At 43.8% G+C, this 72,089-nt stretch overlaps 1 long non-coding RNA gene across 2 annotated transcripts; it reads left to right on the forward strand.

Moving 5' to 3' along the window:
• Window positions 1–7,993: 7,993 nt before the first annotated feature.
• Window positions 7,994–52,481, forward strand: LOC138736016 (uncharacterized). 2 transcript variants are annotated; one of them, XR_011340068.1, is made up of 4 exons: window positions 7,994–8,077; window positions 51,353–51,426; window positions 51,933–52,009; window positions 52,380–52,481. It is a non-coding gene; the product is annotated as an uncharacterized lncRNA (long non-coding RNA). The 2 variants fall into 2 exon arrangements; XR_011340064.1 differs by lacking the exon at window positions 52,380–52,481 and having other exon boundaries at window positions 51,933–52,352.
• Window positions 52,482–72,089: the final 19,608 nt, after the last annotated feature.

Consider the following 72,089-nt stretch of genomic DNA (forward strand, 5'->3'; position numbering starts at 1 on the left):
CCATAATGATCTCCATTGAACTTTCCCATTGAAATTCTACCACTTTTGTCAGAAAAGGAAAAGCATAGCCTACCCAAGAAATATGGATTAATAGCATCGCCATCAGCAGTTCAGTTGGTATCCTCGAGCAGTGGTTTTCAAACTGCCCCCTTAAACTCACATTCTAACATAAGCAATCCCTATGCCTTAAGTGCTCTGTGATTAGTTAGGGATTGCTTAAGGTGATATGTGAGTGGGTAGAGAAGTTGAGAACCACTGCTCTAGACCCAAATGTTACTGTGGTGGTACACCACTGGCCTATTGCAAGGGGACAAGACAACACCTGGCCAGCTGTCAATCAGTCGACCTGAATGGATCAAGCCCCACCTGGTCGGGTGTCAATCACCCTCCAGGATATAAGCCTGCGCCGGCCTCCGAAGTCTCACTCAGAGTTACTGCAGCCACAGCCAACTTGGCTCTGTGGAAGTCTATGTTGCTTAAAGCCTCTTGTACAGTCTTTACCTTGTGGGTGTCTGCTTCTGTCTAACAGCGCACCACAATTTAATCAACAAAGATTTTTTTCCCACATCTGCTATGGAAAAACTCTTGAGCACAGGGAGCCTCAAAGTCAACCCCCGCCACCCGGAAGCCCAGACATGCTTTGAGATCTGGAGGCACATGGTCAAAGCAATCATCAAGCTGTACGCAGACAGCATCCTGGACTCAGACTGGAAGAAGCTCATTCTACTCCAATCAAAGCTAGGTCCCCACACTTTCCAGGCAACCAAAGGCTGCTCCAAGTACAAATAAACAATGGACACTCTCGAGACCTTGTACAAGCCCCCCATAAATGCGGTCTTTCCAAGGTATCTCCTCAATACCCAAGCCCAACAACCCGGGGAGATGGCTGAGTCTTACCTGGGGAACCTGCAAGAGTTGGCCCGACTGTGTCTGGCTGAACCCGGGGTAGGCCCAGAGGTAAAGAGGCTGATCTGGGATTCCTTTGTCTGAGGGCTACGCTCGAGAGCCATCTGGCAAAAACTGCTGGAAGATAGCATCTACGCCCTGGCCAAGACTGTGGAAGTGGTCCGAACCTTGCACATTGAAGCCTTCGATTCCAGGCTCACTAATGGCTGCCTCACATGGCAGCTGCAGCCCTAGACCATGCTGGGGAAGAGAACATCACTGTGACAGGTGCCTGGTGCCCCTGTAAGTACTGTGGGACCTGGTGTGGTTCAGACCGACGATCGCGCCAAAACTGCCCAGCTAGGAATCGGTACTGTTCCCCGATGTGGCAAGAAAGGCTACTTTGCTAAAGTGTGCCTCTCAAAGCCAGCTGGCAGCTCAGCACCCCTCTATGCCCCCCCCCCCACCTCCTCCATGGACCCCTCCACGTGCACATGCCAGGTTATGCTATTGGCCCGGCTACCACTTCAGCCTTCCCCAATGGCGCAGCATCCAGCCCCGCCAGCTACGATCACCGTATGTGCCCCATGCACCCGGACCAGCCCCCACTCTTGCCAGCGCCGCTCGCCGAAGACTACAATAAAGCCATTTCAGGCTTATGGTGTGAGATCACCTTCGGCTGACGGACTGACATCACTTCTGCTGGCTGCAATTATGTCACTTCCCCCAGTGCGATGAACACGGCTGGGGAAGGAGGTCAGCCTCACCATGGGCACCCACAAGCCACCACCATATTGGGCCAGGCAGCGGCCGACTCGGAGGCCCTCCGATGATGATGAGGATGACATGGTCAACACAGGCGATGACCAGGCCGCCCTACCGATTCTCCCCACACCTCCGGATGCCATAAATTGACGCACACAACTGGAGAGCAACGACTCTGACCCCAAGATGGTCCTGGCTGCCACCACTCTGACTAGGAACATCCCCCACAACCTCGGGCGCTCTATGATGAACGTGCAAGTCAACAGACAGATAACAAAATGCCTGTTCGACAGTGGCAGCACTGAGAGTTTCATTCACCCGAGCATGGCCCACTCTCTGAAACTAAAAGTCCACCCCTCGCCACCAAGACTGTTTATACCCTTGGGCGCTGCTCGGCTGATATAACTGTGGGAGGGGAGACATACACGGGGTTCAGGCTCCTGGTCATGCACAAACTCTGCGCCACAATCCTCCTGGGCCTAGATTTCCAGTGCCACCTGCAGAGTGTCACCCTTGCCTTTGGGGGTCCCCAAACTCCACTCACGCTACATAGCGCACCGACGTACGGGCCCCGGCCAACCTGCAGCCTCTCCACACTACGCATCACCTCCCCAGCACTCTTCGCACACCTTACGCCAGGCTGCAATCCGATCGCCACCAGAAGTAGGCACTATTGTGCCGCAGACAGAGACTTTATCAAGGCGGAGGTGTGGTGGCTTCTGGCGGAAGGCATCATAGAGCCCAGTAACAGCCCTTGGAGAGCCCAAGTCCTGGTGTTCAGAAAACGAGTCATTTATCCCAACTCTCTGTCTTCTACCTGCCAGCCAGTTCTCAATCCACATCAATACTTTGCCCCCAATCCCATGAGCCTTGATTTTGGAAGCCAGTCGTTTATGCGGGACCTTATCGAAGGCCTTTTGGAAGTTCAGGTACACCACATCCACTGGCTCTCCCCCATCTATTTTACCTGTCACCATCTCAAAGAATTCCAATAGATTTGTCAAGCACGATTTACCTTTTGTAAATCCATGTTGACTCTTCCGATCTCTTCTCTGCTGTCATATGCTCCGTTATTACATCCTTAATAATAGATTCCATCATTTTGTCCACTACTGATGTAAGGCTCACCGGCCTATAATTCCCTGCTTTTTCTCTACCCCCCTTTTTAAATAGTGGGGTAACATTAGCTACCCTCCAATCCATGGGTACTGATCCTGAGTCTATCGAGTTCTGGAAAATAATTCTTAAAGCATCTGCTATCTGAATGGCCACTTCCTTAAGTACCCTAGGATGTAGATTATCAGGCCCTTGGGATTTATCTGCCTTCAATCCCATCAATTTCCCCCAAGACCATGTCCTGAGAGATACTGATTTCTTTCAGTTCCTCCCTTGCATTAGTCTCTATGTTTCCCAACATCCTTGGGAGGTTATTTGTATCCTCTCTTGTAAAAACAGAACTAAAGTAAGAACTTAATTGGTCTGCCATTTCTTTATTCCCCATTATATATTCCCCTGATTCCGACTGCAAAGGACCTACTCTGGATTTCACCAATCTTTTCCTCTTGACATATTTATAAAAGCTTTTGCAGTCGGTTTTTATATTTGCCGCAAGCTTACTTTCGTAATTTATTTTTGCTCTTTTGATTAATCCCTTTGTCCTCCTTTGGTGCATCTTGAACTGCTCCCAGTCTTTGGTTGTGGTACTTTTTTTGGCCAATTGATATGCTCTCCCTTTGGACCTAATGCTGTCTCTAATTTCCCTTGTTATCCACGGTTGAGTCACCTTTTTTGGTTTATTTTTATGCCAAACCGGTATAAACGTATTTTGCAATTTCTCCATTAGATCTGTGAATGCTTTCCATTGTCTATCCACAGTCAACTCCCCCATAAACACCACCCAATCAATCTTACTCAACTCCCGTCTCATACCATCATAATTCCCTTTATTTAAATTCAGGACCTTAGTCTCGGTTTTAATTTCATCACTCTCCATGTCGAGTGAGAATTCGATCATATTGTGATCGCTCCTACCTAAAGGGCCTCGTACAACAAGATTGTTGATAAGCCCCTTATCATTGCATAATACCCAATCTAAAATGGCTTGCTCCCGAGTTGGTTCCTCGACATATTGGTCTAGATAACCGTCCCGTAAACATTCAAGGAATTTCTCCTCCTCAGTATTTTTACTAATTTGGCTAGTTCAATCTATATGCAAATTAAAGTCTCCCATGATGACAGCTGTTCCCTTATTGCACGCTTTTCTAATTTCTCTTTTAATGCCTTCCCTCACCTCTACACTACTATTTGGAAGCCTATATACCACCCCGACTAACGTTTTCCGCCCTTTGCTATTCCTCAGTTCTACCCATATAGATTCCGCATCTTCTGAGTTGATATCCTTTCTGTCAATCGTGTCGGTCCCTTCTCTCACCATCAATACTACCCCACCCCCTTTTCTTTCTTGCCGATCCCTCCTAAATATCGTATACCCCGGGATGTTAAGTTCACAGGCTTGCCCACCCTGCAGCCATGTTTCTGTAATCCCAATCAAATCATATTTGTTTATCTCAATTTTCACAGCTAATTCATCTACCTTGTCCCGAATGCTTCTTGCATTAAGATATAAAGCCTTCAGATTTGCTTTTTTCACCCTCCTTGCTCTTTCTGATTTTTTACTTTCGCTGCCTAACCTAACTTTTCCTGTTTTATCTTTTCTGTCCTTTGCCCTATCATACAGGTTCCCACCCCCCTGCCAAATTAGTTTAAACTGCACCCGACGGCTGTACCAAACCTAGCTGCCAATATATTGACCCCTTTTGGGTTTAGGTGTAACCCATCCTTCTTGTAGAGGTCATGCCTTCCCCAAAAGAGATCCCAATGATCCAAGAAGCCAAAACCCTGTCCTTTACACCAGCCCCTCAGCCACACATTCATTTTTCTTAACCTTCCATTTTTGTCCTCAGTTGCACTTGGCACAGGTAGCAAACCAGAGATCACCACCCTGGCTGTCCTATTTCTTAGTTTCTGTCCTAGCTCTCTGTAATCCTTTTTCAGTACTTCCTCCTTCTTTTTATCTATGTGGGTACATGTACCCACATGTACCAAGACATCAGGCTGTTCGCCTTCCCCTTTTAGAATACCCTGGACCCGATTTGAGATATCCCGCACCCTTGCACCAGGGAGGCAGCACACCATGCGGGCATACCTATCTGGCTCACAGAATCTCCTGTCTGTGTTTCTGACAATGGAGTCCCCAATGACCACTGCATTCCTCTTTACCTTTTGGTCCATCATACCAGGCTCATAGCCAGCGACCTGGTCACTGCTGCCAGCTTCTGTCAGGTCATCTCCCTCAGCAGCATCCAACAAAATATACATGTTACTGAGAGGGATATTCACAGGTGTGCTCTCCATTTTCCTGGTATTTTTTTTCCCTCCCCTGACACTTACCCACTTACCTGACACATTTGGTCTTGGGGTAACTATGTCCCTGAAAGTTGAATCTATCAACTCCTCACTCTCCCTTACCAGCCATAGGTCCTCAAGTTGCAGCTCAGTCCTTAAGGAACTGCATCTCGGTGCACCTGACGCAGATGTGGCTATTTGGGAGGGTGGGACCCACCCATGGTTCCCACATCTGACATCCAGTACAAAGCACTAACCCCATAGGCATGACTGAGCTAAAATAATGCCACTTACCTTTCTCCTCGCCTGCTTTTGCCTAAGCCTGTTGAGCCATGCACATAACAAGTCAATTAGGTATGATTAAAACAGTGCTTTTCTTACTTTTTCTTTCTACTCATTTGCCACCTTAAGCAATCCCTTACCAATCACAGAGCAATTATGGATTAAGGATTGCTTAAAGTGGAAAGTGAATTTAAGGGGGTAATTTGAAAACCACTATCCTAGAGGATGCTTCAGGAAAAGAAGAACTCTTGTCTAGAGACCCTTAATGCAAGATGTTTGCAGGAAGTCAAACTCCTATCTTTATTCAATGCATCTGAAGGCTAACTTATTCCAAGGTAATAATGACACTGGGATCTGTCACCTTTGTAAATAGAGGTCCAGACATATTTATGTTGGCCCCCTTTAGCTATAAATGTATATGTTATGTAATCCTGAACTTCTTAGCCATCAGATCATTCTATGTGCAGGGAGCTGGTCTTAATAATGTACCCTAGTTTGTAGATCATCACTGTGCTTTGCACTCTAGGAGAAAGGAATTCTCCCTGAGTAGAGAACTGCAGCTATTGTAGTCATAGATTCTGGCTAGTTGCAATGAGGTACCAATGCTCAGTACAAGAAAAATCTCCACAGGTTGTTATCTTGGCCTGCGACATCGCGAGCACCAGTCTTCACTCCATCAAGGACATCTATAAAAGGCTGTGTCTTAAGAAAGCATCCCCTCTCCTTAAGGATCCCCATCACCCAGGGCATACCCTCTTTACTCTGCTATCATCAGGAAAAGGGTACAGGAGCCTGAAAACAAGCACTCTTCGCCTCTGGCATCAGATTCCTGAATGAACAATGAACCAGACACACATCGCCTTCCTTTGACATTTTCTTTTTCTTGCACTCTTTTTATTTATTTTGTAAGGTGGTTTGTATAAACATTTACATTGTGATACTGCTGCAAAACAACAAATTTTGTGACATGTTCGTGACAATAAATTCCGATTCATAAAGTTGTCAGGATTGCGAGCTACCTGCAAGGTCAGGGAGTTAGGGACTATAGTCACATGATTCTGCACAACTTCAGTCTTTCACTTCATGAGATCCCTATAAATCCCAAGGATAATCATCCACTGAATGTGTAGTTTCTTTCCACAAAATGGAAATATTTAAAGCCATGATTCACGGTAGTTTACAATGTCTTCTATACTTCAGTTGCTGTGTGTGATAGTACAGATTCTATCACCAATGTGTATATGTGCAGATTGTAGTGTAGGATGACTATGATTGGCTGAGAGCAGAACCACGCCTACTGGCAGGTCTTAAAGGGTTGCTCCCAGCCAGACCAGGTCATTCTGGACTGGTCGACCTACATGTGATATGCTCCAGTCTTCTAGTTAATAAAAGCCTTGGTTTGGATCAACAACCTTTTGATTCTTTCGACGTCCTCCACACTGTGCAATGTAGAAGGTTGGCTCAAGTGACACAGTAATCTCCTTCCTTGCCTCCTACCCACCTCTGCCTCCTGGTCACAGCACCTGATAACCTGAATATGCCTGAGATTGTCTGATCTCAGAAGCTAAGCAAGCTCGGGGCTGGTCAGTACCTGGAGGGGAGTCTGTCTAGGAACACCAGGTGCTTTAGGTTTCTGTGAGGGGTGCTGGACAAAGTGGTGACTCTCTGTCTGCCTTACAGTAGACAAAAGTTAAAGAATTTCATGCATGTTACATTCTAAATGTAGTATTACATGACAATAATGGAACCTTTACCTGACAATAATGGAATCTTTACTTTTAACTTCACATCACAGAATGCTGGTACAGACAGATCAATGGGACACAGGAATTCAATAGATAATGTCGTCATGGTCCTCCAAACAAAATTTTGCAGCCTTGAAGAGTTTTGTGTCCTCTGTGGGGAGGAAATACAGCATATATTTCTTTGTATTCTGCTGTGTGCCCCCTAAACCAATCCTTTCTTATAGATCTGTCTGAAGTATCAGGCGGAGGAGGTAGTGCAACATGTCAGCAGCCAGACAAGGAGCAGGTTATCTGGACACACCCCATTTCCCAGGGAAGTTTCTGGAGAAATCCAATCCACTGGTTCCTCACCCAGTCAGAGAAGTAGTACTTCAGGCAATGGTGTCTCACTTGGCTTTTAGATTTCCAGTGACAAGGTGATTTTCCTGTATCTGGCTGAGAGCATTTGTCAAACTTCATAATCTCAGTGGAATGACAATATCCAGCTTCACTGTCAAACATTTTGGAGTATCAGATCACTGCATCTATAAACCATAGTTATCACGATTTTGAATGCATACAGCACCCTCCATATTGTTTGGGACACATCCACTCTTTTCCCTTTATTTGCCCATGTTCTCCAGTTTTAAATTTGTTATCAAACAATTCATATGTAATTAAATGCACATTTCAGAATTTATTCAGTTATTTGTATACATTTTGGTTTGACTGTATAAAAATTACAGCACTTTTTATACATAGTCATTTCAGGGCATCATTTGGTTTCACAGGTGATTGTGAGAACTCAGGTATGTTTAATTGCTTCATTGGTGCAGGTATAAGAGAGCTAGGCTTGCTTTGCCATTTTGCAACGAGGTCCAAAGTTGTGACAATGATCGTGATGTAAGCCATTATGAGGTGGAAAAACAAGAATAAAATGGTAAGGCTCATCGTCCAAACCTTAGGGTGACCAAAATCAACAGTTTGGAACATCATTAAGAAGAAAGAGCGTGCAGGTGAGCTCAGTAATGTCAAAGGGACTGGTATTTCAAGGAAGACTCCACTGCTGATGACAGTAGAATTATTAGTAAGTTATTTAGTGTATTTGGGTGGCATGGGCTCGTGGGCCGGAAGTGTCTATTACCATGTTGTTCAGGTAGTCCTCAACGTACGACCTATGCGAGTTACATCCACCCACACATAGGACTGAATTTTTATTTTAAACTAAGATTCTTCATTAAAGATTCATTTTTTTGAAAAATTGCTTTAATATCTCATTAAGACATGCGAGTCTGACTTACGACCAATCCAAGTTATGACCAATCATCCGATCATAAGTTGAAGATTACTTGTATCTCTAAATTAAATGAAATAAACCCCGTTTCTCTCATCACAGATGTTGCTCATCTGCTGGGTACTTCATATTAGAAGGTTTTTATCTAATAACTACCTCCTTCTAGTAGATGCTGACATTATCATCAATTACCTGATTAAGCTATCTGCTTTGACATTTTATTCTATCATCTACTTTCTCGATCTACCAGGAGCTCCCATGTTACAGAATATCAGGGCTCATGAAAAGTAATAGAGTCACAAGGACCATTTATTGTCACATGTATCAAGGTATAGTGGGAAAGTTTGTTTTGTGTGTAGTCTAGCTAGTCAACTGATATGTAGTACAGCAATAAAAACATAGTGTAGAGTTACAGAATTAAAGAAATAAAGATCAGTTCAAATGGAGCAGAAGTAACATTATTTTACCCATGTGAGGAGTTCAGCAATCTGATAACAGTAGGAAAGAAACTGTCAATTAATCTGGTATTACGTGATCTCATACTTGTGAATCATCTTCCTGGTGGAAGGAGGGAGAGAGGAGTTAGCTGTTGGCTGCTTTCCCAAGACAATGGGAAGTTAGATGCAGTTGATAGAAGGAAGGGAGGTTTATATGATAGTCTAAGCTGTGTTCAGAGTTCTGGAGATTCTTAAAGCCTTGGGTGAAGAATTTCCCGTAACGCAGTTATGCATCCTGACAGGAAACTTTCGATGGCACCTATGTGGAAGTTATTGAGAAATGCAGATGAAATGCAAAATCTCCTCAGGTTTCTAAGGAGATGGAAGGACTGGTGTGCTCTTTCATCTGGACAGTGGGTGTTATTGATGTCTGGGTACTTAAGCCATAGCAAGATGGAGTCCAAATTCCTTCTTCATTCAGCCCATCCTTTTTGAACAGGTCTTCTCTTCCCCTAGCAGTGATCCCAATGGTCCAAAATCTTGAATCCCTGTCCCCTGCACCAGCTCCTCAGCTACAAAGACATTTGGCTTATTTTCCTATTTCTGACCTCACTAGCACATGGCACCGAAAGTAATCCAGAGATCACTACCCTTGAGGTTTTGCTTCTCAGCCTCCTACCTAACTGCCTATAATTATTGAGCAGAATCTCATCCCTTACTCTACCTATGTTGTTTGTAGCAATGTGTACAACAATCTCTGGCTATTCTCCCTCCCCTTTGAGAATGTCCTCCAAATGCACAGTAACATCTTCGACTCTGGCACCTGGAATTTAACACACGATCCTAGCATCTCTTCCATGACCACAGAACTTCCTGGCTGTGACTGCAGAATCTCCTGTCCTCCAGACTATCAAGTCTCCTATCACTATTGCCCTACCTGCCTGCACCCTTACCTTCTGAGCTTCAGAGCTAATCATAGAGCCATTGACATGACTCTGCTGCTGCTAGCTTGAGAGAGGTCATTCACCCCTCCCCCAGAATGGTATCCAAAGTGGCATACCTATTAGTGAGGGAAAATAGCCACAGGAGAACATATACTGTCTGCTTACTCCCTGTGCCTCTCCTGGTGGTCACCCATCTATCTGTTGGCTTTTCCTTAGGTGTGACCACCTCAGGGAAAGATTTATCTATAATTCTCTCAGCATCTCAGATGATCCTAAGTGCTCAGTCCATCACACAAACCCCCACCCGCCCCCCCGCCCCCCCCCCACTCACCCTCATCTCCATTGACTCCATCTATAACTCTCTACCTTGAAAAAACAGCCAATAAAAGACTCATCCTGCCCCGGTCACAACTTCTCCCATCAAGAAGTAGATTCACTAGTATGAGATCACACACCACCATATTCAAAACAATATCTTTCCTGCAGTTATCAAACTCCTGAAGAAATTGGAAAGTAGTAAAAATATATTGCTTTTGCTTTGTACCAATTCTGTAACTCTACACTTTTGTACTGTGTCCTACTTATTGTCTGCTCACAAGACGATTTCTATCACTGGATCCTGGTACATGTGACAATACACCTTAACTTGAATTATAGTACAGTGATGTCACAACCATTCTATAGAGATGTCCCATACACAGTAATCAGATGAATAACCAGTTAGTCTGTTTAGTCTCATAATGTCAACTGATGGAAGAATGTTGGCATGAGGACCAGATGATGTCCTGGCCATTGTTCACTGTTATGGCATTTTAATTCTCATGTAAGCTACTGGAACATGGTCTCGTGTATTATCTCATGGAAAGTTTGCCTCATAACACTGCTCAGCTTCTTCTGGAGTGTCAACTCAAGGATCTGGGGAAGATGAACACAGGATGATCTAAATTGGACAGGAAACAATTTGACAGAGCTAAGCTGTTGTGTCTCTGAAAATTATAGTGTGCTTTGTTAACTGGGTTCCCGAGTTCACCTTCATAAACATAACATCCATAACTCTGCTATCCACATCCTAACTGGTACCAAGCTACAATAGTCCATACCTTTTAAGTATGCTGAGCTATGGTGCCTCACTTTTAATTTAAGTGAACACATGAGGCTGACCAATGCAATTGTCTATGGAGCAGAGAAAGAGCTGGGGAGTGGTATTGGAGTAGGTTTGGGAACAACAGGCATTGTTGGGACCTTTGTGGGTGTCAATCAGAATCAAAATCAGAATTTATTGTCATGAACAAGTCATGATATTCGGTGTTTTGCAGCAGCGTTATCGAGCAAACATTCATATTATGACCATCTTACATTACTTTTTTTTGAATATTTTATTTAAAGTTTTCATTGAACCCTCCCCCTTACCCACTCTCCCCCTTACCCTCCAACTACTAATAAAAGACCAACAATAGATAGAATATATAGTTATATAAAAGAATTATATAAAAAAAGAAAGAAAAGTGTAAAGAAAAAATAATATTAATCTGGATACACAAAGGTTTGGGTCATACACTGGAACCTTTTATATTAGACGACTTTAGAGAATAGGATTATTACAGGTCTTAAGAGGTGGAGTACATTTTTACATATTTAATCATAAACTTTGCATATACAAGATCTTACAATATTACTATAATTAAAAAATAAAAATAATAGTGCATGAAAAGTAAGGTTCATTGATTATTCAGGAATCTGATGGCAGCGGGGAAGAAGCTGTCCTTGTGCCACTGAGTGCATGTCTTTAGGCTCCTGTACCTTTTACCCAATGGTTCCAAATTGAAGAGGGCATGGCCTGGGTGGTGGAGGTCTTTGAGGATAGAGGCAGCTTACTTAAAACACCTCCTCTTGTAGATGTCCTCGATGGAGTGAAGTCTGGTGCCTGTGATGTCACAGGCTAAGTTAACAACCCTCTGGAGTTTATTCCTGTCCTGAGAGTTGGTGCCTCCATACCAGTCAGAATGCTCTCCATGGTACACTTGTATAAGTCCATGAGAGACTTCGGTGACATACTGAATCTCCTCAGACTCCTCACAAAGTATAGCTGCTGGTGAGCCTTCTTTATGAATGCATCAACATGGAGACTCTTGGATAGATCCTCGGAGATGTTGACACCTAGGAATTTGAGGTTATTGACTTTCTCCACTGAGGCCTTGATGAGGACTGGGTTATTGTGTTGCAACCACTGTATGTATGTATTGTGTGAGACAGACTGTCCCCTGAACCTAAGACTTCTCCCTTAGTACCTGCGTTGGAACTGGGCCAGCAATATGAGACGTGTTGATGTCTTAAGGTGATTAAAGCCTATTAATCACAACTCTCTCTCTAATGTGGTTGATTGATAGTGCCACAATTTAATCACCTTAAATTTATGGCCATGGACAAGACAATATGGGCAGATAAACTGGACATCGGAGATCCGGAGGCCTCAGTCAAATTCGAGATCGTGGTTCCACTGCCTCAACGCTTTCATAAGATGCAACAACGTGCAGAGTAATGAAGACAAATAAAATCTACTCTTCTCTCAGGTCAGCCACCAAGTCTTCCAGATGATAAGGGGCTGCACTACTTACTCGGCTGCAATGGAGCTCCTGCAGAAACAGTATCGGAAAACCGACGAGTGTCATCTACGTCAGGTTCCTTCTGGGCAGAAGTAGACAAAGGCTGGTGAGTCAGTCAATGAATACATGTGGGTCCTCTGGGGGCTGGGGCGAGCCTGCGACTGCAGAGAAGTTTTTGCTGCTACTCACCTGGAAGATCTGATACGCGATACCTGTGTGACTGGATTCAAGTCTGATTAGATCAGTCAGAGACTCCTGGAAAAGAATGATCGAAGCCTGCAAGAAGTAGTCAACCTGGCTAAAGCGCTTGAGACAGCACAGCTGAATGCAGAGGTCTTCTCCTCGGGGAATGTGGCCACCACGTGGGGAGCTCGGGCACTGCCATCTTGGGACGCAAGGTCCCAAATCACCACTGCCACCATTGAGCACCCGAAGAGATACTTCTGCGGACATGCGAAGTATCCTTGAAAGTGCTTCCTGGCCGGAAATGCTACATGCTCCACCTGCAGGAAGAAGGGACACTATGGGAAGGTATTTTGGTCCCAACCCCCTTCCAGCAGAGCTCCATGCAGCTGGCAGTTGCCAACATCCTGGACTACGCCACTTCTGGTCCCATTTCAGGTCACGAGAAATGGCTCATTAGATCATGGGAGCAGCAAACTGAGATGGCACCATTTATGGCGTCGCTTTCGGCAGTGAGTAGCAGCACCATGTGTGCAATTTGGGGGCAGCCATCTTGGAAAGCACCCCCAAGCCAACTCTACTGCAGTGACTCAGACAATGACTAGATGTTGGCCTCGATTACCCTTGATCAGAATGCCCATATCAACTGGCCAGGGCCATGATGAACATCGAAGTAAACAATCATGTCACGGACTGCCTATTTGATACAGGGAGCACAGAGAGTTTCATTCAACTGGGCACAGTGCAGCACAGCACTACTCCCTCACGGTAACCCCGGCAAAATGTACAGTCCCCCACTCGGCTGAGATTCACAGCTGCTGCACCATGATACTGACTATGCAGGGCACAGAGTACAAGAACTTTAAGCTCCTCATCATGTTACAGCTTTACACACCAGTCATACTGGGACTGGACTCCAGTGCCAGCTAAAAAGCGTCCAAATGCAGTTTGATGGCCCACACATCCCTGCACCCCCGCCACATGATCTGCAACTGCAAATTTATAAACCACCGATCCCCCCTACGAACCTGCGGTCTCTCTACTCTCCACCCACGATAGCAAGCCAATCACCACCAAAAGCAGGCGATACATCCCCGGGGACAGAGCCTTCATCAAAGCAGGTCAAATGGCTTCTGTCAGAGGGAATCATAGAACCCAGGAGGGCACAGGTGGTAGTTGTTAAGAGTGGAGAGAAACACAGCATTGTCATTGACTAAAGCCGAACCATAAACTGTTTCACCCAATTGGATGCCTACCAACTGCATCGCTGACATGGTAAATGAGATTGCCCAGTTCCGGGCCTTCTCAACCATTGACGTTAAATCGGCCTACCACCAGCTCCCGATCTGTCTGGAGGGCAGCCTTTACACTGCTGTTGAGGCAGATGGCCGCCTCTACCACTTCTTCTGGTCCCCTTTGGGGTCACCAATAGGCTCTCTGTCTTGCAGAGGGAGATGGACCAGATAGTGGATGACTACAGGCTAAAGGTCACATTTCCTTACCTAGACAATGTGTCCATCTGCGGCCATGGCCAGCAGGATCATAACGTTAACCTGCAGAAATTTCTCCAGACATCCAAAAGCCTCAACCTAATATATAACCAAAAGAAGTGTGTGTTCAGTACTTCATGGCTAGCCATCCTTGGTTGCATGATGGAGAATGGCGTCATTGGGCCCGACTCTGACCGCATGTGCTCCTGTTTGAATTCGCATTGCCTCATACCCTCAAGGCCCTGAAAAGGGGCTTGAGCTTCTTTTATTATTATGCCCTGTGGGTCCCAAATTACGCAGATCAAGCCCACCCCCTGGTGAAATCAACTGCCTTTCCCCTGACGGCAGAAGTCCAAGGAGTGAAGTCTGATGCCTGTGATGTCGCAGGCCAAGTTAACAACCCTCTGCAGTTTATTCTTGTCTTGAGAGTTGGTGCCTTCATACCAGGTTGTGATGCCACCAGTCAGAATACTCTCCACAGTACACCTGTAAATGTTTACGAGAGTCTCAGGTGACAGGAAGTATCGCCTCAGATACCTAACAAAGTAGAGCTGCTAGTGAGCCTTCTTTGTGATTGCGTCAACGTGATGGCTCCAGGACAGAACTTTGGAGATGTTGACACCCAAAAGTTCTTGGCCCTCTCAACTACTGAGCCCTCGATGAGGACTGGGTCATTTTCCCCTGACTTCCTCTCAATCATCTCCTTGGTTTTGCTGTCGTTGAGTGCAAGGTTGTTTTCATTGCTCCACTCAACGAGCTGATCTAACTACCTCCTGTACGCTTCCTTATTGCCATCTGTGATTCTGCCAACAATGGTGATGTCGTCGGCAAACTTGTAGATGGCATTGGAATTGTGTATAGCGAGTAGAGCAATGGGCTGATCACCCATCCTTGGGGTGCACGTGCATTGATCATCAGTGAGGAGGAGGCGTTATTTCCAATTTGCAAATGCTTCAGTTTCCTCTTTTGCACTAATGAGCTGGGCTCCTCAGAGATATTTCTCAGAGATATTTGAGGACACAAGAACAATGAGTTAATTGTTGGATCATAACTTTCCTACTTCTGTTTAAAAAATTCCAACAAGTGAAAACCAGTATCCCATATTCTTTCCTAACTACATTGTCTACCTAGGTTGCTGGCTTCAAGTATCCATGGACGTGCTCCAAGGTCCTGCTGTTCCCAATACTCCCTAAAACCCTACCATTCATGGTGTGTTTTAGCCACATTACTGCCTTCAAAATGCATCATCCCACATTTATCTAGATTAAGCTGCATCTGTCATTTATCAGCTCATCATCAATACATCAATATCTCTCTGCAACTTTCCAAGTTATCACCATCTCCACCCATCTGTGTCAATTACAACTTATCTTAATCCCATCTATGCGAATTTCTGTCGAGTCCAAGCATAACATTCCTTCCCCTTTCTCCTCCCCCCCCACCCCATTTCCTTGACCTCAAACACTTAACACTTAGACAACCAAATAAAAAGAAAAAACTTAAGAGATTAAAACTTTCAAAACACAGGAATAAATCATATTTGGGAGTTATGTGTCTGGCCTGGTCCAACTGCCAGAGATTGGGCCAATTTTCATTTATTTTCCTGACTTTTCCTGGCTGGACTGAGGTGGACCCCTTCTTCCCCACCTCCCCACCCCCCCGGCCCCCCCAGAGATTGGGGAGGAATCAGGGCGAGCCAGGCCCCGAAGTACAGTTGTCTTTTTCACAGCTGTGCGCCTATATGGTTCAGATACGGCTACCAATTTTTTTAAAGTGCCGTACCTTCCCCTCAAGTTATAGGTAACTTTCTCCAGGGGAACACAGGCTTGCAGGTCCTTACTTCATTGGGCAATACTCAGACAAGAGACAGATTTCCAGGTTACCGCTATGTACTTCCTAGAACAACTCATGATCCTGTGAGAAATCTTAACCTATAATTTTCCCTAGGATTTCACCTCGCTCTGTCCAAAAGGACCTCACCTTGATACATGTCCAGGTCGCATGCACAAAGGTTCCTATTTCAATTCCAGACCTAAAGCAATGATCTGACAGTTCAGGCTTTGAGCTGTTGATCTTTTCCAGTGTCAGATACAGCTAGTGCAAAAAATTATATTGCACCAGCCTATGCCTCGCATTGATTACCGCAGTCATGCTGGTCCAACACAGGTCAGACCAGCACAGGTCATGAATCATCATTCCTAGATCTGACTCCACCTCTGTCCTGATTTATGGAGATCTCACTTAGGTCCTTCCACTTGGAACAGGAAATACATTGGCGAAATAAATTTCCATATGATCCCTCTTCGAATCATGGTTTCTATGTTACTGCACTTTGGTAGGGCCATAGTTGGAACTAATTTATCCTGTAGAAAAGATCTTATCTGAAGGTAGCAGTGGAATGTCTTATTTGACAAATTGTATTTCTGCCTAAGCTGCTCAAGTGACATTAATTGTCCCTGCTCGTAACAGTCCATTCCTGCGCCAAGTGTCTAGGATCTTGTTACCCACTGTCAAAGGTATTAGCCGGTTTGGAGTCAGGGGGGTTTTTGGAGACAGCCCCAATTTTTATTCCTAAGTACCAATTAATATCATTCCAACTGCAAAAGATCTGCTTTATTATGGGGCTGTCTGTTTTTCCAGATAGCAATTTAGCATCCCATTTGTAAATAAATTCCTCTGCTACCCTCTCGACTATGAATTGCAGATCAATTTGTACTCAGGATGGTACCTCTCTGCCCCGCCCCAAAGAGTGAGGAGATGTACTTCACCTGGGCTGCCCAATAATATTTTTTATAGTACGACATCCATAATCTGCCTTGACTGTAGTCCCAAGTCATTTTCTCCATAGAGACCCTGGCTACCTTCCCGTTCCATAAGAACGTTCTTATCCATGAAAGCAGGGCCTGAAATAAACCCCTAGGGAAGGTATGAAAGATACTGGAGTCCTGGCAACACATTCATTTTAATGTAGTTGACCCTACCCAGCAACATTATGGGCAGGGACATCCATCTGTTTAGGCCCTCCTTGAGTTTTTCCAGCAAAGTGTTATAATTTAATTTAATTTGTACAAATTGTTTAGATTATTCTCTATTTTGATTCCCAGGTACTTAATTCCATTTTGTAGCCACTTTAGGTAACTATTTTTCTGAAATTGACTATAATCCCTTCCTGTAAGTGTCATGATCTCACTCTTATCCCAATTAATCATGTACCCAGCAACTTACCCATAGTCTTCCAGAGAAGAGCACAGTTTGGGCAATGAGTTTATTGGGTCTGTCAACTATATCAATATATCATCAGTAAATAAACTGATTTTAAGCTATTCCTGGGCCATTCGGAACCCTTAATGTCTGGACCCTGATGAATGGCCTCAGCCAACAGTTCCATGGCCAGTATGAACAGAGCTGGAAATAGCAGGCATCTCTGTCTGCTTAACCTTGTGAGTGGGAAGGCTGAAGAAATTTTCCCATTAATCACAACTTTCGCCTTGGGTGTGTGATATAGCACCCTTACCCAATTAATGAAAGTTGGCCCTAGCTCTATTTTCTCCAGGACTTTGAATAAAAGTCCCCTCTAATCTGTCAGATGCCTTTTTCTGCATCGAGAGCCATATCGAGACCCCTTTCATTTCTGGCTTGTGCCAAATGCATTATACTTAGCAGTCTGCTCATGTTGTCACCCATCTCCCTTATTTGTACAAAGTCCACTTAATCTTTTTGCCAGTCTGTTTTCCAGGGCTTTAGCTACTATCTTATAATCTGTATTTAATAGCAAAATAGGTCTATAAGAGGACGGCTTTAACAGGTCCTTATCTTTTTACAAAATCGTCGTAATGATTGCTGTCGAAAAAGATTCTGGGAGTCTATGGGTCTCCATTGCCTGATCTATCACCTCCATATAAAGAGGTATCAACAAATCCTTGAATTTTTTATGGAACTCAGGTGGAAACCAATCCTCTCCTGGAGAATTGTTGGCTTGTAACGAATTCAATGTGCTCACTATTTCTTTTTTTTCTAGCAATAGGACTTCTATATAAAGCCTTAATCCAACCAATAAAGAAAAGTCCACAATTAAATTTCTCCAAAACTTTTTTAAAAACTCCATTTGACTCTATCAAAAGCCTTCTCTGCATCAAGAGTTTACCATTGATTGGTCAGATTGCTCCCAAGAAACATTAATTAAAGAAATCAACTTAACAATATTGTCTGCTGAATAACGATTTTTAATAAAACCTGATTGATCTACATGATTTAAATCTAATAAATATGTAGCTAATCTATTAGCTACAACCTTAGCAACAATTTTATAGTCTACATTCAATAAAGAAACAGGTCTATAAGACCCTGCTTTTAATGGATCCCTATCCTTCTTAAGAATAACTGTAATAAATGCTTTAGAAAAAGAATCTAGAAAAGAACAAATCTTTGTCGCCTGTTTCAATACATTCATCAATAAAGCAATTAATAAATCCTGAAATTCTTCATAAAATTCAGAAGTAAAACCATTATCTCCTGGAGACTTCCCATTAGGCATAGATCAAAGTGCATCCATCACTTCTTTAACTGTAAAGGAAGCATCTAAATCCATGATATCTTTATCAAAGAATGTAAAATCAGACAAAAAAATTATCAATTTTAGCATCATCTTCTGACACTTCAGAAGTATACAATTTTTCATAAAATTTACAAAACTCATCATTAATTTCCTGAGGTTTATATGTAATCATTGAATCATGTTTAAAAGTGTTTATTGTTCTAGAAGCTTGATGTGTTTTTAACTGCCAAGCTAAGACTTTATGAGCTCTCTCACTCAACTCATAATATCGCTGTTTAGTTCTCTGTAATAATTTCTCAAATTTATAAGTTTGTAATGAATTATACCATCATTTCCTATTAACTAAGAGTGCTTTCTTACCTTCCTTTTCCAAAATTTCTATTTCCTTCTCCAATTTAATAACCTTAGCCATATGTTGTTTCATAATTTTAGCAGTATACCTAATAATTTGTCCCGATAAGCTTTTAAATCATCCCATAAACAAATTTACTATTTATTGAACCTATATTTACTTTCAAAAAAAGCTGTATTTGATCCTTTATAAATTTACAAAATTCAGAATTTTTCAACAATAAAGAATTAAATCTCCAACGATAAACATTTTCAATTCTCTCAGAACCTGTACATGTAATTAATAACGAAAAATGATCAGACAAAATCCTGCTCTTATATTCAGCCTTCAAAACTCAACCTTGTAATTGTGCTGATACTAAAAATAAGTCTATTCTAGAATAAGCATCATGACAATATGGCGGCACACATCCTCATGGCGAACCGGCCCTGCTTGTATCGCCATGTGGCGGGACAGCCATGGGGAAATGGCATCGTCAGAGGTTTCTCTCTGACTCCAGCATCTCTTCCAGCGCGCACCCTGGGCAGCGATTATGATGTCACAATGCACCAGGTGACTGAGCTCATGTGGCCCTTATAGGGTCGCACTGAATTTGAATAAAAACAATCATTAACGACCCTCAACGTGGTGGCTGTGTTTCTTCCACTGCTCACACCCCCACAGTGGTGACCCCGACGAGCCCAGTCGAATTTCTGGACTCTTGAACACCATGGATTCGGCAGAGCTTAACACTGTCTCCATCAAACTTCCCCCCTTTTGGACCCACCGACCGACTGTGGTTCGGGCAGGCGGAAGCACAGTTTCAAATCCGCAACATCTCCGCAGATGCCACGATGTTTTACCACGTTGTGAACGCTCTGGACTAAGATACGGTGGCAAGTGTGGATGACATCATCCACCACCACCCCAGCTGTGGGCACCAGCCAAACCCAAGAAAGGCAGCAGCACCTGCGGACGCCCTATGGTGCACGAAGAGGGAGAATGAAGCATTCCTCAACTTGGTGGCACATCTGGGAACTAGCAGACCGCCGCTCGCCCCCAAGACCAAGCCAGAGGAGGGCCAGTCATCCTGGTACTTCTACCACCAGCGCTGGGGAGCACAAGCCCGTGAGTGTTGCCAACCTTGCGGGTTTCAGGGAAATGACCAGGCCAGCCGCCGTTAATGGCTGCGACGGCTGGCCACACAAACAGCCTCCTTCATGTGACAGACAGGTCCACTGGCCACCGATTCCTGGTGGATATAGGGGCCAAGCTGAGCATCCTCCCACCCCCGCCGCATTAGAGACTCACACCTGATCTCGCGGTCCAACCCTGCAGACGGCTAACGGCTCCACCATCAAGACCTATGGCACCCGCAGGACACAGATCCAGAAAGGAAGGGAGAAGTTCCACTGGAGATTCATCCTAGCCTCCGTGGGCACTGTGCTGTTGGGGGCTGACTTCCTGAGGGCTCATGGTCTCCTAGTCGACATTAAAGGCAAGAAGCTGGTCAACGCCCAAATGTTCCATTCCACACAACTGGACACAGCAGATGCCTGCAGGCCCGAAATCGCCGCCATAGCTGCCACCAGAGATGAATTCACCAACATCCTCCACGAGTTCCCCGCCATCCTAGAGCCACGTTTCAATGCCATTGTGCCCCAGCATGAGGTCTTCCACCACATTGCCACTCAAGGTCCCCTGCTGCATGCTAGGCCTAGATGGCTGCCACCTGAGAAACTCCAGCAAGCAAAGGAGGAGTTCTCCAGACTCCAAGAACTCAGAATCGTCTAGCACTTGGACAGTGCCTGGGCATCACCGCTCCATATGGTCCTGAAATCGTCTGGGGGCTAGAGACTATGTGGAGACTACCGGCGGTTAAATGATGCAACCATCCCCGACAGGTACCCACTACCCCACATACAGGATTTCTCCGCCAACTTCCACGGCGCACGGATCTTCTCTAAGGTGGACCTCGTGCAGGGATAACAACAAATCCCGGTGCATCCAGACGACGAGGGTAAGATGGCCGTCATCACCCCTTTCGGCCTTTACGAGTTCCTGCATATGCCCTTTGGCCTAAAGACTGCAGCCCAAATGTTCCAGCACCTCATGGACACAGTAGGGAGGGATTTGGACTTTGTGTTCATCTACCTGGATGATATACTTATTGCCAGTCGCAGCCGCTCACCTCCACACCCTCTTTGCTCACCTGGCGGATTTCGGCCTCGCGGTCAACACGGCCAAATGTCAGTTCAGCAAGGAGACCCTCCAGTTCTTGGGGCACACCATATCAGCGGCCGGGGCCGCACCAGCACTGGAGAAGTTTGCGGCCATCCAACGTTTTTCCAAACCCCCCACCCTAAAAGGCCTTCAGGAATTCGTGGGGATGGTGAACTTTCACCATCGTTTCACCCCTGGAGCTGCTCGGACCATGTGGCCGTTGATTGTACTGATGGTCACCAAAGAAAAGACTCTATTCTGGCCGGAAGAGGCGAATAAGGCTTTTGTCGCAACGAAGGAGGCCCTAGCCAACATGACACTTCTAGTGCATCCATAGCCAGAGGCTCACACGGCACGTGGATGCCTCAGCTACGGCAGTGGCGGTGGGGGGGGGGGTCCTGGAACAGTGATGTCCTTTTTCAGCAAGCAGCTGCGCCCACCAGAATTCAAATATAGCGCCTTCAACTGGGAGCTCCTAGCTCTGTACTTGGCCATCCACCACTTTCGCTACTTCCTCAAGGGCAGGCTGTTCAAAGTCTTCACAGACCACAAGCCCCTCACCCAGGCACTGGCGATGGCCAAGGATCCGTGGTTCGCCAGACAACAGCGCCACCTCTCATACGTGTCGGAGTTCACGACTGACATCCGACACAGTGCTGGTAAGGACAACGTGGTGGCGGATGCACTCTCACAACCCGACATCAACACTCTCACCCCCGGCCTAGATTACGCTTAACTGGTCCAGGTCCAGAGAAATGAGACGCAGGCCTTGTGGACCGTCATCTCGGGCCTCAAATTCGAAGAAGTCCAGTGGCCCAGCAGCCTGGACACACTGCTCTGCGATGTCAACAGGTACGCCGCATCCGGTAGTCCCGCCGCACTGGAGAGTGAGGGTCTTCAGTCTAGTCCACGACCCCACTCACCCAGCGGTGAAGATGACAGTGCGTATGGTCACAGAGCGGGTCGTGTGGCATGGGCTCAAGAGATCCGTGATGGGGCTCGCCAGGAAGTGCACTAGATGCCAGACCTCCAAAGTCCACTGACACATGCAGGCTCCCTTACAAAACTTTGACTTGGCGGCTTGCAGGTTCCAACACATCCACATCGATATCATTGGACCCCTGCCGGTGTCAAGGGAGGTTCGTTACCTCCTGACGGTGGTCGACCACACCACAAGGTGGCAAGAGGCTATCCCAATCAAGGAAACCTCTGCGGAGACATGGACTCTGGTCAACTAGTGGATCACCCGATTCGGAGTCCCGGCGCACATCACGAGCGACAAGGGCGTGCAGTTCACATCCGCCCTGTGGACCCAGATGGCAAAACTCCTGGGGGGTGAAGCTCCACCACACCACGGCATACCACTTGCAGTCAATAGGTTGGTGGAGAGGTTCCACAGGCACCTCATGGCCAGGCTCTCCAGACCAGATTGGGCGGATGGCTACCCTGGGTCCTCCTCGGGATTAGGATGGCACCCAGGGAGGACCTACAAGCCTCGGCAGCGGAGATGGTGTACAACGCACTGCTTTCACTACTGGGTGAGATTTTCGGCTCAGACCCCGACACTGCAGCCACCAATGAAATCCTGCTGGCGGTCCTCCACAGGAGACTGGGCTCCCTGGCTCCCCCACCCCTAACACGCCACAGCACCCGGGCAATCCACCTCCCCAAAGAACTCAATTTGGCTCAGTTTGTTTTCGTGCAAAGGGCGCACCACTTCAACGACCGTACGAGGGGCTGTACAAAGTCTTGCACTGGATACTTCACCCTAGACATTGGGGGGAGGGAGGAACTTTTTACAGTGGACATATCACAGCCGGGGCAGATGGCCATGCCCAAGTGCTGGGGCCGGCCACCAAAGCGACAGAACGCGTAGCCGTTTCTGGGGGGAGGTTGCGTGGCGGTGCACACCCTTATGGCGAACCGGCCCCACTTGTATCGCCACATGGTGGGGCAGCCATGGGGAATTGGCATCGTCAGAGGTTTCTCTCTGACTCCAGTATCCCTTCCAGCGTGTACCCTGGGCAGCGATTATGATGTCACAATGCACCAGGTGACTGAGCTCATGCTGCCCTTAAAGGGACGGGCTGAATTTGAATAAAAAGTCATTAACGACCCTCAACGTGGTGGTTGTGCCTCTCTCATTGCTCACACTGCCATAACAGAATGAATAATATGAAAAATCTTTCTCCTTAGGATTTAACTTTCTCCATATATCTATCAAATTCATACCATTAATTGTTTAGCCATTTTAGTTCTAATTACCGATTTTGATTTATCTAATAATGGGTCTAAACAACAATTAAAATTACCCCTACCATAATCTTATCATATACCTGATTTAAATTTAAAAAATCTAACATGAATTGCTCATCATCTATATAATGAGCATAAATATTCATTAAAGTCCAACATTCAAAAAACATTTTACAATTAACCAAGAGCCTACAAACTGACTCAAAAACTGATTCCAATTTAAAAGATAACTTTTTATTAATCAAAATAGCAACTCCTCTTGTTTTGGAATTAAAAGAAGACTCTACAACCTACCCAACCCAATCTCTTTTTAGTTTCTGATGTTCCTTTTCAGTCAAATGTGTCTCTTGCAATAAAGAGACGTCAACCTTCAATTTTTTTTAATATGTGCCAATACCCTCTTTATCTTAATCGGATTATTAAGCCCGTTAACATTAAAAGTAGCAAAATTTAAATTAGCCATTAGAAAATATCTATACGCACACCACCAGAAATGACGAAGCGCCTCCCTGTGCCTACAGCACAAACAAAAGATCACCTCAAAGATAAAAGAAAAAGAAAAAGAAGACCCCATGAAAAAAAACATTAAAAAATACTATTATAGTATTACCTCCCTCAATTATACGGGAGTGACTAATGCCACAAATTGGCCAACGATCCCGGAAGGATTGGTAGCCGAACCACCACCCCGCCTCCCCGAGCAGAACAACAGAAAATAATATATAAAAATAATTTAAAGTATGAAATGCTTTTTCCAAATCTCGATTAACCTGATCATCAATTCCAATATCAATCAACTGTTGAGATCCCATCTCTCGCTTTCCATTCTTCCTCTTTGGAACCAAAACAGGTTGTTGAGGAAATCTTTCTTGACTTTGTACCTGCTTATTATCAGGTAAAGAATTAGCAAATGTAATTTACATAGGCAATGCAGTCATTCACATCCTATAAGCAGGGGTTATACACACCCTCCCAGACCCCTGAATGAGGGGAGGTGGATCTGGTACCACTGTACCCACAAGCCCTCGGACACATGATCAGTTGAGAGCAGCGGCTCTACTGCCAGTATTGATCTATAGTAATGTGAGCTATACCCTCCATAAATCTTCGTCCGCGAAGCCAAGCCAAAGAAAGAAAGAAGAAGTAATACAATGGCTCAGCTTCAGTGCAGTGTGCACCTTACCCACAACCCTTCCAAGCAACATCTGCAGCAGTGACCTAGCATGGAGTTGTGTGCAGGGCTAGTACCACAAGGCAGAGGGCTAGTGTCCTCTGTGCTGGTGCTAAATTCAAGACTCTAGCCAATAAGGATGTTGAGTGATTTGAACCAGTCAATGGCAAGGTCTGAGCGCAATCTTAACTGGCATTCCACCTGCAGTTTGTAGCATTGTCTATAACTTTGTAACTTTGAGTTGAACAAAAAGTAGACCATGTACTGACAGGTGGTGTGACTTCCGAATGAATTTCAGGTGAGGAGGCTACATGACCACCAGCAATAGGCAGGGAGCCTCCCCTACGCACAACACTCTGAAACCCTGGTTTTGCTTCAAATGGACAATTACTTTCATGAGTTACAGCTATCAGTTTTAAATCATTCACATTGCATTTAGTCACAGATGCAAATCTAATTTCACAAGATATTGCTGTGATTTATTCAAGTTTGTTTAACTGAAACAAACCAATATGCAGAAGCTTCAAAAGATATTCATGGCCTTCTGTAACAATTGGAATCAGTCAAAGTGAGTGAAGACAAGTCCTATTTGAGAAATTCGAGGCCCTTCCACGGGTTGTGGCATGCTCTCACTTTGCATTCCTAACACTTTGCAGAGTTCTGTAGTCATCAAATTCTTTAATTTGCCAGTCCAATTGTCTGCTTACTCTCTGTTAGAAATCATTTGTAGGCATGTGAGGGTGGTTTCCATTTCTTTAAGAATATTCCAAACATTCTGAAAACAGAAAGCAACTGCCACAAATAAATCAAGTTTCAAACCTTTTAAACCAATGGGCAATTTTTTTTAAATCGTTAAACGGTGCTAAATAAATATTGATATTTTCTACTTTAAAATTCAAGATTGGAAACATGTTTGTAAATTGCCCTTAAACCTGGAAATGAGCTCCTGACCTTAATGACAAACATCAGCGTGAGCTGACATAGCGATGTGTCACTGGTGTAACTTTGGAAATTTGAGTAAACATGGAAGTGAAAGGTCAAAAGTTGCTGCTAATTGTTTGTGTTGTATTTCTGACTACATTTTGATGTTGCTACTCTTCTGGAGTCCAATGAGGAAATGTGAAGTATGTAGGAGCAAATGAAATAGGAGCAGGAATAGGTTATCTGGGCCATCAAACCTGCCCTGCCACTTAATAAGATCGTGGCTGATTTGGTAGTGAACTGAGCTCTACTTATATGGAGCCACATGAGAGGCAGTAGATGCTGAATCTGAACTAACACATAAGTTGCTGGAGGAACTCGGCAGGTCGAGTAGCATTAGAGGGAGAAAAAATAGTCAACATTGTGAGCTGGAACCCTAAATCAGAACTAAGAGCTCTCTCTCCTCCACACTCTCAGTTCTGAAAAAGAGTTCCAGACCAGAGTGTTGATTATTGTTTTTCTCCCACTGATGCTGCTTGACCCAGTGATTTCCTCCACCAAAGTGTGTGCTGCTCCACTTATCTGCCTGTTCCCCCATAATCCTTAATTCTCCTACTGTTCAAAAATCTAACTCTTTCATACATTTAATGAGATTGTAGTGGGCCAAGCGACTACGCAGTTAGATAGGCTGAATCGCTGCCCCAGTCATCTGACACAAGATGGCGTGGGCCCCCCTTCCCTTCCAAGGAGAAGCCCATAGTTGGCAACACGCGTTGCCTGGGGGACAGCGCCACTTCTGGGTTGCGTGCCGCTGGACGGGGAGTTGGGCCACAATGCACTGACGTCACTTCCTAAGGCCAGTGTGCCCCTCACAGAAAGTGTGCGGTCTCCTCAAGCAGCACGAGGAATTGAAAAATAAAATTCAGTTACGGGTTCACCTTGTCTCTCATTTCGGTAGCGCTGCTGTTAGCAGATGCTACAGTGGGGTGAACCCGTAACTGAACTGGTATGAGGTTTATCTCTGCGACCATGTCAACTAGGAAATCCCTCTTTCTTCACTGGTCCCTGAGGTAGAGTAGACCTTTTAGTGTGCCAACCACCAAGGCCACTATTGGTGGCTGGCCTGTCCATTTCCTACTTGGCATTGGGGTATGAGCATGGAGGGCCGTACTGTCAGGCATCCGTGGTGGTAGAAACAGTAATCACTCTCTTTTTCTGAGTGCTCGTTACGTTGTGGCTGGGCCATGGCTACTATTGGAGGTGATGAACCAGCAGCACCAACAGCATATATGAAACTCTGTTACGGGGTGTGAAAAAGTCTGTCTGGTTCTTTGGCTATCAGGTATGGGACGCTGAAATCCATGTTAGAATTGCCAAGGAAACATGCACTGGTACCTTGGAGAGGAACAGGACCTTGAACAAGAAACAGTTTGTCTGTCCACTAAGGCCACCATTTTGTGCATGAGCTCGGAGGAGTTCCTATTGGTCAGGCATTGCCTATTCAGGATGTAGACAGCGCGCTCGTGTCGGCTGAGTTCCAGGGAATTGAGGATGAAATGCCAGAATTGTTCGTACTTATACTTCATAGGTAGGTTTTCCACGAACAAGCTTACTTTTGCTGCACTAGCAGTATGCCAGAACTTCTCCGAGATAATGCCTCTGAACTGGAACTAAGGCTCGGCCAGTTGTACCTAATTCCTGGGCTGATTTGCCCAGAAGGGCGGCAAATGCACGCCCACAGCATTGGTCACAGCCATTGCCACTGTAGCGGTAGTAAAATCCTGCACTTTGTCGTGTTCAAGGTTGGTTCCAAAAACGTTGGAACTGTTAGGGTCACAACTCTAGCATCTGCTAACGGCAGTGCTACTGAAATGAGAGATGTCCACACAGAATTAAGTGAACCAGTAATTGAATTTTATTTTTCAATTCCTCACGCTGCTCGAGGAGACTGCCCACTTCCTATGAGGGGCGCACTGGCCTTAGGAAGTGATGTCAATGTATTGCAGTGTCACTCCCCGTCTAGTGGCACGCAACCCAGAAGCGGCACTGTCCACCAGGCAACGCGTGTCGCCAACCGCGGGCTTCTCCTCGGAAGGTAAGGTGGGCTGCGCCATCTTATGTCAGACAATTGGGGTGGTGATTCGGCTCGTCTAACCGCCCAGTCGTTGACCCACTACAAGATAACCTTTACTGCTTTCTTGGACAGAGAATTCCACAGATTTACTACTCTTATGGAAAATCAATTCCTCCTCATCGCTCTCTTAAATCTACTGTCCTAAATATTGAGTTTATATCCCCTAGTTTTAGTATTACCTTCCAATCACTACAAACTCCTTGCTGCTATCTATCTATTCCTTTCATTATTTTATTTGCTTCCATAAAGTTTCCTTTGATCCTAACCTCCAACGTGCATTCTCCCAGCTTGCTTAATATCTCCTCAGAAGCTTACCCCTCATTTACAGATCAGCCTGGTGATCTTCCAAAGAGATTCCCCACCATTTCTAGTGGGGGTATCACTCAAACAGCCTGTTATTTTCCATTTGTGGAGTCGAATGGCTGCAAGGGACCAAAGTAAGTATTACGACTTGTACTCCATTCATTGTTTTCTTTATGATGTAAACATAACAAGCACAGTACAGATGTGTGCTTAATTACTTATAAAAAGTATTTGGGGATGAAACTTTCCCTTCACTTGAAAGAAAACTGTTGAAGTGGTAAATTCAGCATAATGGGGAGAGTTTATACTCAGGGGCATAAAAATGGAGCATATTTAATCAAATCAAATAACAGTAAATATATTTCTGTAAATAATGAGTTAACTATTAACTTTACATGTAAGTAATTAATTGATGCAATATTATAAGATATTTATATCAGGTGTTACAGTTTTTAAGGCAATTCATTGCAGTAAATTATTGATATATGCCTACCTTTTAAGAGATGTGTACCATGCATACTGTACCTGTCACTGTTGCTACATGAGTTTTGATTATTTTCGATAAAGGTTGTTTGGTTTGTAGCTCGATTCATAATTACTTTAGTGATAAGCAATATAAAATAGCCCACAGACACCACATGAATGATAGGGTCAGAACTGTATTAGTCTTTATTGAATTATTCCGTGGATCTTTAATGTATAGCTCAGAAGTCAGTAAGTTATCAATTTAATATTTCATCCAATTAAGTCAAAGTGCAGCTAAATATTAAGATTTATTCCAGCTAAAAATGTTGCATTAATAAGGTTCATAATTTTCAAATACACATTTTGTTCATGGTGTTTTATATTTTGCTGTCCATAATCAATCAAAGCAATTTGTTTCTCCTGGGTGTCAACATCTCAGAGGATCTGTCCTGAAATCTCAAAGAAGGCTCACCATCTTTGATACAATCTCAAAGAAGGCTCACCAGCAGCTATACTTTGTGAGGTGTCTGAGGAGATTCAATACGTCACCAAAGACTCTACAGGTGTACTGTGGAGTGCATTCTAGCTGGTTGCATCACTGCCTGGTATGGAGGTGCCAACTCTCAGCGTATCAGATCCCTATTCAGCCAGAGGACCACCTATACATGGCCTTTGAGGCCAACAGCCATCTCTACCAGTTCCTCCGGGTGCCATTCGGCCTAACCCATAGCATATTTGTTTTTGAGATAGATGAACCGCATGGTGGATGACCACAAATTGAAGGCTACTTTTCCCTATTTGGATAATGTCACCCTCTGCACTGGTGAAGGAAGCATGATGCCAACCTCAATAGGTTCCTTACCAATACTAAAGCCATGAATATGACATGCAATCAGAAAAAGTGTGTGTTCCGCACTAATAAATTGGTGATATTAAGGTATGTGGTGGAGGAGGGTGTCATTGCCTCGGACCCTGAGTGGATGCGCCCACTACTGAAACTCCAAGTGCCACAGATCCTTAAGGCATTAAAGTGTTGTTTGGGATTTTTCTCATACTATGTACACAGTGGGTACCCAATAACACAGACAAAGCCTGACCACTAGTAAAGACAGTCACCTTCCCTCCCTCCACAGAGGCCCAGAAAGCATTCAAGAGCATCAGAGATTGCCAAGGTAACAAAGCAGGCCATTGATTAATCTATTCCTTTTTAGGTGGAAAGTGATGCCTCGGATGTAGCACTGGCAGCCATGCTAAACCAAGCAGGCAGGCCAGTGGCATTTTTCTCCTGGACACTGCAAGGTCCAGAACTCCAAAATGCATCCATAGAAAAGGAACTCCAGGCCATAGTGCCAACAAGCCGTAGCATTTACGTTTAATAATAAACAGCAGAGGAAGATCAAAAATGAGGTAGCACGTTGAATTGTCCACCTAAAACTACCAGATCTCGAACCGCCCCAGGAAGCTCAACAAACCACCCGATGCCTTATTCCGGAAAACATGCACCAGTGCGCAAATGGACAAAGAGCAGGCCCTTCATGAGAGCTTCTGCCACCCCAGGGTTATGAGAATGAACCATCTAGTGAAGGCCCACAACTTCTACTATACAGTTGAGGTCAGGGAACTGACTCAGAACTGCTCAGTCTGCATGGAGTGCAAGCCGCATTTCTACCAGCCAGACACGATCGAATTGTTAATCAACAGATTAAGGCCACTCAACCCTTCGAACATCTAAGTATGGATTTTAAGGGCTCCCTACCATCCACGAATCGCAATGCCTACTTCCTGACAGTAGTGGATTAGTTCTCGCGATACCCTTTCGCCATTCCCTGTCTGGACATGACCACGCCCACGGTAATCAAAGCCCTACAGAACTTCTTCACCTTGTTTACATATCCTGATTACATTCACAGTGACAGGGACTCCTCTTTCATGAGTGAAGAGTTGCGGTAGTACCTCCTGACCAGGGGCATACCCACCAGTAGGACCAGGACCACCACCCCCACTGAAATGGACAGGTGGAATGGGAGAATGGCACAACTTAGAGGACAGTCCTCTTGGCTCTCAGATCAAAAGATCTATCCATTTCCTGGTGGCACGAGGTCCTCCTGGAAGCCCTGCATGTGACCCGTTCCCTAATGTGCACAGTAACCAATGCAAATCCCCACAAAAAGTTTTTATCATTCCCTAGGAGGTCAGTGTCTGGGATCATGTTGCCAGTCTGGCTGTCAGCCCTGGGGCCAGTATTGCTGTGCAGGCACATCTGACCCCATAAGATGGACCCACCGGTTAATGAAGTGCACCTGCTACATGCAAACCTGTCTTACGTGTTCTTCAGATTCCCAGATGGGCGGCAGAACACAGTCTCCCTAAGGGATCTGGCCCAGGCGGGAAACACCCCAGCATCTGGGGAGGGATACAGATGATGAACCACCATCGCCACCACCTATATTCTTCCCTGTACCAGCACCATGACAGCAACAATCAGCACCAGCACCAGTGGCACCACAACCTGCCACTGCACTAGAGGTGCCATCGGCAAGGTCCACAGTGCCACCAGATGCTCCAAGGTGGGGCACTCAACAGGCAGACAGATTTCTGGCAGGCCAACCAGCCTTCAAGTGCTCCACCAGTAGCAGAAAGCCGCCTGAGAGACTGAATTTATAAATTGTACATGGTCTTTGGTGTGATTCTCATAACAATTGTAAATAAAAGTAGAACCCATATTCACCCCACAGGATTTTCATTTAAAAGAAGGGGTGAATGTAGTGGTATGAGGTATTACACCACTGTAATAACTGTACTGGCCTGGACTGCTCCTTCCTTCCCTCTGACCTCTCCCAGGAGATTCCCTAATAAAGGTCCTGACCCAAGGCCTTGATCCCAAATCATTTCCTGCTCGGATCCAACCCAGATGCTCTCTGAGCCCCAGCTAACGTCTAAACTAATAAAAGCCTTTGACTCCAATCTACTGCCTCGTGGAGTCACTTGATTGCCCATCATGTACCAAATAATTTGCGACTGCACTGGATATAAAGAAGCAATGGCCCTACTCCGACAGCTCCAATGAACACGATGTATGTGCTCTCCCAGCTGGGCTACCGACGCCAGGGCCTAGGTGAGTTGGTCAACGATTTCAAGAGGGCTATGCGGAAGTTGGAATGAGCCTGCAGGTGCCAGGACGTGACTGTGATGATCTACCAGGAGGAGCTCATCCACGATGGACTAGTCGCCGGCTTCCTTTCCTGGAAAAAGGCGATCGGCCCCTATAGGAAGTGGCCCGAGTTTTGGAAACTGCCCAAAAGAATGCAGAGGCCTACTCAGTGGGCCATGCAGCTGCCAGGTGGGGAGAATGGACAATGCCATCTTGGGACTTGGGGCCCCTGACTGCCACTGTCATTGATAAGCACGCGAGGTGCGACGACTGCAGCCAAAGCAAACACCCACAAAAGTACTGTCTGGTCCGTTGCGCAACTTGCTCGAACTGCTGGAGGAAAGGACACTATGCCAGGGTATGTCTCTCTAAGCCCCACTCTAGCGGTGCCATGTGCAGACCGTGACCCACTTTGCCATCTTGGGCTGACCCACTTCAGCCGTCATTTCTGGTTGCCGAGAATTGAACTTCCGAAGCAGGGGCACAATGACACGGAGTGATGTCAAACCCGGATTCACTTCTGGACTCCACCATGTGCAATCCATGGGGGAAGCCATCTTTGCGATGTCCCGGGTGGCCATCTTGGTGACAGCCATCCCAACAACATAGCACCAGTGACTTGGACAGAGAGCTGATTTGCTTCCTTTATGCCAGACTAGAGTAGACCACACCAGCTGGAGCGATTGATGATGGACATCGAGGTAAACAGCCACACCACTGCTGATTGTTTGACATGGGAAGCACTGAGAGCTTCACACATCCGGGCACAGCCAAATGTTATTTCCTGATCATGTCCCCAGCCAAGTGGAAGGTAGCACTAGCCTCCAAATCCCTCTTTCCAGAAATTCACGTGAGCTGCACCATGACCCTAACCATGCAAGGGCATGCAATATAAGAACTTCAAACTGCTGGTGATGCCCCACCTCTGGGCACCCGGCATATTGGGCTGGATTTCCAGTGCCAGCTTAAGGGTGTGCTGATGCAGTTTGATGGGTCCCACCACTCACCATCAGTAATAACAAATTACAGGAGGTCCTACCCATTCCCCCAAAGAGGCCCAATCACACACTCGAATGCCGGGTCAGGCACCCAACCTGCGGCCTGACAACCCTCCAGTATCTTAGATTCAATAAACACATTCAAACTTGCTTCTCATTAATGCCTGAATTTACAGTATTCCACTTGCCAATTTAAATGTTCTTATGCAGGAGTGCAAAAAAATGGTAAAAAATGGTCACAGTGATAAATTTAACTGGTAAACATCGGCCTCTGAAAATTTGCAAAGACCTTGATGTAAATCCATGGTCTATCATGAGAGTAGAGCATAGTTTAAAAGTCTCAAATTCAGTTCAAGGCCATGATGCTATTAATAAGCAGCAAAGGGAGCAGCTCATATATGGTTGCAGATTGACAATGTCAAAATGTTTAGGCAATAATTTGTTATTAGCCTGTATCATTTTCCAAACAATTGTGAAATAAGCTTTCGTCACTTTAGCATAATAGAGTGGTAGCTCCGGCGGCCACTGACCCAAGTCACAGAAGGCATCAGGAGAAACTCAGGGTCATTTACATGAGGTCCTAATGATGATCAGGAGTCTCCAGTTTCATACCATCAGATTAGAGAAGAGAGTTGCAAGGATTTCTTTGCAGAAGATTCCATGATGCTTGGTAAAATCAGTGCTTGACTGAACCATATTGCATTGAAATTCCTGGAACGTTTTTACAGTCTGCCAGTTAATTCCCAGTGATCTTCTTCTGTAATACACAAAGTGCTGGAGAAGTACTGGATAAGGAACCTTGACGTCAAATTTCAATGTAAAATTTCTGGGTTTGAAATGGGTGGGACCATGTTTTATTAAATGGATTAAATTCTTATATTTATGTACTACTGCTTCAATTCTTATTAATTTACAGCAATCAAAACCTTTTAATCTTCAATGGGTACTTGTCAAGGTCGTCTTTTAAATCCATTACTTTTAGACTTGATATTTGAACTTCTAACTCTTGGTGAAAATAGAAATTTTATAGGAATACATAGGAACACAAGGTTTTATTATATGCAGATGATCTTTTGCTTTTTGTTTCTAATCCAGATGTTTCTTTACCAAGCATATTAGGTTTGCTTTCTCATATTAGTCAGTTTTCTGGGTTCAAGTTGAATCTGCATAAAAGTGAACTTATACCTTTAAATCAGGGGTGTCAAACTCAAATTCACCGAGGGCCAAAATTAAAAACTTGGACTAAGTCGAGGGCCGAACTAAATATTTATTGAAAATATTCAACAACATCTGCATGTTTTCTCTCAACATATGTAATGTTAAACTTTTTCTTATTAAAATAAATGTTTAATAATAGTTTTGGATAAACTCTTTCCATAAGAAGCATTAACAAATAAGAAATAAAATATTCAATAAATAATATTTCTCTCTAGCCTTTAAGCCAAGGATCGCACGTTGCCGAGAAGCATGCCAGGGAGCGAAGGTCTGCAGGGAGCCCTCCCCAGCCCAGCCAGCAAACCCGAGCGGCATCCCCCCCCCGCCCCCTCTCCCTCCTCCACCCCCGCCTCCGCCTGCCGCAACCGCCGCCAACAACCCAAGGAGTCCCCGCTGGTCTCGCCATCTCACCAGGAATACCGTGAGAGCGGTGGAACTCGTCCGCAACCTCCACCCCAACGAAAGGTCCGATACCCAGCAGCATCCACCCACAGATGAAGCTCAAGGAGACGTTGGAGCTAGGCGGCGGGACCGTTGGAGCTAGGTGGCGGGTCCGTTGGAGCTAGGCGGCGGGTCCGTTGGAGCTAGGTGGCGGGTCCGTTGGAGCTAGGCGGCGGGTCCGTTGGAGCTAGGCGGCGGGTCCGTTGGAGCTAGGCGGCGGGTCCGTTGTAGCTAGGTTGCGGGTCCATTGTATCGGCGCCGCTGTGAATATCTAATTAACGTTCCCGTTAACTATATCGGTGTCCTGCTGTGCCTGCTGTGGAAGTGCTAAAAACTACTATGGTGGTGCCTGCTGCTGTGCATGTGCTATACTTGCGCGGCGGCCAGCGGGCCAACTCTAATATATATTTAATATGATCTTGCGGGCCAAATATAATTATATCGCGGGCCAAATTTGGTCCGCGGGCCAGAGTTTGACATGTGTGCTTTAAATAGTTCTACATCAAAATATTCTAATTTTCCTTTTAAGATTGTGAAGGATCAATTTACCTATCTTGGTATTACAATCGCTAGGAGTTATAAACATCTTTATAAGGAATTTTTTTAACTTTATTTAATCAGGTCAAATTACTGCTATCAAGATGGTCACCTTTACTTATTTTCATGATTGGTTGCATCAATTCTATTAAAATGAACATTTTACCTAAATTTTTGTATCTTTTCCAATCGATACCAATTTTCATTACCAAATCCTTTTTTGATTCACTCGATTTGCTTATATCTTAAATATAAAGCTCATCTTCAAAGAACTAAAAGGAATGGTGCATTGGCATTTCCTAATTGTTGATTTTGTTATTGGGTTGTGGCGGCGCTCTCGTGGCAAACCAGCCCCGCTTGTAACGCCACGTGGCGGAGCAGCCATGAGAAGATGGCATCGTCAGGGGTTTCGCCCTCCATCATGTTTCCAGCCCAGCGCATGTCTGGGGCAGCAGTTATGACATCATCACACATGCGATGACTGAATTGGGCACGCGGTAGATTTGAATTAAACAGTCGTTAACAACATCCAACGTGGTGGCTGTGTGTTTCTTAGCAGTAGCTCATGCTACATTGGTGACCCCGACAAGCCCAGACATCTGTCTGAGCTTTGAACATGGATCCCGCTGAGGTCAACGCTGTGGCCATCAAACATCCCCTCCTTCTGGACCCATCGCCTGCATACGTGGTTCGGGCAGGTGGAAGCGCAGTTCTGCCTCAGGAACATCTCCGCAGACACCACGATGTTTTACCACGTCATAAGCGTTCTGAATGAGGAAACAGCAGCCAGGGTAGACGATCTCATCCACCACCCACTAGCTGAGGGTAAATATCCTGCCTTCAACAATTTTCTCCTGGGCATCTTTGGTCTCTCCTCTTAACAGTGTGCCTCCAGACTCCTACACTGGACGGGCTGAGAGACCGCACACCATCGGCCCTCATGGACGAGAAGCTGGCACTGCTGAAGGATCACAAGCCCTGCTTCCTGGAGCAAATGCCTGAGGACATTCAGCTCCTCCTGGTGGACAAGGACATCACGAACCCATGCCGAGTCACAGCCCGAGCGGACACCCTCTGGCATACCAAGAGGGAGAATTGTCTCCCTCAGTCAGGTCACTCGTCCAGGAACCAGCTGGCCGCAGCCCCCCCCAGCACAAGTCAGAGGAGCACCATTCTACCTGGTGCTTTTACCATCAGCGCTGGGGGGCATAAGCTTGTAAGTGCAGGCAACCGTGTATCTACCAGGGAAACGATCCGGCCTGCCGCCGTTGTTGGCTGCGAAGGCTGGCCACGTGAACAGCTTCCTTTACCTAACCGATAGATCCACTGGCTGGCGTTTCCTGGTGGACACCGGAATGGAGCTGAGTGTCTTGCCCCCCACTACCCTTGAGACACACACCCGATCTCGTGGTCCCACCCTGCAGGCAGCCAACGGTTCCGCCATTAAAACCTTCGGCAACCGCAGATCCAGATTGGAAAAGAAAAATCCGCTGGAAGTTTGTGCTAGCCTCAGTGGGTACTGCGTTGTTGGGAGCTAACTTCCTGAGGTCAACGCTCGCACATTCCACTCAGTTCACCTAGACGCCACGGACGCCTGCAAACCCTAAATCGCCGCCATCGCCACTCCCAGAGATGAGTATTCGAGTATTCGAGCATACTGGATGAGTTCCCCGCCATCCTACAGCCCTGGTTCAGCGTCACCTTTCCCCAACACAGGGTATACCACCACATCTCCACCCAAGGCTTCTCAATTCATGCCAAGGCACGACGACTTCCACCTGAGAAGCTGCAGCTGGCCAAGGAGAAGTCCTCTCACCTGCAGGAGTTAGGTATCGTCTGCCGCTCAGACAGCGCCTGAGCATGCCCCCCTCCACATGGTCCTCAAATCCTCTAGGGGTTGGAGACCACGCAGGGATTATTGCCACCTGAATGATGCGACCAAACAGGTACCCACTGTAAGGTAAAACATCATGAGATGGGAATGTGTAAGGAGTTACCCTGTACAGGGCTGTAACAAGAAGGGGAGGTGTCCTTGTACTCCTGTTAGGTAAAACATCATGAGATGGGAATGTGCAGGGCTGTAACAAGATGTGAATGCATCCTTGTACTTACAAGATAAGAGAGACATTGATGGATTGAGAGGCAGGAAGCTAGCAGGGAAAGGATAGCAACAGTTTTAGTCATTGGACAAGTAATGATATGATGATGTTCTAAGCACATATCCAAGGGTATAAAAAATAACCATTTTGCTGATAACGGCAGAATGCATTCTCCGACTAACATGGTTAGTCGCAAGTGTTACAATCCGGTAATAAAGAACAAAGAACCCTGATTTCGACTCAGTCTGGTGTTTGTCTCACTCATTCATGAACAAAGCAGACCTAACACCACTTCCCCACATCCAAGACATTACGGCTAATCTCCATGGTGCCCAAGTCTTCTCCAAAGTCGACCTGGTGAGGGACTATCATCAGATTCTAGTCGACCTTGAGGACATTGGTAAGACAGTGATCATCACCCCCTTCAGCCTTTTCGAATTCCTGCACATGCTCAAGATAGCGGCCCAGACTTTTCAGCGCCTCATGGACACAGTGGGTAGGGACTTGGACTTTGTGTTTATTTACCTTGACAATATTCTTATCACCAGCCAGGACCACGAGGAACACAAGGCCCACCTCCGCAACCTGTTTGCCTGCCTGGCAGAATTCGGCTTCACAGTCAACATGACCAAATGCCAGTTCGGCAATCAGACGTTGCAGTTCCTGGGGCACACCAGCAGCAGAAAAGGTCACGGTCGTCCAGCAGTTCCCCAAACACACCACTCTCAACGGCCTGCAGGAATTTGTAGAGATGGTAAACTTTTATCATTGGTTATCCCAGGCGCTGCCCGCAACAGGCAGCCGTTGTTCACTTTGATCTCCGTGAAGGATAAGGTACTGGCCTGGTCAGAGGAGACAGAGAGCAATTTTACAGCAACAAATAGACGCCCTAGCCAACACCACCCCATTGGTTCACCCGCGCCTGGAGGCACACACTGCACTCTCAGTGGAAGCCTCAGCCACGGCCGTATGGGGCGTACTCGAACAATGGTTTAACGGACAGTGGCGCCCACTGGCCTTTTTTAGCAAACAGCTTTGTCCGCCAGAGCTCAAGTACAGTGCTTTCGACTGGGAACTCCTGGCGCTGTACCTGGCCATCTGGCACTTCCGATATTTCCTGGAGGTCCAGCCATTCACGGTGTTCACTGAACATAAACCCCTCCCACAGGAGCTCACAATGGCCAAGGACTCATGGTTGGCTGCCTGCAACGCCACCTCTCCTACGTGTCGGAGTTCACGACTGACATCCGGCACAGAGCAGGCAAAGGCAATGTCATGGCAGACGCGCTCTCCCGGCTGATAATCAACACCCTTGCCCCCGGCTTCGATTACACCCAGCTGGCACAAGTGCAGAAGGAGGATGCAGAGACACAGGCCCTTCAGATTGCCATCTCTGGCCTGGACCTCCAAGACATTCAGTTGCCCAACAGCTGCTCTGCGACGTCTTCACCAGCTCACCGCGCCCAGTAGTCCCACCGCAGTGGAGGTCGAGAGCATTCAGCCTGGTCCACAACCTAGCCCATCCCTCAGTGAAGAAATCGGTGCGAATGGTGTAAGAGCGATTCATATGGCATGGGCTCAAAAAGGAGGTGGCCGAGATGGCAAAGTGCTAGGCCTCCAAGGTCCACCGGCATTCACAGGCCCCGATCCAGCAGTTCGACCTGGCAATGAAGAGGTTCCAGCACATCCATGTTGACATCATAGGCCCCCTGCCGGTGTCCAGGGAGGCACACTACCTGCTCACAGTCATCGATCGCACCATGAGATGGCCGGAAGCCATTCCCATCAGAGAGGCCTCTGCAGAGACGTGGGCCAGGACTTTAGTCAGCTACTGGATAGCCAGATTCAGAGTCCAGGCTCATATCACGAGCAACAGAGGCGCCCAATTCACCTCCGCTCTCTGGTCACAACTGGCGAACCATCTGGGGGGTTAAGTTCCACCACACCACAGCCTACCACCCACAGGCAAACGGTGTGGTGGAGAGATTCCATCGCCACCTGAAATTGGCTCTCATGGCTCGCCTCACAGGATCCAGTTGGGCGGACGAACTGCCCTGGGTCATCCTTGGCATCAGATCAGCACCCAAGGAGGACCTATAGGGATCTTCTACAGAGCTGATGTGCATTGCGCCTCTCTCATTGCCTGGGGAGTTTTTCGGCCCAGATCCCAGCACCACATCCGAGCACACAAACCTTTTGGTGGACCTCCATAGCAAACTCTCCTCACTAGCCCCCCCGCCACCCAAGCGTCAAGGTGCTCATACAACCCATCTTCCCAAGGAGCTGGACACACGGAGTTCATGTTTGTTCAGCATGGACCGCACACAGCACTGTTGCAGCACCCGTATGAGGGCCCATACAAGGTCCTCCAGCGGTCTGGCAAGAACTTTACTTTGGACATAGGGTGGAAAAATGAACTTTTCACTGTAGATCGCCTTAAGTTGGCACACTTGGACCTATCACGGCCAGTGAAAACGGCCATGCCCAAATGCTGGGGCCACCCACCCAAGTGGCGGGACATGTAGCTGATTCTGGGGAGGAAAGCCTGCAGAGGAAAGATGGCGAGTCATCCTGCTTTCTGCCTGGGGATGGTTGAATTCCCCCAGGACCACCAGTGGAGCTCTGTAGACGAGTTCAGCCGAAGAGGTGTTGAAGTCCACCTTGGATGCCGTGCAGATCCCCAACAGTGTCCATAGTAGCTCGTCTACCCAGTTTGGTCCTTGGAGTCTGGTCATGAGCATAGTCTTGAGGTGCCTGTGGAAGCGCTCCACCTACACATTTGACTGTGGGTGGTAGGCTGTTATGTGGTATAGCTGGGCGCCCCACAGGCTGGCTAGGTAGGACCACAGGCTGGAGGTGAACTGAGCCCCTCTATCAGACATGATGTGGGATGGTAACCTGAACCATACCACCCAGGATGTGATGAGGGCTGTGGTGCATGAGGTTGTGGGTGTGTCTGCCAGTGGGACTACCTCTGGCAATCTGGTGAAGCGGTTGACCATCATGAATAGGTAGCAGAAACTCTGGGATACTGGTAAGGGTCCTACTATGTCCACGTAGATGTGGTCAAACCTTCATTCTGCGGGCTCGAAATGCTGAGGTGGGGTCTTGGTATGGCGCTGTACCTTGGTTATTTTGCACTTCATGCACGCCTTCGCCCACTGGCTGACCAGTTTCTGCAATCCATGCCATACATATTTGCTGGCCACCAGCTGGACCGTGGTCCTGATGAATGGGTGAACCATTCCATAGATGGAATCGAAAACTTGCCGTCTCCAAGCCGCCGGACGCTGATTTAGCTGTTGGGCACATTGCACAGGAAGTTGGTATTACCTGTGCCGACTGGGATGTCCTGGAGATGCAGTCCTGGTATGGCTGTCCTGTACTGGGGCATCTCCTTGTTGCTCTGGTGCACCTCTGCCAGTGTCACGAAATCCATTCCCCTTGATAGCACGTGGATTCTCTGCCTGGACAGTGTGTCAGGCCCCTCATTGTCCTTGCTGGAGACGTGCTTTACATCTGTGTTGTACTCCAATATGTAAGACAGGTGTCATTGCTGGCAGGCTGACCAGGGGTCCGAGATTTTAGCCAAGGCGAGAGTCAGGGGCTTGTGGTCTGTGAAGGCCATGAAAGGCCTGCCCTTTAAGAAGTACCTGAAGTGGTGGATGGCTAAGTACAGCGCCAGTAGCTCTCTGTTGAAAGCGCTGTACTTCAGTTCTGGAGGCTGCAGATGTTTGTTGAAGAAAGCTAGCGGCCACCAACTTCTTTCGATTTGCTGCTCCAGAACTCCACTGATCATTGTTCCTGAGGCATCCACCATCGGGGCTGTTGAAGCGTCTGCCCGGGGGTGTGCCAGAAGACTGGCACCTGTCTTCATGAAGGCCTCCACTGACTCCTCGCCCCGTGATATCCTTTGCCTTGCTTGCCATCCGAGCAAACAAGGGCTGCATGATCCAGGCAGCTGAGGGGATGAACCTGTGGTAGAAGTTGATCATCCTCACAAACTCCTGTAGTCCTCTTCTGGTGCTAGGCCTAGGAAACTTCTGGATGGCTTCCAACCTGAACTGGCATTTGGCTGGGTTGATCATAAGGCCGAACAGGCTCAGCCAGGTGTAGAGGTTGCGGAGGCGCATCATGTGTTCTTGTTGGTTCCTGCTCACTATAAGGATGTTGTTCAGGTACACGAAGGTGCCGCCCCGGTCTCAGCCCACTGCATCCATTAGTCACTGGAAGGTCTGTGCAGCATTCGTCAGCCCGAACAGCATTCAAAGGGATTTGAACAGGCCAAACGGGGTGATGATGGCAGTCTTAAAAATGTCATCAGAGTGCACTAGGATCTGATGATATCCCTGCACACTTTGGAAAAGAATTTTTACTCATGCAGGTTAGCCGGAAAGTTCTGGATGCACAACATGGGGTATCGATCTGGTGTTGTGGCCTCGTTGAGCCGGCGATAGTCGCCACATGGTCTTCAGCCCCCAGTTGCTTTGGGCACCATGTGCAGGGGTAAAGTCCATGGGCTGTCTGATCGCTGTACGATGCCGAGCTCCTCCAGTTTCTTGAATTCTTCCTTCACCAGCTTCTCCGGTGGAAGGTGTCTTGCTCTTGCATGGAGCAGCAGGCCCTGGATCAGGATATGGTGCTGTACTCCATGCCGGGGCATCGCTGTGGTGAATTGGGGGGTGAGCACTGCCGGGAACTCAGCCAGGACTTTGGCATATTCGTCAATCGATCGCTGCATGGAATCCAAGTGGAGCACTGGGAACTTAGCGTCTTTGAGGGGGAAGGCTTAGAAAGTCTTGGCATGGATCAATCTCCGACCCTTAAGGTCCACAAGCAGGCTATAGGCATGTAGGAAGTCTGCTTCAAGGAGCAGCTGTTCCACTGCAACCAGCATGAACACCCATGAGAAAAGGCTGCCTCCCAACTGCAGTTGGACCTTGTGGGTACTATAGGTCTGGATTGTGCTGTTGTTGGCAGCCCTCAGTATGGGTCCCAACTGCCTGCTCCTGGTGTCCTGTCCCGATGGGGGCAGGACCCTGACCACTGCTCCTGTGAGGAAACATCATCTAGACTGGCAGTCCCAAACGTACAGGAGGCTGTCTTGTTGGCCAGCCATCATGGCCATTAGTGACGGCTGGCCCTGGCATTTCCCTGAAACATGCATGGCAGCCTGTACCGGCAGGCTCCAGAACCCCATCTCTGGTGGAAGAAACACCACTGGTCATTGGGATTGCTGTGAGGTTTAGTGACAAGCCCCATGGACTCTGAGCACTCTCTATTCTGTTTCCACAGAATGTCCGCTCATGCTGCGACTTTCTTAGGGGTCACTGAAGTCACTATCTGCCAGGAGCAGTTGGATGTCCTCGGGCAGTTGCTCCAGGAATGCCTGTTCGAACATGATGCAGGGCTTGTGTTTCACCAGGAGGGCCAGCATCTTGTTCATGAGAGCTGATGGGATCCTGACCCCTAGCCCATCCTGGTGGAGCAGATGTGCCCCTCTCTCACGCCACGAGAGCCTAAAAGTCTCGATAAGCAAGTTCTTTAAGGCTGTGTACGGACCTTCCTTTGGGGGTTGCAGGATGAAGTTACTGACTGTTGGCTGTGCATCAAGGCCAGCGCCATTTTGGAGTCCTTGCCATCCACCTGCTGGCTTGCTTGTTGGTGCCAGAGCTGCTGCGCGAGCTGCTGGCCTTTAGTTGTGTTTGCCGCCCGGAGCGCTGGCTTGATCGCCGTGACGGCATGTCACCACATATCTTTCATTCTCAGATGAGGTTTGGGATTCTATTTGTAATCTGATTAATACCACCTCATTTTGTGCATGACTCTGTTTGTTTCAATTTAAAGTGGTCCATAGAGTACATATATCTAAAGTTGCATTGTCTCATTTTTATTCAGATATAAATCCTCTATGTGACAAATGTAAAATTGGCGATGCATCTTTGGTTCACATGTTCTGGACTTGCCCTTGTTTAGAGAAATTTTGGAAAGATATCATTCAAATATTATTGGTGATTCTCAAGTTCAAATTAGAGCCTTTCCCTTTAATTGCCCTATTCAGACCATTTCAAGATTATGATGTTTCATTGACTCCAACTCAAAACTGAATATTATCTTTTACTTCATTGATGGCCAGACATGCAATTTTGATTAAATGGAAAGACAATACTCCACTTACACATATACAATGGTTAAGTGATATCATGTCTTGTTTAAGTTTAGAAAAAATTAGATATGCAATTATTAACTTCCTAAAGATGTGGGATCCATTTATGGACTAATATCATAACCTAAAGAATTAGGGTTGTTCTGAAGCTGTCCGTCTTCAGGTTGTTGTCACTTGATTCCTACGTGTTAGCTTTGTGGTAGGGGTTCTGAATTATATGTTTCTTTCCTCTTCTTTTGAATTTTACAATGCAATATATAACTGTACTGTTCAATTGTGCATAATGTAAACATCATTAAAAAAAATTTATAAAGAAACTGATCTAGTTAATTGACAATTTAGGTGCTACAGAAAACAGAAAGACATTTGTCATCTGCTACTAAGTTAATTTTGATTGCAACCTGTGGTAATTTCTGTAACTCTTCATGCATGTTTAGGCTACAAATTTAAGTCTCACTAAAAATATAAAAGTTTATCAAATTCAGGTGATTAGGAATGTTACTCTTCAATAATAGCTTATTAGCTTGAATGTTTAATGCCTAGAAAAATACTCACATAACACTGTTAACTTCAGTACCATTCAATTTAGAATTGATTTTACTCAGGGTATAATGCAATTGCAACTTCAACTAGGCCTATCTGATTCTAAGTCACAATTGTAACACTTTCCATGTCCGAAGCATGCCTATCAATGGAAATCTTCAAATCACATTGGCAGTAGAAATTAGCTAAGGTTGATGACTGCCAAGTCAATGTCCAATCCAAAAGAAATGAGCATGAATTACAATAATACCCAGATTACTTGTCATATTTATATTCATTAATAATGTATAACCCAATACTTTCCCATACCATTCAGCTAGGTTTGTCAGGGCTTTTGCCCAAGGTGGCTACAGCCATACCACTGGAAAGTTCCTTCCTTTCACTAGAATGTCTGTGATGATCAATTCTTTCCAAGAAAGAAACTGTTTTTTGGTGCTGAGTGCCCTCAAAGGGATAGTGGAGCAAAGGTAGGCTTAATGTCTGAGAATTAATGGGAGGAGGGAACATATATTGTAACCCAGACAAAAGACACGACTGTCACATTCCCCAGTTGCAAATGAAGCATTCAGGAAATTTGATTGATAAAGGCCTGTGGATCTTGTCTAATGTACATCTGTAATTTCATCCTCCAGATCTGTTCTGAACCAACCACTGTATGCCACATACCAACTGTCTGTATCCACCCAACGTCAACTTATTTTAAAGATCAGGATTCTGCTGGTCCAAGCAGCAAACTGCTCACAATGGATACCAGCGTGTTAATGGAGAGCATCAACTGCTTTTGTTGGCATGTCTTTGTTCCCAGAGAACTTGTGTTGTCACTGATGACACCTCTCTATTGGTGGAGACAGCAATTTGCTCACAACTCTCAGTTTTCTCCTAACAGCAATCTGCTCCTGGGTTTGCTGTTAGCATGGCTCTCTTGGAGATGGTCTGAAGCTCCACAGAGGCACAATGTCTTTAAAAGACCTCTGCCTTTGGGTGCTGTGGGTCTATCAATTGCTATAAGTTGAGGTACCATGGTTACCATAGCAGTTAGTGTAATGCTATTACAGTGCCAGCAAGGTGGGTTCAAATCTGCCCCTGACTGTAAGGAGTTTGTACATTCTTCTGTGTCTCTATGTCCTATCCTTGTCCATAGCTGTGCTGAAGGTCAGGGAGTTCACTGTTTCTGTAATGCTCACCCTCTGAGAGGTCTTTCAGCTGGTGCACTTCATTACCCTATTATATTGATCAGGTTTCCTTCCATGTTCCAAAGATATATAAGGTTAGTAGTTTAATTAGTCATTTACAAACTTACTGACCCATCGCTCCATTTTTTTTTCCAAGTCATTTATAAAAATCACAAAGACCATAGGTCTATGAACAGGTCCCTGGAGGATGCCACCAGAAACTAACTTCTAGACAAAATACATTCCATCTACCACCACCCTCTGCCTTCTGCAGGCAAGTGAATTCTGAATCCATGCCTCATGATTCTATAAATCCCAAGCCTCATTACTTTCTGATTGAGCCTACTAAGGGAAACCTTGCCAAATGACATACTAAAATCCAAATTCACCACATCCTCCACTTTAAATATTAATATCTTTATATCTTTTGTCATCTCCTCAAAAAAACTCAATTAGCTTGTGATACATGACAAAGCCAAGCTGGCTATCCATGAAAAGATGCTTCTCTAAATGCATGTAATTCCTGTCCCTAAGAATCCTCTCTACTAATTTGCAAAGACTTACTGGCCTTTATTTCCCAAGATTCTCCCTATTACCATTTTTAAATAAGGGCACTACATTTGCCATTTTCCAATCCTCTTGTACCTCTTCTGTGGCCAGAGAGGGAGCAAAGATCATTGCCAATGCCCCAAAAATCCCATCCCTGCGGTATATCACATCTGGTCCTGGACTCATATCTATCCTAATGTTTTTAAGAAGATCTAGCACTTCCTCTTTCTTAACATCAACATGTGCCAGTCCATTAGCCAGTTCTACATTGACCCCACATTTACCAAGGTCCCTCTCCCTGGTGAACACGGAAGCAAATTATTCATTTAGGACCTCCCCCTTCCATCTTTGCTTCAAAGCTCATGTTCCCCACCCCCACCCCCCTCCCCCCGCCTTACACCTAAACAGCCCTCATCTCACTGCTCTTCACATGCATGTAGAATGCCTTAGAGTTTTCTTCCCAACTACAATATAATTCTAATGACCCTTTCCTGATTTTTTCTTCCTCTTGCTTGCCTCTTCCTCTTGGCTAGCTGTTCCACCTCTCTTGTCAACCTTGGTTCCTTTACCCTCCCATCTTTTCCATCTCAATGGGACAAGCCTATCCAGAACCCCACACATCCTACACATTTCTGCTGTACATTTCACTGAGAACATCTGTTCCCAATTTACTTTCCTTTGTTTCTGCCTTCCCCAATTCAACATTTTCCATTCTGTCTACTCCTATCCTTGTCTGTAGGTGTGCTGAAGGTCAGGGAGTTCACGGTTTCTGTAATGCTCACACTCGGAGAGGTCTTTCAGCTGGTCCACTTTATTGCCCTATTCTACTGATTTCCTTACTTGTGGTAACTGAAGAACACATTCACATACCCTCTCATGACAAAATAAATCACATTATTATACCTAGCCAGGTTTAAAATTGCTGCTTGTTAGTTTCTGTGTATAAATCCACCAGAAAGGAAAATAAAATAAGTTGGAACTGTACCACAAATTGAAATTATTTTCACCCCTGCTTCTGTGATAGTTTAAGAACTGGTTACTACAGAGTATAACTTTCTCTCTAGCAACTGCTATTTTTTTTACATAAAATTTTTGAAAGGGAGGTATAAAACTGTTTCCATTAATACATGGAAAGTTACACTCCCCAGCACAAATATTCAAGGAGAGGTTATGGATGTTCTCAGTTCCCATTAGGCATGCTGGATGTTGTAAGCTTCCAAGAAGTGCAGGAAATTAGCAGGCAGTTACAATGGATTATTATACCTTAAATAATACTGCAACTTTCAAAAATTACAGACAGTTACTTGAAACAGAAAAATATTAACGGTATTTTTCAATTGAATACAATATGTCCTTTAGCAGCACTAGGACCTGCATGTAAGTCAAACATTCACTGATTTCAGTCTCACAAAACACCATCTGTATATCTTGAGGCTACAAAATAATGAATATTGCTATTACACCTGTGTTCTGAAGTTGTCATCAAACTTGTCAAAAGCAAACCTTTTTTCGTAAACAACGATGTGTGCGAAACCAAACTTTATCTTTTACTGGTTTTATTCAGACTTCACCCTGAAAAATTAGACCAATAATGCCAGAGATGCTTGGTTATTCCAAAGAATCAGAATTTATTTTCATGAAAATGTGTCATGAAATCTATTGTTTTGTGGTAGATTTATTGGGTTTTATTGGTGCAAAAATTGCTATGAATTAGATTTCTGTAAAAAACACTATTTAAAAAAATTAATAAATTACTGCAAAAGAAGAGAAAAAAGTGAGATTGTGTCTGTAGTTCATTGTTCATTCAGAAAACGGCAGAAGTGAAGAAGCTGTTCTTGTAACGTTGGGTGTTTGCCTTCAAGATCCTGTACCTCCTCCTCATGGTAGCAGTGAGAAGAGGGCATGGCCTGGGTAGTGAGAGCCCTTGCTGATAGAGACTGCTTTCTTGAGACACTGCTTCTTGTAGATGTCTTTAATGGAATGAAGCTTAATGCCTATTATGGCATTGGCTGATTTCATCACTCTCTGTAGTCTTTTCCTGTCCTGTGCATTGTCACCATATCAAAGAGATGCAACCAGGCAGAATGCTCTGCACAGTACACCTGTAGAAATTTGCAGAAGTCTCTGGTGACATACAAAATTTCCTCAAACTCCTCAGGACCTCTGGCAGGTATTCTTCATGATTGCATCGACATGAAGCCCCAGGATAGATCTTCAGAGATGTTGACACCCAGAAAATTGAAGTTCTTTACCCTTTCTATTGCAGATTCCTCAATCAGGACTAGTTTGTGTTCTCCTGATGTCTCCTTCCTGAAGTCCACAATAGGTTCCTTAGTTTTGCTTAAGTGTAAGGTTGTTGTTGTGACACCACTCAATTAGCTATCTATCTCACTCCTGTAATTCTGCTGGCAACCATGGTGTCATCAGCAGATTTGTAGCCATACAGTCATGTATGTAGAAAGAGTATAGCAGTGGGCTAAGCAAGCATACTTGAGGTGCACATGTTTTGATTGTCAGTGAGGAGGAGACATTGTTACAGATCCAAACTGACTGTGGTCTTCTGACTTGGAAGTCAAGGATCCAGTTGCAGAAGGATTTTGAAGCTTGCTGACCAGTACTGAGGGTATGATGGTGTTGAAAGCTAAGCCATAATCAGTGAAAAGCAGCCTGATGTATGTACTGCTGTTGTCCAGGTGATCCATGGCTTAGTGGGGAGCCAGTGAGATTGCATCTGCTGTAGGTGAATTGCAATGGGTCCAGGTCTTTACTTAGGTATGAGTTAATTCTAACCATGACAAAATCTCTCAAAGCATTTCTTCACAGTAGATGTGAGAGCTACTGGACGAAAGCCATTGAGGCAGCTCACTCTGCTTTTCTTGGGCACCAGTATAATTGATGCACTTTTGAAGCAGGTGGGAACCTTTTCCTGTAGCAATAAAAGATTGAAAATGTCCTAGAACATTCCAGCTAATAACTAGTTGGTTGGCACAGATTTTCAGTACCCTGCCTAGTATGCCATCAGGACTTGAACCCTTGTGATAGTTCACAGTCTTATGTTCTGATGTTGGCCTCACATACAGATATCACAGAATCTGCTGCACGTGGAGTTTTAATTTGATCACTGAACCTTTCTGAAGAAAGGAATTCTGGGGGGGAAATTAATACAAAACCCTGAATGTCATTGAGTGACTTGACTTTTTAACTTCCCTTTCCCTCCACACAGATGCTGCTGAGTAATTCTGGCACTAAAAAATTCACAGAAGAACTAGTGCTTTATTATCATTGGATAATTATCAGTGTGGAGATCTAAAGGGCTGTAAAAATAGATTTCTGATTAAAATCAGATTGTGCATGCACACATTTGCATAATATCTGCATAACCCGAGTATCACTTGAGTCTTTAGGTCCTGATTTTTGTTGCTATTTTAAGCCCTTTTTTCATATGTCAGCACTTGCTGTAGATGTTGGTCAAATTAAACAGAAACAGTTGAAGCCATGAGCTATTTACCATCGCAGCAGATAATGAAGATGGTTTGGATCAATTTTCTGCTGTCAAATTGACAGTGAACTATAGATATTTCATATGGTCTTCAGCAGACAAATTATTGTTTGCAGCTGTGCAGTCTTGATTTTTTTCCTCTTTGTGCAACAGAATGTATCCTTGGACATAGTACCAAGCAAGTTCTGGGAAACAATTGTGCCTCATTAGATACTAGATACAGAGACACATCGAGTAGAACTTCTTCCTCATAGCACCCTAAATCTGGATTCAATGTTGATCTCTGTTGCCGTCTGAGTGGTTTACACATTCTCTCCATGACCACACAGATTTCCCTTAGTTTCTCCGGTCTCCTCTCCCATCCCAAAGACTTGCAGGTTTAGGCTAGTTGATTGCTGTAAGTGCCCTAGTACCTAGGTGATCAGTAAAATCTGGGGGAAACTGAAGAGAATAAAGTGGCACATGGAGGATTAGTCTTAAGAAGTGATTGATGGTTGGTGCAGTCTTGGTGGGGCCAAGGGGTTGTTTCCATGCAGTAACCCTTTAAAAATTATTTTAGGTACTTGCTCTATGGATTTTTTTAAAAACTGAAATTTTTGAAGCACCCCCAAAAATTGATGTAAATGGATTTTATTTTCAAAATGGCACCTTACAGCGGCATACTGCTCCAATGGGAATTATCACATATTCCAGTTCAGAACTAATAAAACTCAAACATGCAGCCACAGAAAATAACTTACCTATAAATTATGATATAATAAGAATGCCTGCAAATCCTGTGATTTTTCACAAATGGCAGACTCTGTCGAACTGTGGCAATGCAAGGGCCAGTTAAACACTGCAGGAGTTATGAGTAGCCAACTCACAGACCTTTTAAACACCACAGGTGATTCAAACAGCCAGTACACAGGCCATTTAAATACCATGGAAGTTGCGAGCAGCCAACCCATGGAAGACCCAACAATAAGGATGCGGGGGGTGGTGGGGAAGGGGGTGCTACAATTCAAGCTATGAAACCAGGCCCTGAGACCTTCACTCCCTGCCATCCTCCTGACCAATGTATAATCTTTGAAAAACAAACTAGATGAACTCAGAGCCAGATTACAGCATCAGATGTACATAAAGGAGTGCTGTGTGCTGTGTGAAACAAAGGCATTCCACACAGGGTGCTACAGCCCATGGGCTTCACTCTTCACCACGCTGACTGACAATGGTGTCAGGAAAAACCAGGGGAGGCAGCATTTATGTGATCATGGTGCACAAATATGACGGTCATGTCCCAGTCCTGCTCTTCTGACCTGGAACATCTGGCAATCAAGTGCCGCTCATTCTATTTTCTGAGAGAATTTACCACCATCATCCTGGTTGCAGTGTGTATTCTGCCTCAGGCTAACATCCGTCAAACACTAGAGGGATTGAGCACTGCAATCAGCAGCCATTAGACAGCACATCCTGATCATTGTAAGGGACTTTAATGAGGCCAACCTGAAGACTCCAACAAACTACCACTAGCAAGTCACCTTCGAGACTAGAGGAGCCAACACATTTGACCACTGCTATACCACCATGAAGAACACCTACCAAGCCATCCCATGACTGCACTTCAGCAAGTTTGATCAACTGACTGTGCTTCTACTCCAGCCATACAAGCAAAGACTGTGGACTACACCAGTGATGAAGGAAGTAAAAGTATGGACAAGGGAAGTGGAGGAAAGCCTGCAGAATTGGACGATATTCGAGGACTCACCCTTAGACCTGAATGAATATGCAACATGTGTTGTTAAGACCCATGTGGATGAGTGTGTGCCATGCAGAGGTTTCCCAACTAGTAGCCTTGGATGTAACAGAGGATTTGCAACATGCTTAGGGCATGATCAAGGTCATACAAGGCTGATGATCCAATGTTTTTCCAAAAGGGAACAAAACAGAAATTAAAGTATGCATACTATAAAACGTACAATAGAAGAAACTGCTCTCGGTGATGCAGAGGCCCAGGTTTTGGAACTTGTTGACCAGCACTGAGGGGATAATGGTTTTGAAGAGTAGCTGGGTGTATGAACTGATGATGTCTAGGTGATCCAGAGCTGAGTGGAAAGCCAATGAAATTGACTCTGCTGTGGAGTGATTGTGATGGTAGGCAAATTGCAGTAGGACCAGACCTTAGGTACTTATTAATTCTGGCCATGATCAACCTCTCAAAGCATTTCATCACAGTAGTTGAGAGTGGTATTGGGCAGTTGTCATCAACGTAGTTCACTCTGTTCTTCTTGGGCACTGGGATGATTGATGGCTTTTTGAAACAGGTGGGAACTCTGACTGCAGCAGTGAAGGATTGAAAATGTCCATGAACACTCCAGCTAGTTGGTTGGCTAGACAGATTTTTAGCATTCTGCCTGGTATGCCATCAAGGCCTGATGCCTTGCAAGGGATCACCCTCTTGAATGATGTTCTGATGTCAGCCTCTGAGGCAGATGTCACAGGGTCATCAGCCTTTTCAGGGATTCTTGTAGGCATTGTTGAGATCTTCTTCTCAAAGCAGGCATAGAATGTGTTCAGCTCATTTGGTAGTGATGCATCACAGTCATTTATGGTATTCAACCTCTCTTTGTAGGATGTAATGGCCTGCAATCTCTGTCTCCAGCTTCCCACAAAATTGCTCCTTTGTGGCTGAGATAGCTTTCCACGGTAAGTAGCAGTGCTATCTTCCATCCATCAGCTTTGCTATTGAATCCAATGGCTTGCAGGTACAGAATAAATTGTTTGAACAATCTCCACTCATGGACAGCATTTCCAGTCCAATTTACAGTGTCAGGAGTCTTTACACTCTCCATGTTTTCTGTTGCTATCAACTGATTCTCACTCTGCACTCTTCTTCTCCTGGTACCTTGTGATGTTTCTTTTATGTTAATAAAGAAACGTATCCTTTTATATCAACTATACTTTATAAGCTACAGTTCTCACGATCTCATGGAAGCATCCATTTTGAATCTACTCCAAGCTACAACAACAAGTCCCAACTCCCTCTAGTAGTCAAGATTATCACTGGCACTCTGTCATTACAGACACCACCTCACTTTGTCTCTTTCCTTTACTTGCACTATTTTTATTTATTTTGAAATGTAATTTATAGAAATGTTTGTACTCTGATGTGACATGTTCATGACAATAAATTTTGTTTCTCATTCTGAAAGCTCTTCAAATTGCTTGGAGAAAGAACTTGCTCTTTGAATTTACAGCCCAATAGTCCATCAGTTCATCCACATTGACGGTAAAGAACATTTACACAGGCGCCAACTATTCGTGATTTTCAGAAGTTGCAGCTTATTTCCCATCAGTGAAGATAGGCAAAAAAAATTGGTTCAGCTTCTTAAGAATTTGCTGATTATGAAACCCTACAAAACAGTGATGTATGCCATTTGAGGGCATGTCACAACACCGGAAATGCTTTGGTTTGGAATTTCTTAAACAAGTTCTGCTTTGACAGAACTCTGACCAATTCCATCTGCTGTGGAAAATTATTGGTTGTAGATTTTTCGCATATCCGTGCTGATATTGCTGATATTGGAATTGCTGTTCTGTTGATTGTATTATTTTAGTCATTGATTATGAACCCAATGAGCTAATTCTGTTTGTTGTAGTAGTCATTTGTTGATCATGGATTGGATGCAGCACAAGAAGTAGCATTCAACCCACCATGTCCTCACCACCTCTCTACAAGATCAAGCCTCCAATTTTATGCAAGGGCCCTTTTTCTGTCGTCTTGCAGGAATAAATTAAAAATATAAAACTGAATGCATAGCAGCAATATCTTTTGAAATTCTTTTGGTATCCCTGATTCATATTAGGTGAACAGTTTAAGATTGACCAGTGTTACTCTTTTCCAAGTGAATGTGACCATCTGCATCAGGTAATATTAGCAGTAACATCTGGAGCATAGCTGATAAAGGTACTATCACAAGGTCACCATCCACCATCACATGTCAGTATGGATTACTTTTATTTTGTAGAATAGTATGTTTGCCAAAACAGGTAAACTACCACAGAAGATTGGGAAAGGTTTTTTTAATTGTTAGTGATCTAAGGATCTTCTAAATCTGAATGAACAATAAAAGAGACAAAGTGGAGTTTTGAGCAAGTGGGAATAGTAGACCATTTACCTGCAATACTGGTCTGAAAAATGTGGCTATGAAATTGGTACATTCATTCCTGGTTCAGAAAGCAATTAAGGGATTTAACAGGTCAGGCAGCATTCTTGGAGAAAATAGTTATTGTATTTTTCACTGTCTCAGAAGAATTGTCTAATCAAGTAATGTGGATCTGTTTCTTGAATCTATTTGGTAATTCATTAGAAAGCTGTATGAGCCCATCGACAAAGGTTAATCGACGGGCAAATAAAATGTCAGGGTCATTGTCATTGACTGGTTAGGGCTTGATCTACAAAGCACCTATGAAGTTTTGAGATCCCAATCAAAACCAATTTATTATCAGGCCCTCAAAAAGGATTATCATATAGTTTCTGTCTTCCTGGCAACTCCCAAGCAGACCTGAGAAATAGTTATTCCTCCACCTAAGCTATTAATGCAGTTTCAGTATATGTCAAAGAGTTAAAATTCTTAGTGATATTATAGAAAATTTTAGTCTCCACAAAAAATATTCTTTGAACATCCACCCTTTTGATGATTAATACCCAGGAGTTGTTCATCTGCCCTAGCAATAATGTAGATATGGTCTCCCATAGTCACTCATATCTGTTCTGGGACCCCTGCTCTTTGTAATTTCTATAAATCACCTGGATGAAAAGGCAGATGGATGGGTCAGTAAATTTGTGGATGACGCGAAGGTTGGAGGAGTTGTGGATGGAGCTGAAGGTTGTTGAAGGTTACAAGATGATAGAGACAGAATGCAGATTTGGGCAGAAAACTGGCAGATGGATTTCAATCCGGTAAGTGTGAGGTGATGCATTTTGTAAGGACTAACCAGAAGGCTGAGGACAGGGTTAATGGTTGGTAACTTAAGAGCGAGGATGAAGACTCTTAAGAAGCCAATCATTAGCCCTGTGCCTTGAGGTGCAAACCCATACATACCTTATGGTCACTGCATAGGTTGATGGGAAGGTTAAAAAGGCCTATGGGATATTTGGATTCATCAATAGGGGAACTGAATTCAGGAGTAGATAAGGCATGTTACAACTCTACAAATCTTTTGTAAGATCACACGGAGTATTGTGTTCAGTTCTTGTCACTTCAGTATAGAAAGGATGAGGAAGCTTTGGAGAAGGTGCAGAGGGGATTTACCAGGATGTTGCCTGGATTGGGAAACAAGACTTATGAGGCAAGGTTAGCAGAGCTAGGACTTTTCACTTTGGAGCGTAGAAAGATGAGAGGAGACTTGATAGAGATCTACAAGATTATGAGAGGCATAGATAGGGTGGACAGCCAGCAACTGTTTCCTAGAGCAGGATCTGCAAACAGCAGAGGACATATGTACAAAGTTAAGGGAGAGAAGTTTAGGAGAGACATCAGGGGTAAGTTTTTTTTACACAGAGAGTTGTGGGTGCTTGGAATGCCTTGCCGGGGATGGTGGTGGAAGCTGAAACATTGGGGGAATTTAACAGGCTCTCAAACAGACACATGGATAAAAGAAAAACAGAGGGTTATGGGGTAGGGAGGGTTTAGTATTTTCTTTTTTTTAGGAAGGGATACATGGGTTGGCACTACATTGAGGGGTGAAGGGCCTGTACTGTGCTGTAAGGTTCTATGTTCTATTTCTATATGGCATCATAAATCTATGGAATTGGTTCAATAGGCTTAATGACCTCCCATATCTGAACTTATTTCAGTAATGAAGAGCAATATTATTGAAACCAATGGACATTATTGTGACAGCTTCTGGTACTGTGTTGAAAGTTGAGCAATATATTTTTTTAATTGTGGAACAACCAAGCTGGTGTATTCGACAAAATAACTGTAATCAAGAAGTTGAGTCCAAGATCACAGTCAGAAAAGACTCCATGATTCATTATCAGTTTTCTTTATCAGATAAATATTACGTGATGGTACTACTGCCAGCATGACATGAGAAGTCATGGTTCTTATAAACTTAAGAGAAACAACAGCCTTGAAATACCCTCTGGATGTTTCTCAGATGTCATCTTTAGTTACAGATTTGAAGGTGATCTCACTGAAGCAGCTTTGCACATGCATCTTTTAAAGAATATGTAAATTGTTGTCAGACCTGTACTCTGAAGTGTTTGCAAGGCCTTCTTCAAGGAGAAATGGCATCATTATATTTTACTGATTTCCTGTCAAATTCAAACAACCTGCTGACATTCATCATATTGTTACTGCTGTTGTTATTCTCCTCTGAGCCCATTCATCATTGTTCTGTTATTGTTTGACAATGGTAGAGGTGATTTAAAAGGTCATTGCAAATAAGAGAAAGATCATCATTGAAAAAAATATTTTCATACATACAGTAATCAGAACATGAAATGTTTTGCTAAAAGGGTTTATGAAATATCATAGGTAAATAAGAGTCAGGAGCATCTATGATTATACCAGGGCCAAAATGGTAGTGAGGGAAAGAGTGGGTCCCTTCAGAGACCAAAGTAACTTAAATGTGGAGTCAGGCTTTATGGGTGAGCTCCAAAAAGAATACTTCTCATCAGTTTTCATCAGAGAGAAGGATGTGGACCATAGTATTGATATTGATATGTATTAATATTGATATGTTTTTGGGAGATCAATTGGAGCAGGTTTGTTAGTGTAGGTCACATACAAACACTTTAAAACAGATCTTATTTAAAATACTGGAGCTCTGCTAATGCTACCCATATTGGCCCCAGAACCTTTGCAAAAGATTTGGAGAGTGCCCAAGAGACTTCACTAATGGTTTGTTGTTTACAAAAAAGGCCACAGATGAAAGAGATTGTCAGAGCCACAGATTGTCTGGAGGGGAACTTGCTGGTCTAAGAGGGTCATGTGGTTTTGCAAGTAGAGAGAGTCAAAGAGGCTTTCTCTCAGAGAGAGAGAGTCAAAGATCAGTTCTACAGTTTTACAGTCAGCAACAGGGACTGGAACAGGACAAGCTGGCAAGCTTGTGGAAAATCCTATTTGGAAGATGGGTTGTGAGTGCTTATTTCAGACTGGTCAAAGCCCTTGAGGTTCATTTGAAATAAGAGAAACAGAAAAGGCACTTTGTGGTGACCTGAAAGAAAGAGGTTATCATCTGGAAAACCCAGAGGGGGCAAGTTTCGTCAGCAAGACACTGAAGTGGCTGATTATAAAGGAATCAGTTGTGGATGTCCTGGAACAACAAATCTCTCTCTGAAAACCGACAAGAACCTTCCTGAGAGGTAACCATTTACCTTTCAAGCACCAAAGCCTGGTGAACTTTATAAATGTTAAATTCTGTGCACAGTATAAGAATTGCCTGCAACCAGTGAACTTGGAGAAATGAGAAGAGAGACTGGACTGTGAAACAAAGAACTTTTCTGAACTTACACATGCATTTAGAATTAGAAGGGGGGGTTAAGTTAGGTTAAGTAAGTCAATAGAGATAAGTTAAAGTTTGATTCTGTTTTCATGTTTAAAGAAAATTAAAAGTATCTTTTGTTTAAGTAACCATTCGTTGTGGTGAATATCTATTGCTGCTGGGTTTTGGGGACCTCTGGGCTAGTAACAATAGTAAGTTCAGGGAAGGGTGTGTAGGTAATCTGAAAAATGTGACTATTATGAAAGAAGAGGGGTGCAAAAACATTAAATATTTTATCCCAATATGCTATGGGAAGACTGCTGGGGCCCTGACTGGAATTTGCAAGACTGAAGAATGGGTAATGTTGTTTTTTTTATTTTAAAAAGGCAGCAGGGATGAACTGGAGGCCAAAGGAAATTAATAGAGAAAATGGGTGCTATTGGATAAGAGTTATGTGCATTTGGAAAGGCTGATCATTGATAGTCAACATGGCTTTTTGTGAGAGAAATCCTGCCTCACTAATATGATTGTATCTTTTTGAGGAGTTAACTTGATAAAGGCAGGGTAGTAGCTGTGGTGTACAACTACATGACTCTATGACACTTAACACATTCAGAGTTATTGAATCACAAATTCTACAGTCAGAAAGAACCCCTTTTGCTACCATGTTCACCCTTTTACCGATCTACACCAATCCCATTTGTCCTCTCTTTTATGCATTTCCTATTTAAGTTTCTGTCTAATAGCCTCTTAAATGTATATAATTGTATCTGATTCCACCACCTTTTCTGGCTCCACATTCCAGATATCAACTACTCTCTGTGCAAAAATAATTTGCCCTTCAGACCCCATTCAAAACTCTTTCTTCTCACTTTAAACATAAGCCCTTTTGTCTTGAGACTCTACTATAAGAAAAAATAATGAACTATCTACTTCATCTATAGCACTCCTACTTTTATACACTTCTATCAGTTCACTCTGCAGCCACCTTCACTCCAAGTAATCTCTCCCCATAACTAAAATTCTCAATCAGGGCCATACGCTGCTGAACCTCCGCTGACTAAACATTAGTATATTTTTCATTCATACTAACTAACAGAACTAGTCTGATTTGGCTTCCAATATTCAACTCTGATGTGTACCTGAAGTTTATATAATCCTTGAAAATCAATCACATTTGGAATAGTTTGAACTTGCATTTTTGATATATAACCATATAGCCATACAGAAATTACAATACGGAAACAGGCCATCTCGGCCCATCTAGTCCATACCAATCAAAGTGATCTCACCTTCTTGCACTTTGCCCATAACCCTCCAATCCCCTCCAATCCATATACCTATCCAATTTTTCCTTAAATAACAAAATTGACTTTGCTGTGACCACCTCTTCTGGAAGGTCATTCCACTCAGTCAACACTCTCTGAGTGAAGAAATTCCCTCTCATGTTACTTCTAAACTTTTGCCCCCTAACTCTTAACTCGTGACCGCTTGTTTGAATCTCACCTACCCTCAAGGGAAAGAGCCTATTCACATCTACTCTATTTTCCCCCTCATAATTTTAAATACCTCTATCAAATCCACCCTCAACCTTCTATGCTCTAATGAATAAAGACCTAATCTACTCAGTCTTTCTTTGTAATCTAGATTCTGAAATCCAGATAACATTTTAGTAAATCTCCCCTGCACCCTCTCTACCTTATTGATATCCTTCCTATAATTTGGTGACCAGAAATGTACACAGTATTTTAAATTTGGCCTCGCCAATGCCTTGAAGTTTTAACATCACTTCCCATAGAACTCCTATATTCTATGCTTTGATTTATAAAGGCCAGCATACCAAAAAGCTTTCTTCACCACTCTATCCACATGAGATTCCTTCAAAGAATGATAAACTATTATTCCTAGATCTTTCTGCTCCACTACATTCTTCAATGCCCTCCCCTTTACTGCATATCTCCTGTTTTGACTATTCTTTCCAAAATGAAGCATTTCACACTTTTTAGTATTAAACTCCATCTGCCATCTTTCAGCCCACTTTTCTAAGCAGTCCAAATCTTTCTGCAATATCTGAAAACCTTCTTCACTATCCACAATTCCACCTATCTTTGTATCATCTGCATATTTACTAATCCAGTTTACCACTCCACCATCCAAATCATTGATATAAATGACAAATAACAAGGGGCCCAATACTGATCCCTGAGGCACACCTCTTGTTACCAGCCTCCATCCTGACAGACAGATATTCATCATGACTCTCTGGTGAATACCTTCTAACCACTACCTCAAAACTAATACCTAGAGCCTGAACCTTCCTTACCAACCTTCCATGTGGAACCTTATCGAAGGCCTTACTGGAAACCATAGAGACAACATCTACTGTTCTACCCTCTTCAACATTTCTAGTCACCTCCTCAAAAAATTCAACAAGATTTGTCAAACATGACTTTCCAAGCACAAACCCGTTTTGCATGTTCCTGATCAGGTTGTTCCAAAATCCTTTACAAACAATTACATCCTTTAGTAATGCAGTTGCACACAAAACTGATGAAACCATCTATTTACAAAGATTCATGTTAAAAGTTAAAAGTTCAGATTTATGGTCAGATCATGTCATGCCAAGAGTTTGCACTGCCAGCAAAATTATTACAGCTGATCAAACCTCGAAAGGCCAACATGGCCTGTTTCCGCTCCGTAAATGGTTATATGGTTATGGTTATATCATACATGACATCACATACAACCCTGAGATTCTTTTTCCTGCAGGCCAGGCAGAATTTCTATTTATCAGGAGTGCAAAAACTGTACTCAAGAAAGATACATATACAAAAGAGAGAAATTTAAGCAAGGAAAGAAATGCAAACAAACTAACTGTCCAATATGGAAAATAAATATTCAAAGAAAGAGTCTTCAAATGAGTTCCTGATAGAAACATAGAACCATAGAATAATTACTGCACCGAAACAGGCCACCTCAGCTCTTCTAGTCTGTGCCCAACCATTTTTTTCCTAGACCCACTTAACTGCACTCTGCCCATAGCCCTCCAAACCTCTCCTATCCATGTACCTTCCCAAATTCTTCTTAAACGTTCAAATTGAACCCGCATTTACTACTTGAACTGGAAACTCGCTCCACACTCCCACCACTCTCTGTGTGATGATCCCCCTAAATATCTCCCCTTTCACCCTTAACCCATATCCTCTGGATTGTATCTCACCAACTCTCGCTGGAAAAAGCTTATCCACATTTATTCTGTCTATCCCCTCCATAACTTTAAATTCAAATCTCCCCTCATTCTTCTGCATTCCAGGGAATAAAGTACTAACCTGTTTAACATTTCTCTCAGTTCGTGAAGACCGGGCAACATCCTAGTATTGTTAACAGCTGGTTGCATCACTGTCTGGCATGGAGACGCCAAATCTCACGACAGTAAAAAACTCCAGAGGCTTTTTAACTCGGCCTGTGACATCACAGGCACCAGACTTCACTCCATTGAGGACATCTACATGAGGCAATGTCTTAAAATAGCAGCCTCTATCCTCAAAGACCCCCCACCACCCAGGCCACACCCTCTTCACTCTGCTACCATTGAGAAAAAGGTGCAGGACCCTAAAGACGAGCCCCCAGCAGCACTTCTTGGGCAAAAATAGAGCTGCATAAGGATGGAGAGAGGATAGCAGATTTTATATATAAAAAGAATTCAAAATTAATTTCGTGTGTAAAGAAGTCCCCTTATTAAAATATATAATTAATATTTTGAATAAAATAGATTATCAAATTGGGACTAAAGGGGATCTGTCTCCTAAAACATCTCTAGTTCAAAATAGGTTTATTCTTTTAACAATGGACAATAAAATCCTGGACACCTGGTCCCAAAAAGGCCTGGTTTGAGGAAGGATGTTGTAAATTGATTCAGGACATGTCATTTTTGTCAGGTAGTGAGGAAACCTAATCAGGGTTCTCCAGTGGCTCCATTACAACCTATTCCTGCTGTTGGGGAACCTTTCTCTAGGTTATTGTGGATTGTGTAGGTCCGCTGCCGAAAACTAAGTCTGGAAATCAGTACTTGTTAACAATTATGTGAACAACATCAAGATTTCCAGAAGCTATACCATTAAGAAATATCAAACCCAAAACGGTGGTAAAGGCTCTGGAATTTTTTTTTACAGTGTTTGGATTACCTAAAGAAATTCAGAGTGATGAGGGATCTAATTTTATGTCTGGGCTGTTTCAACAATTAATTAACATGTTGGGAATAAAACAGATCACTTCATCTGTGTATCATCCTGAAACTCAGGGAGCTTTGGAAAGATTTCATTCAACTCTTAAAAATATGATGAGGATTTATTGTTTGGAGAATGTGAAAGATTGGGATGAAGATTGCTGTTCGCAGCAATCTGTGCAGGAGTCATTAGGTTTCAGCCCTTTTGAAATTGTGTTTGGACATCAGGTTAGAGGTCCTTTGATGTTGATAAAAGAACAATGGGTTAATGAGGATGTGCAGTTGGACTTGCTGGATTATGTTTCTAAATTTAAAGATAGGTTACATAAAGTGTGGACTTTGGCTCAAGAGAATTTAGAAATGGCTCAGGGTAAAAATGAAGCATTTATTTGATAGGAAAGTTCAAGTCAGGAATTTTAAGGTAGGAAGTAAAGTTTTGATTTTGTTTCCAACACATGACAATCTTTTGAAAACTAGATTTTCTGGTCCGTACACAGTTAAATCAAAATTGAATGATGTTAACAATGTTGTTAACACTCCAGATAGAAGGAATAAAACTCAGGTTTGTCACATAAATATGTTGAAACCTTATTATGAGGATAATGGTAGTGGAGAACAATCTGTATCAGAGGTGTTGGCTGTTGACAGAGTGGAGGAAATGGTGGATCATGAGATTATGGAAATAAAATTTTGTGAGGGTAACTTTAAAGAAACCATGGTTCCTGTGTGCCTGTCTAACTCACAAATTTTGGAAAATTTGGAGGAAAAGTTAATTCATCTTAAGTCACAAGAACAGATGCAGTTGAAGGAATTAATTTTAAAGTACACAAATCTGTTTCCTGATGTTCCAAAAAGAACATCAGTTATTTAACACAATGTGGATATCGGAGAAGCAAGTCCCATTAAACAACACCATTACAGAATAAACATTCAGAAAAGTAAAATCATGGACCAGGAGGTGGAATATTTGTTGAGAAATAATATTACTAGACCTTCAAACTCAGATTGGTGTTCTCCTTGTATTCTGGTATCGAAACCAGATGGAAGTGTTAGGTTTGTACAGATTACAGGAAGGTTAATTCAGTAACTAAAACAGATGTTTATCCTATTCCAAGAATAATTGATTGTATTGATAAAATTGGAAAAGCTAAATTTCTTACTAAATTGGATTTGTTGAAGGGCTACTGGTGTATGCCTTTAACTGAGAGAGGAAGGAATATTTCAGCTTTTGTTACTCCATCTGGCTTATATGAGTGCAATGTGTTACCTTTTGGCATGAAAAATGCCCCTGCAACATTTCAAAGGATGATTAATTTGGTAATCCAAGGGTTAACACATACAGATGCTTATGATGACTTGGTCACAAAAAGTGACACATGGGAAGAACATTTGAAGAAATTGGACAAATTGTTTGCAAAATTATCCAAAGCAAACTTAACTGTAAACTTACCAAAGAGTGAATTTGCAAATGCCACTGTGACATACTTGGATCATGTAGTTGGTTATGGCAACATTGCACCTATTCAAGCAAAACTGAATGCAATTTCTGAGATTCCTATTCCCAATGGCAAGAAAGCAGTGAGAAGGTTTTTAGGAATGGCAGTGCAAGGCAGGATATTATAGGAAGTTTTGCAGAAATTTTGCTGAGGTTGCTCTTCCTTTAACCAACCTTTTGAAGAAAGAGGAGAAATTTGTGTGGACTAAAGAGAGTCAGACAGCTTTAGAAAACTTAAAGGATATGCTATGGCATTATCCTGTGTTAAAATCTCCTGACTTTGATAACCCTTTTTCTGTAGCAGTGGATGTGAATGAGGTAGCAGCAGGGTCCGTTTTATTGCAAAAAAATAATGAAATTGACCATTCAGTTGCCTACTTTTCAAAGAAATTCAATGTTCATCAAAGAAACTATTCCACTATTGAGAAATATCTATTGTCTATCCTGTTATCTCTGCAGAATTTTGATGTGTATCTCAATACATCTCAAGAACCAATGTGATATTTACTGACCACAATCCTTTCATGTTTTTGAATAAAATGAAGAACAAGAACAGAAGATTATTAAACTGGAGTTTGATATTACAAGAATATAATTTGCAAATTATTCATATCAGGAGATTCAAATAATATTATTGCGGATTGTTTGTCAAGATATTAAAAGTGATCATGTATAAAATGCTCTCAACATTTTTACTTTATTATAACATGTATATATTTTGAATTGTTATATTTTAGTGGTTTTAAAGACAGTTTAGTTATTACTGAATTTTAACTCAGAGTTAAAATTCCTTTAAAGAAAGAGGTGTAATGGATAAATATTTTGGGAGAATTTGGTAATATTTGAGAATTTGGTAAGATTTAGTGTAGGTTACATGCATACACACATTTTAAAACAGATCTTATTTGAAAAACTGAAGAAATACTGAAGATCTCTGGAGAATGTAAGCACATTTCACAAGTAGGTATTAATTGGACTGATGTCATCAAATGAATGGATTGGAGACACTCTAGATTGGAGCTCTTTTCAAGGGTTTTGATGGAGTGCACAGAAAGGTCATTCCTGGGTTTTGTTTACCTAAGGCAACATCTTGACCAAGGAGAAGAACTCCTGTTGTTTGCTGAAGAAGGTGGGGGTTTTGCAAGTGAGTGAGTCACATGGATTTACTGGAAGTTTCAGTTGGAGAGAGAGGGAGGGAGAGAAGAGAAGCCCTCTCAGCTTGTGCATGTGTGACACTGAAAAGCAGTTGAACAGTGCAAGTCAGGAAGAGCTGGTTGAAACAGATGAAAAGTTCCAAAAGCAGTGGATGGCTGGAAGTGTTATCTGTCTGATGTTTCTCTTGAAATAAGAGAAACAGAAGGAGTGCTGTCGGAACCTGAAAGAAAGAGGTTATCATCTGGAAAACCCTGATGGGGCAAGTTTCATCCTGGAACAACAAATATCTCTTTCTGCAAACCCTACAAGAACTTTCCTGAGTGGTAAACACTTACCTTTCAAGCACCAAAGCCTAGTGAACTTTATACATGTTAAATTCTGTGCACAGTATAAGAATTTCCTACACCAGTGAACTTGGAAGAAGGAGAAGTGAGATTGAACTGTGAACCAAAGAACTTTTCTCAAATTTACATACACATTACATATACGTGTGCTTAGAATTAGAAGGGGGTTAAGTTGGGTTAGTTAAGTGAATAGAGATAAGTTAAGGTTTGATTCTGTTTTCATGTTTAAAGATAATTAAAAACAACTTTTGTGTAAGTAACTACTTGTCTTGGTGAATGTCTATTGCTGCTTGGTTTTGGGGTCCTTTGGGCTCATAACACTGCTCTCCAACAGCAGCATTCCATGTAGATTTGCTCAATGGTGGGGAGAGTTTTGTCTGAGATGTACTGGGCTGTGTCCGCTACCTTTTGCAGGGTTTTTCTTTCTGAGGTATAGATACCACCATACCTGGCTGTGATGCAACCAGTCAGCACACTTTCCTCTCCACATCTGTAGAAGTTTGCCAAGGTTTTCGATATCATACCCAATCTCCACAAACTCCTGAAAATGGCAGAAATAAGGTTTGAATCTCCAAACTTTTAACTCAAAGATGAGGCAGTCATCATTAAACCTGCTCTTATTGAAGTCTCACAATGCCAAGAATCACCAAATAACTTTTACATTGTCAATGGAAAATGAAACAGAATTGCAATTGGATAATTCAAGGTCATTCGATATGAAATGAGAAATTCTACTCACAAAAGTAGGTTCAATGTATAGATGCACTAAAATTATTGCTTGCTGCAGCTGCACAGATCTAGAGGAAGGCTCTGAAAATGACAGCGCGGACTTGTCTGCAGCGAATACTCCTGATCACGAATGCTGCGAGAACTTAGAAATGTTTGGAACCATGAACAACTTTTAAACGGACTGCAGAGAGTCGTGTGTTGCCATTGGAACATGCCAAATGGGAGCAGATCTGAGCGGATGCTGCAGAGTTGTGGAACTCACCCAACAGAAGTATGGTGCTTCAGACATGGCCAAGAAGAAGAGGCCGAGCCGCCCGTGGTTTTGGAGGCCACCAGTTCTTCAGCTCTTCGGAGTGTTGTCAGAGGGGATTTTTGTCATGCTGAGTGGAAAAGATGAGTGGCGGAGTCAGAGGCAGCGTCCAGTGCGATAAGTGTTGGGGAGCCATGTCAGGCTTGGAGGTTAGGAGAGATGTGCCTGGCCTCATGGATAAATGGAGGCTGCAATATCTGGGCCTCATGGGAGGGATGGTGCCAGAGGGCTCAGGCTGCATGAACTTATGTCTGGGCAGTAGTTCGGTTCCCTACCACTGAGGGACAACATTTGTGGAGGGGTCGGTAACCCAAACTGTTGAAGGTTGGACGAACAGAGCCAGCAGTGGCACTTCAAACTTGAGGATTGTTCTTCTTCACCCAAAGCTGGCAGACATTTTATAACATCTAACTGTAACTTGTCTCCTTGTGCTATTGTCTGGTTTCTGAAAATTGATTGTATGTTGCATTGTATTGTTAGGCAGCTTTTGTACCAGGTCAGAGGAACATTATTTTGGGTTTGATGCTGTATGATGTTAATTGCAATAAATAAACAATACCTGACCTGAAGATACACCAACTACAATGATATAAATTAAATTAACATGAGACAGAAAGAAGATAATAAATATAAAATAATAGATAAATAGATATTTTCAGTTGATGCAAAAAAAATTTGTGTGGACAGATCTTTTGGTGATCCTAGAGTAGTTTATGGTTAGGGAAGTATGGGGAGATACAAAAAGCAGAGAGTTGCTGAAAAAAATATATTTTTGAACATAGAGAACTTCAGGTTTTTGTATCTTCTGTCTGAAGGTAGCAAAAGGTAAACAGGGTGATGGGGATCCTGTATGATGTTGGCTGCCTTCTTAAGGCAGTTCCCCACATTGATGTCTTCAATGGATGGGGAAATGGTGCCCAAGGTAGACTTGGCTAGTTTTATCACCTTCTGCAGCTCAGAACACTCGAGTTTCAAAATCAAGCCATGACGCACCTGGTTAGTATATTTTCCATAGTACACCTGCCAAGGTTTGATGGAGAATTCGATGACATGCCAAATCTCCTCAGGTTTCTCAGAAAGTAGAGGCATTGGTGTGCTACCTCCAAGATGACCTCAACATGCTGGTTCCAGGAGAGGTCTAACCCTCTCCACCGCCATTCCACACATGAGAACAGGTGTGTAGCCATAGTTGAAGGAAAGAGCAACTTAACTCATATTAAACTAACATTGAGGGCATCCAGCAGCAATGTCATGAATTTGTAATTTTCGCTTATTAACAATTGGCCAGGCTTCACAAACAAGCATGTAGTGAGGACCAAAAAGAACATTTAATTGAATATTTAAAACAAGGTGAATTATTTCTACAGCAACACAGACTAATACTAACCAAGGAAGTCAAAGGCCAAACCGTGACATATCTTTGTTCAAATCTAACTGTCCCATCTCCTGTACAGGCTGTTTGTGACTTGCGTTTCATTACGTTATAGCATGGAACCGGGCCTCTTACCTGTCTCATCCATGCTGATCAGGTTGTCTATGATTTCATTTGCACATGTTTGGCTCATTCCCTCTAAGCCTTTCCTGACCATGTACTAGTCCAAATGCTGCAATTGTGCCTGCCACTACCACTTCCTCTCGAGCTTGTTCCACATACCTACCATATTCTATTTGATAAATGCTCCCTTCATGTTTAGTTTAAAATTGCTCCCTCTCTCCATAAATTAATGTCCTCTAGTTTTAGTCTTCCCTAGCCTGGGAAAAAAAGGCTCCTCATGATTTCATAAACCTCATTCAGATCCCCATTCAGTCTCCTATGCTCAAGAGAAAAAAGTCCCAGCCTATCCATCCTCTCCTTGTAACTCCTGGCAACACCCTTATGAATATTTCCTCACTCTTTATAGATTATAACCATATAACAATTACAGCACGGAAACAGGCCAATTTGGCCCTTCTAGTCCACACTGATCCAAGTACCCTCCTCTAATCCCACTTACCAGCATTCTGCCCATATCCCTCCATCCCCCTCCCATCCATATATTTATCCAACTCTTTCTTAATTACAAAATTGACCCTGCCTCCACCACCTTTCCCGGAAGCCTGTTTCACACAGTAACCACTCTCTGAGTAACCACCCTCATGTTACTCCTAAACCTTTGCCCGTCAACTCTAAGCCCATGACCTCTTGTATCCATCTCTCCTACTCTCAATGGGAAAAGCCTTTCCACATCAACTTATCTTAAACACCTCTATCAAATCCCCTCTCAGCCTTCTACATTCCAAGGAATAAAGACCTAATTTGTTCAATCTCTCCTTGTATTCCAGATGCTGAAACCCAGGCAACATTTTTGTAAATCTCCTCTGTACTCTCTATCTTGTTAATATCCTTCCTATAAATCGGTGACCAGAACTGCACACAGTACTCTAAATTTGGCCTCACCAATGCCTTGTACAGTTTCATCATTACTTCCCAACTCCTATATTCTATGCACTGATTTATATAGGCAAGCATACTAAAGGCCTTCTTCACCACCCTATCTACTTGCGCTCCTACCTTCAGGGAACAATGCACTGTTATTCCTAGATCTTTCTGCTCCACTGCATTCTTCAATGCCCTCCCATTTACCACATGTGTCTTGCTTTGATTATTCTTTCCAAAATGAAGCACCTCACACTTATCAGCATTAAACTCCATCAGCGATCTTTCTGCCCACTCCTCTAAGCAGTTTAAATTCCTCTGCAATCTTTGAAAACCCTCTTCATCATCCACAATTCCCCCTATTTTAGTATCCTCTGCATATTTACTAATCCAATTTACCGCCCCATCCTCCAGATCATTAATATATATGACAAACAGCAGTCCAAATACCGAACCCTGAGGTACACCGCTTGTCACCAGCCTCCATCCTGACAAACAATTATCTACTCTCTGGCATCTTCCTTCCAGCCACTGTTGAATCCATTTGACTATCTCCAAATTAATACCCAAGGACTTAGCCTTCCTAACTAACCTCCCATGCGGAACCTTATCGAAGGTCTTACTGAAGTCCATATAGACAACATCCACTGCTCTACCCTCATCAACATTCCTAGTCACCTCTTCAAAAAATCCAACAAGATTGGTCAAACACTACCTTCCACGCGTAAATCTGTGTTAAGTGTCCCTGATCAGAACCTGTCCCTCCATATACTTATATATACTATCTCTAAGAATGCTTTCCATCAATTTACCTACCACAGACATCAAACTTACAGGCCGATCATTGCTAGGCTTGCTCCTCGAACCCTTTTTAAACAAAGGAACCATATGCGCAACACACCAATCCTCCGGCACTGTACCTGTCTCAAATGACATTTGAAAAATCACTGCCAAAGCTTCCGAGATTTCCTCACTAACTTCTCTCAAAGTCCTGGGGAAAATCCTGTCAGGACCTGGAGACTTATCCACCTTTATATGTTTCAAAAGCTCCAGTACTACCTCTTTCTTAATCACTATAATCTCCATATATACACCTTTGCTTCCTTTACCCTGAACAGTTCAATATCCTTCTCCTCAGTAAATTCTGAGGAAAAGAAATTGTTCAAGACCTCCCCCATCCCTTTTGGTTCCACACACATTTTTCCTTTCTGATTCTCTATCGGACCAATTTTGTCTCTCACTTTCCTTTTGCTATTTACATATTTGTAGAAACCCTTTGGATTTATTTTCACCTTGCTTGCTATAGCCACCTCATACCTTCTTTTAGATTTTCTAATTTGTTTCTTAAGATTCTTTTTACATTCAATATAGTACCCAAACATCTTTTTTCCCTGTTTCTTATATTTATTGTAGTACTCCCTCTTTTTTCGAACCAAGTTTTCAATATCCCTTGAGAACCATGGCTCTCTCAAACTTTTGACCTTACCTTTCAACCTAACAGATATATAAAGATTTTAAAATCTCTCCTTTAAAAGACCTCCATTTCTCTATTACATCCTTCCCAGAAAACAAATTGTCCCAATCCACCCTTTGTAAATCCTTTCGAATCTCCTCAAACCTAGCTTCTCCCCACTCAAAAACCTCAATTCTAGGCCCAGACTTATCCTTTTCCATAATTACCTTGAAGCTAATGGCACCATGATCACTGGACCCGAAGTGCTCCCCGACACATTACTCTGTCACCTGACCCATCTCATTCCCCAACAGTAAATCCAACACAGCTCCCTCTCTAGTTGGTACCTCCACGTATTGATGTAAAAAGCTATCCTGCACACATTTTACAAACTCCAACCCATCCAGCCCTTTCACGGAATGGGTTTCCCAATCAATATTCGGAAAATTAAAATCCCCCACAATCACTACCCTGTGCTTATTACAAATATCTGGTATCTCCCTACTAATTTGTTCCTCTAATTTGCGTTCCCCATTCGGTGGTCTATAATACACCCCTATAATTGTAACTGCCCCTTTCCTATTCCTCAATTCCACCCAAATAGCCTCCCTGGACAAGCCTTCTATTCTATCGCACCTAAGCACCTAAGGATTAATGGAATCCTTCTTATAATTTGTCAACCAGAACTCCACACAATACACCAACGTGTTATACAGCTGTAACATGACATCTCACCTCCTGAATTCAATTTTTTTACTGATAAAGGAAGCATGTAAAATGCCTTCTTCACTTCCCTGTCCACCTGTGTTGCATGTTACTGCTTTCAGGGAAGTATGGACCTGCACCTCTAGGTCTTTCTGTTTTACTACATTCTCTAAATCCCTACCATTAAATGTTTAAAACCAGCCCTGATTTGACTTACCAGAATGCACCACCTCACACTTGTTCACATTAAATTCCATCTGCAGTTCATTGGCCTACTTCCCCAATTGATCTAGATCCTGCTTTAAACTTAATCAACTTTCCTTACCATTCACTGTAACACAATTTTAATGTCACCCACAAACTTATTAATCCAGTTAGCTGTGTTGTCATCAAATTTGTTAATATAGATGACAAACAACAGTGAACTCAGCACATGAATGGTCAAAGGTCTCCGATCATAAAAAAAAACAGCCCTCTACTACCACCACCTGTTTCCTGCCACCAAGCTATTGGTTAGATCACCCTGAATCTCATGTAATCTAACTTTCTGGTCCAGCTTACCATGTGATACTATGCCAAAGTCTTGCTAAAGTTCATATAGACAACATCCATTGCCCTGCCGACTTCAGTCCTCTTAGTTACATATTCCATGGTGATACTAAATAAGGATTTCATCAATGTTATCATCAAAGTTGGAGATAAACTAAAACTCACTTCACCAACATTTCAGGATGTTAATAAACCTGAACTCCCCCCACCCCACCAGTTGTTGTAGCGGTTAGCACAATGCCTTTACATTATCAATGATCGGGACCAGGGTTAGAATCCCACGCTGTGTGTAAGGATTTTGTACATTCTCCCCATGTCTGTGTGGGTTTTCCCAGGGGGCTCCGGTTTCCTCCCACCCTCCAAAACATACTAGGGGTTTAGGTCAATTGGTGTAATTGGGGATTTTCTTGAGATGACAGAAGATTAACACATAGGTTGAAGATTAATTAAATAAACTACTTTGAGAACATAATTTGAAAAAAGATGATACATGCAAAAGAGGGAGGTGACATCAATCATTATGGCTGTGACATTTCTGGATGATGCACTATGGGGCAGCTTGAAGAGCTGCAGTCGGACAGCACCCTAGACCTGTGCTGAATCCTGGCATCAGATGCAGACTGCATGGAATTCACCATTCTCCCTGCAACTGTGCTAATTTTTTCCACCAAGTGCTCCAGTTTCCTACCACATCCCATTCTAAATTGTTCCTGGTGTGTAGCTAAGTGATAAAACCTATAGGGAACTAATGGAGATGAAGAGAGAATGAAAGAAAATGGGATTAAAGTAAGATGAGTGTGATTAATGCAGATTCAATGCAGAGTCTCTCTCTAGGAAAAGGTGCAATTAGGAGCAACTTTAGCAGATTGCAAGGGTACTATGGTAGGTTCCCATATCCAGTAAAACTGGCTCCCCTGAGTGATCACTAGCCATGTTTGAAATCTAAGAGAATCAAAGAAAATTGTGTGTGACCAATGAAGTCATAGTCATAGATTCACATTGCACAGAACAGGCCCTTCAGCCCCACTAATACATGCTAACTAAGTTGGCTTTCTGAACTAATCATGTTTGCCTGAATTTGGTCCATGTCTTTCTAAGGCCCTCACAACCATATATCTGCCCAAATGATTTTTGACTGTCAAAATCATGCCCACTTCTATTTGTGCTTCCTCCGGCAGCTTGTTCCAGATACAGAGAAGTTAGAGAACATGGACAGTGAACTTGTGTTTGTTTAGTTTGCATACAATAAACTATTAAAGGGACATTGGGTTGTATTTCTTTGAACCTTGATCTGTTTACCCATCTAGACTCGAGTTGACTGCTGTATCTCCTTAACTCCTGAAACGTCATTGAGGAGAGTATTTGCTTATAAGGCCCAGTTGAACTTATAGCCAAGCTCTTTCATGAATGCACATTCAGGCTTGGTTCATATATCATAAGAAGCTTTCAAGACTTCAAAGTTTGCAGGGAGATAATAAATAGGACTGGTGGAGATATGAGGAAAGGCAATATGAAAAAATTCAGGGCATAAATGTGCCTTTGGTCAGTTGTACCAACCTTGCTATTGCAAGGTTTTGTTGTTTAGATGGGAGATAAGATGTAGGAAGAGGTGGAGCATAGCAATGCTAATCATGGAGAGTGTTGCAGCTGCACTCAGAGAGGACATAATGGTGGGCTCAACTACTGAGGCAGTATGGGTAGAGATCAGAACTAAGAAAGGTGCAAATACTCTGAAAGAGCTATACTATAGACCTCTCAATAGCCACTGGGTGGTAAAGGAATGGATATGTAGATAGATTATGGAAAGTTACAAAAGTAACAAGATTTTCATAGTGGAAGAGTTTAATTTCCCTAATACTGACTGTGATGTCCTTAGTGCCAGAGGCTCAGATGGGGCAGAATTTCTTAAGTGCATCCAAGAGAGTTTCTTGAAGCATCATTGATGTGCTATCAATAACTCCAAAGTCTAGAAGTTACCTTATTACCATAAGATAATAGTATATCTCATGTTGCTGACCTGAGCTTATTCTGGGGTAGGGGTTATGGTGTTGCTGCTTTTATTAGGGGAATCAATTGAGAGGAGCCACAGGTACAATCAGCAAGGGGAGGGCCAGCCATTCATGAACAAACAGTAATACAGTGGTTTCACCACATTCACCCTCTCTTTTAAAAAGGAAGTCTGGCGGGTTGAAGTAGGTTCGTGACCTTTGCAGGTTCAGTCTGTCCAGTGGTCTTATCTGCTGTTGTGACCATCGAAGCGCTGGTTGTGGCTCAGCTGTTGGCACCTGATGGTCTGGTTGTTGTCGGCAGGTGGAGTGTCCAGCAACTGAACTGAGACAGATGGGTTTGGGGCTAGGGTAGAGTGACATGGTATGTGATGGGTGATTGGGGAGGCAGGGTGGGGGGGCAATGTACTGGTTGGTCATCCAGAGTCCAAGGGTCTCCCATGCACCCCAGGTCCCAGAAGGACACAATGTCCTCACGCCCATCCGGG

Source organism: Narcine bancroftii, chromosome 1 (assembly GCF_036971445.1).
Source record: "Narcine bancroftii isolate sNarBan1 chromosome 1, sNarBan1.hap1, whole genome shotgun sequence".
Lineage (NCBI taxonomy): Eukaryota > Metazoa > Chordata > Chondrichthyes > Torpediniformes > Narcinidae > Narcine > Narcine bancroftii.